Below are 61,360 nucleotides of genomic sequence, written 5' to 3'. Positions count from 1 at the left end.
GTAGTAATAGGAATTAGTAAATGGAAAATGTAATTTGGTACTCACTCTGTTTGCGAGGTCAGGTTTACAAATCCACTGTATCTTAACTGTCGGGCTCTGACTACCTCACACCACCATGCACTGAGCCCTCAGAGACCTGGATCAGCTCACAGTGAACCGTATGTTTTACTGCACTATAATCCACAAACAATGAGAGCTGTGATATCCATTAAAATGGTTATAAAAAGCCTAAATGTATGTGACCATGGTCCACAAAACCAGTCGATAAGCTCGCTGGGGTATATTTGTTAGCAATACCAAAAAAAAATCAATTGTATGGAGCTCAAAATTTATTGCGATTTTATATTTTATGCCACAAATCATTAGGATATTTAAGTAAAGATACATGTTGCATGAAAATATTTAGTAATTAATAGCAAAAAACATATTTGGATAAAGTAATATGCATTGGCTAAGAAACTTTAATTTGGACAACTTTAAAGAGCGATTTTCTCAATAATTTAGATTTTTTTGCACCCTCAGATTCCAGATTTTCACATTTTTCGTCGGGCTAAAACTATTGTCCTATCCTAAGACACAAACCATACAATCAATGGAAGAGCTTATTTGTTCAGCTTGTCAGGATGATGTACACCATCTCAAATTTCAAAAAATCATACCCCTAGATGACTGTTTTTGTGGTCCATGGTCACACACACGTGAAAGTTATAGGGAAGAAAAAAAAATGTGTAGTGTTAATAAACATAAGATCATGTACAATTGTGTGCAGATATGACGATATTTTACAAGTGTGCAGTGTACAAATGTACAAAAGTGTACACACATTGGATTTCTCGTGTATAAATATGTACAGTTGTGAATGGACGGTGTATAATTATGAAAAGTTTAATGTTCGAGGCTGAACCTATCAGCCTTTCGGGAAAAAAAAACTATACACAAAATAACTCTTAAATAATTAAAGATTTAAAATAATTTTAAGATAAAAAAAAATGAAACAATATAAATGCTAATTTGGTGCTCAAGAAACATATTTTGCTCGAATATCAGTGTTGAAAAACAGTTGACAAACCCGTGAAACCAGCCGGGATACATTTCAAGAAAGGTTAATTGGATCGGTGTGTGACAGATTAGAAAGTCAAAAGAGAAGTGTTTAATTATAATAGTAATATCTTGTTAATAATGGGAAAAGGTCTTTTACTTTCCATGTAATTTATTCGATTGAAGAATGCATACTTGCCATCGGATAAGCAAGTATTAATCTTAGAAAAGCATTAAGCAGACTATGAGCTCAAACTTTTGAATTGTCCTTGGTAAACGGTCTTGGTTCAGATGATAGGGTCCTCATTATTGAAAATACAATGGTTGATGTGTAAAATGTTTAATTTAACTAATAGTACTAATTAGCACTTTTCATGATGGTTCTAATAATATAGCTGCTTCATCACAAGGGTGGGATCTGTGTAGGCGCTAGACCAGTACCCCCTTGGCATCATCCACTGGCGTCCTCAACCTGTCCCACTCATCGCGCGTGCTAACTACACAGGTGCCCAACCAGCCCCAGGGTCAGCCAGCCTCAACCTGATCCAAACGGCCCCAGTACTAATTATTTGCAATGACCCGGAGCAGGAGATCTGTTCTAAAGAAAGTGGGTACTAATGCAGAGGGATGACATAAAAGATGGGGGATGGACAACTACACCTGTCAGAGACATCAGCTGTGAGACCAGCAATGAGAAATTAACAGTTCTCACCCCCAGTCCAGAGAAAACCACACAGAAAGTGATGGTGACTGTTAAGATATCTGCTGGGAGAGCTGAAGACTTTAGTTTGCTAATCAGGGTGAGAATATTTGATTACATTTCTTTTCCCTTCCTTTGACTTTCCATCCATCTTTAATACTTTCATATTATATTAGATTCAGCAAATCTATATTTACAAAAAAAAGACATTTCTGTTATTTACTGTATATATCACTTTTGTTGTTCCAAACCTGTATGATGTAATTTCTGTTTTCTGTCTGGGAACAAAAAATACATCATACATGACAAAAACAATGAGACATTTTGTCAACATATCTTTTAAAATTTCTCTTGTTCTCTGTGTGTTGTTGTTGTCAGGCTCTTGTTACAGGGATTTCTTTCTTTCTTCCCTCTGTCCTGATCCTAGATCTGATTAATGAAAGCTGAATACAATGGTTATCTAAGTCACTTTCTGTAACATAATAAAATATTGGACCGTCAGAGTATCAGATCACCCAAGGATTGAGTTGCTGGTTTTGCAGATTTCTAGAAACTTGGCCGATAAGCAGAGTGTGTGTTAGTTTTCACATGGTATTATCGTTCACTCTTCTGTGCAGACAGTGATGCTGTGCGGCTGATCTCTGAGGTGGAGCAGAGCATCTCTCTGCTTCCTGTCATGGTGGGCAGCACCAACATCCAAGCTGAGATCGCACTCGCCCTGCAGCCACTCAGGAGTGAGAATGTACAGCTGCGAAGGTCAGTGACTTGCTACTTACAACTACAGCAAAATACAATATAATAGAAAATAAAACTGCAGTTAAATTGATTACATTGTACATGCCAATTAATTAATCTAAACTAAAAAACTACTCAGATTTATCAGTATGTGTTGAAAAAAACGCCTCCAATCAAGTTCATTCAGAGTCTGTACTGTGGCAAAAAAGCATTGAACTAGCATACAAAAAAGTGACCTTTAAGAAGTCCAATATATTGCATGGCATTGGACATAAGCTTCATTATGCAGATTAAAATTATGTTAAATTTCATCCTGTTATTTTTTAATCTTAATAAATCACACTTCAATTGACAAATCTAATTTGTATTAATTTGCATGACACCCAGGCGTTTGCGAATACTCAATCAGCAGTTATCAGAGAGAGAGAGAGAGCAAAACGGCGGAACAGGGCCGGAGGCCTGCGACATGGAGGGTGGAGTGGCTTCATGCTGTCTATTAAGGGCTTGATTAGAAATGAATAAAACCAATGAAAGAGTAAATGTACAAATATGTATATGTTCTTAGAATTTAGCCTTGTAGTTTCTAACCAAGTGGATGTATGAAAACATCCTTTGAGTTTTTTGGCATGGTTTTTACAGTGGTTGTGTTGCAGTCTCTGAAACCTCACGCTACAAACTCAGTTAAATGAGAGCCGTAGAGAGCTTGATGATCTGCAGCAGGAGAACATGAGACTAACAGAGAAGCCATGGAGGACAAAGACGGTGACCTGAAGCACCACAAAGACGTGTGTTGAGTTAGAGAACAGCCGGATAAGACTGGGTAAGGGTATTCTTTTAGACTGTTGTTATTTTAGTCAGTATTTGTAATACTATATTGGTTTTATTTATTATTTTATTTTCTTAAATTATAGTATAGTAAGTATGTTAACTGTCTAGCATTTTTATATTATCCTATTCTTTCTTAAAAACAAAACAAACTTAGAATTGATTTTTATTATCACTATATTGATGTTATATAAACAGGTATGACTGCATTATAACATTTGTTGCACATTCCAAGATATTTTCATTTCACTAATATTAAAAAACACATGACTGCTGTTAAATTTACCCTTCATATTTGAAGCCTTTTTCTCTTATGCTTTGAGTAATTGTCATGTAACTTACCCATGCAGAGGATGAGTGTAGTGCGGCATTAGCTGAAATGCGAGAGTTGCCAGAGTAAACTTGGAAAGTATGAGACTGAGAGAAGCTGGAACTGACTTTGAGCCTTCAGCAGAGGGAGGCAGAGAGATCAGCAGACTGCAGGAAGTCATCAGGTAGGTATGTTCTCATGGAGTCATTGAGAGCAGTGAAAAAAATCATTCTTCATGCAAATAAACATATAATTGTTTATAGTTAAGACGATCAACTTTACAAGGGAGGAGAAAGTGCTTCTGTTTTGTTGTTGAAAGGATGTGCATCCAGTCAAACTCTATTTTGACGAACATTCATCTGTCACTTGATATATAAAAAAAAGACAAAGTAGATATGTTAATATGGACAGGTTGCATGACAAGCCATCCTTTTTTGTGTGTTTCTGTGTAATAAGCAATTTTGATACTGTACTTTGTGCCACTTGATGTAATTTAAATTCTGGCTTGAGTGCCACTCATCTAAACTACAATGAAATTAAACTTTTCAAATGTAATCTAGAGAATGTAGTATATAACAGAATATATAGGTCAAAAATGCTGTTTTTTTTTTTTTCAATCACACAGAAATCTGCAGATAAGTCAAACAAAAGACACCAGGAAATATTCTCATCAGTTGGATTTATGTCAGCCAAACTCTCAGCTTACCAAGAGTGTTCTGGAATTGCATGAAATGCACAGAGGGAGGACTGCTGTCTCAGATAAACTTCAAACTCTGTGAAGACCTACCTTCAGACCCTGTGAGGGGTATCGAACAGACCTCTCCTCTTCACCGAATTTACTGTAGGTCCCAGACATTACAACCAACCTCTCCTGGTCGGACTGATGATGGAAAAGAGAACTTTATGCCAGTCTGCTCTCCATATATACGCAAACCAACCCATGAAACCATAGCTGAGAATGTGTTCTCAGTTAGAAGAGCAGAAACGAACAACGTTTGCCCCTTTAAGAGAGACTCCAGTGGTGGCAGCTTGCCTCAGGTTTTGGTCACAGTAATCCACTCACTCAGTGTAAGTGAGCTGATGACATCCAAGAATCAAAGGGAAGATGTGGATGCTCATGTAGGCCTGAAATATATGGGCCATGCTTTTGAAAAGCTGGATGTTCAGGATGTGAAGAATGATGGCCGAGATTACGATTCAGATCATCATGGCATGGCCTTACATTTAAATCAGAAAAATAAAGGCCTGAACAATCAGCTAGTGGAATCCCAACATGCCCGTCAATGCCTAAGGATGGGTGTTCAGACAGCATCCACTGGACACCCTTCAGTGACGGAGAACACCTTTTCCTCGTGTGATATTAAATCTTTAGCCTCTGATTGGAGCATAAACTCCTGGTCCACGTTTAACACACAGGATGAGCAGAATTTCAGGGACGGTCTTACAGCACTAGATGCCAGCATAGAAAGTCTGCAGAAGACCCTGAGAGTTGATCTAAAGAAATAATTCAGTATGACAATGTTTGTATTGTGTTTTGATTATATGTAATTAGTAGATGTTTTTTAAATGTCTCTTTATTTTTTTATTAAATTATTATTATGTGAAATATCAGAAATATCACATTTCTAATGTGATGTTTTTTCGTCTTGAATAATAGAGAATCAACAGAAATGTTCCATATTAGATCCATACAGGGACAGTTTGTCCTGTACTTTAACATTATACATTCACAAAGCTGATATTAAACTCTTCATTTATTGTGTTTGAATCATTTTGCATATGAATTGTGAGTGCTCAGCTTTCTTTGTTCTTCCAAGCATTGTTTTCATTTTCTTGCTTTAATTATAAGGGACTCCTGAACTTCTAGAAATCTATTGAAAGGTTTATTAAATTCATTAAATCCTCCAAGGCCATGTTAGGAAAATTCAGTAACTGAAACTCACATGATGCTAGGTGCCAAGAGACAGTAAGAAAAAGAATTAATAGTAAACTAGTTAAGATCTGTCTTCGTTAAGACTCATCTCATTGTGCTTTTGAACATAAGGTAGCATAGAGCTTGATTTATGTCAGCATTATTTTGGCATTTTTATTTTTTTTTTGTATTTATTTTCTGTACCATAATCAGCTCTAACAAAAATAGATATAAGATAAGGATGATTTTTCAAAGGGAGTGCTGGGACCAGGATGGCATAGATTGAGAGTTCTAGGATTGGTGTGACAGGAACGGTTTGGTCAGGAACTGTACACTTGAGGGAGTGCTCAGTTGAGGATAGTGTTGATACTGAGCACTGGAACTAGGGAGTACTGGCTTTAGGAACCGGCTCTGGCTCATGTTTTACAGCAACCTCTGGGGTGGCCATCACAGTAACCTCTGGGGCCAGGACGGTCATGGCAGGGAGCACACCTAAAGAGTGCTCTATAGGGCAGACTCATAAAATGAAGAGATCTGCCTGGAATCACGGTAGGAACCATTAGAGCAGCTAAGAATCCTTGCAACTGGGGTGGCTTTGAAAGGGAGCTTGGAATGACTGACAGGGAGTTCTGAGAGGGGGAGTTCATACAGTAGGTAACTCCAGGATGGACATTAAGGAATCAGTTAGGACTGGGGTGACTAAAACAGTGAGCTCTCTAGGCTGAGTAAAGTCGGTTGACTGTGGGCAGGAACATTGTCAGCCTTGCAAGATGCTAAGGTGTTTAAGTGATGGTGTTGACTTGCGTCAGCCTGCGAGATGCTAAGCCAACTGAGAAGCTCTAGAAGTGGTGCACCAGTTCTGTCTGGTATCACATCAAGAACCTCTGAAACATTATTTAAACATCCCTAGACTAGTAATATTGCCATATGCAAATATTGCTGGCTTAAGTCACTTGTCTGGAGGGTCTCCACACACAGAGTTGGCAGGTTTTCCAATGGTATTTTGCCACTTAAGGGGGCAATACAGTTCTGTGCCTGAAGAAAAGGCAAATTTTTTTGATTGGTTACAAGAAGAATGCATATTGAGATATGGTGTAACTGGTTACTAGAATTTGTTGCAAACTACAGGTTTTAAGACACAATATATACCCCAGAATGTCTTATAGGCAGAATTTTTTAGAAGGTCGCTGTACCGGAAGTCAATTAGTTGGACAGTAATGGAGTGCTGGGACCAGGACAGCCTAGATAGAGAGCCGGTACTGATAAAGTACTCTGGCTCAGCCATGTTCAAGAACACTTTTTACAGCTTTCTCAAACTAATGTATATTTATGTAGAAAACAGTAAATCACAATATTAAAATGACTTTAGCTGGGTCTTGTTCTCATAATTATTACAACTGTAGTTTTAATTTATAAATAGTAATTGAATGTCTATTATTTAGAATATGTGTACTTATTTTAACCTAAAATACTGATGCTAAACAAATAACATGAACATTTTTTGACAAAGTACATAAAGTGCTTTACTGTTGGAGGCTTGAGCTGGAGGAGGATGAACCTGCTGATCCTCAGTGGAGAGGACATTAGGGCTGTTGGTGCAGGGCTCCTGAAGACCCTGCTTCTCTACGGGACAGGTCTTGTGCTGTAGAGACCCCTGATCTTAAGAGGAGCACATTAACCAAAAACTTGAAATAAAATAATAAGTAATTATTGAATGTTCATGGCGGTTCTTCAGTGTTTTTTGAAAATGTTAGACGTTGATGTTAAAATCATCCTAGGGGACAGAAACATTCTAAAATTATGTTTTTAAAAGTGTCACTCACGGCTATGATGTTTAGTTGAAACCTAATTTAAAAAACTGCTGTTATTCTTGTTTTAGGGCAATATAGTTTGTACAATATTTACATACAAACCCGATTCCAAAAAAGTTGGGACACTGTACAAATTGTGAATAAAAACAATGCGATGATGTGGAAGTTTCAAATTCCAATATTTTATTCAGAATACAACATAGATGACATATCAAACGTTTAAAAACTGAGAAAATTTATCATTTTAAGGAAAAAATAAGTTGATTTTAAATTTCATGGCATCAACACATCTCAAAAAAGTTGGGACAAGGCCATGTTTACCACTGTGGCATCCCCTCTTCTTTTTATAACAGTCTGCAAACGTCTGGGGACTGAGGAGACAAGTTGCTCAAGTTTAGGAATGGCTTCTAGTTGCTCAACTGTCTTAGGTCTTCTTTGTTGCATCTTCCTCTTTATGATGTGCCAAATGTTTTCTATGGGTGAAAGATCTGGACTGCAGGCTGGCCATTTAACTAAACTCATCCAGACTCATCAGTTGGAGGCGCTGTTGTCGCGGAAATAACGACATTGTTGGCAACTTGGCATTGTGTTAAGAGATTTAAGAGGATATTTAATTAAAAAAAAAAAAATTGTATTCCAAACAAACACATTCAAAATATTCTTCACACTAGTTGTGCTTTTACCCTTTTAGCATAAATGCACAACAGACAGTCAGAAATATGAAAAGGATATATTAATTTGTCTCTTTATTTTAACAATAATACCGATTATTGTTATAATACAACATAATGTGTTAAAAAATTATATATTAAAAAAAAAAAAAAAATTCTCAACACGATGTACGGGTCGCAGTGTGATGACGTAAGGTTTCCGTAGAAACCGAACTGGCTCTTGTCTGTTGCCGTCTGTTTTGTCGCTTTTCTTGACCAGAACAATCATGGAAGTTACATCTTTACCCAAAATATGAGAAGTAATAAACTACGTAAACTCTTAACATTCGACATGGGTTTTTATATGTGAAATCTAACACGTTTTTCCGAGTTGGTGAGCGCAATGGGTCCATCAGGAGATAAAATTAGCCCAGAACTGAAGGATCTGGTCGCAGACACTCGAGAAAAACCTGAAAACAAGGTTAACGACGTGCTCTTCAAAATTAAAAGGTAAAGATTATGAAAGTCCTCTCTTTTCCCACATTTATCACTGTAGAATTTCGTTTATTTAAAGCTGTCTGTTTTTTTTTTTGTTTTTTTTCAGTTCACCCAAATAATCATGCGGTGTGACAAATGCATTATAAGATATACAAAATATAACCTCTAAGATCATATAAGCTCATAAAACTAAATGTACATTAATTTTACAATAATATAAAGTGCTATTTGTAACCGTTTTAGATAAAATATATGTTACATGTCAGCTGTCCTAAAACACAAGCATGTATCTCCTACACGAATGAACTCAAACAGCTTTCATGAACAGATCTTGTAGGCAGGAAGTCTTTAGGAGATCAGAGGGATCTGGAGGCATGCAAACAGATTCTTTACTCTCATGGTGTGCTGCAGTACTGCTCCTCTTCCCTGAGATTCAGTCCAGCCAAGATCCACGGAGGCTATGCGGTTCTGACACAGATGGCAGACCTCCTCAGGTATTCAAATATAAATACACACCGAGTGCTGTTGTAATTTCAGTGTCAGAGTTTTAAAGCATGTTTCTGTCCAACTAGCACATGCTGTGTGGGTCTGGGTGCTTTCAGAGACATGGATGTGTTTAGTCACGATTTTCTGCCTTCTGTGGTGGAAAGCCTTCTTTTTCTTGCAGACCGTCTAATGAACAGAGCTTTGCGGGTAAGATATTACAGTCTCCTGAATCACAGAAAACATCAAGTAGCAAGGTTTGGGTTATTTATTTTAAAGTCAGCTAGTTATTAATGCAAAATAAACCCTTTCAGAGTGACACAAATCTTAAACACCTGTCATTATTTCTAACTAGTTCTCTCATATCTGACTTTTGATAATAATTGCTATATTTTGATTACAAGAGACAACATACCCAGCTAACAGGGAACGTTCTCAGAACTTTGGCAAATGTTATGTTCTTCCAGTAACCGTAATAGAATGTTCGTTCAAAGTTATCAAGTCTTGATTAATGTTGTTTACATTATACATCATTCATGGAACCTTGAGTGTATGTCTAATATTAAAACATACTATTTGTTTCAGAAGAAACTTTAACAAAATGATGTTTAAAAATAATAAACATTCCTTTCATGTTTTCACTAACATTCAAAAAAAAAAAAAAAAAAGGATGTTTGAACTTTGAGCACATTCATAAATAATGGAATGTTAGAAAAAGTTAATTTTGAAAAAAACATAATTTTATTAGCTAGAAAGTAATAACCAACCAGATCTTTTCATTTCTCTTTTTAACAGGACAAGGCACATAATGAGATCATTCGTTTTTTTAGAAAAGTCTTTGATTCGATTGGCTGGCTCCTCAGGGCTCATACACATCTCATTCATCGTGGTAAACAACTTCCTCTATAAATTTAGCAAATTAACCATCACAAGATGTGTTTAGAGATGGATTTTTAGCTTGAACTGAAATGAAACTGATGTTTTTAGCATTCTCTTCTCAGTCCTGAGATCTAAACATTATGAGAACATCCAAATCTGTGAAGATGACGACGTCTCCATTGTTACTGTCACCATGTGGAACAATATCTTCAGGGCAAACGGGTACAACAGAAAGCCACCTAATCCATAATACAGTCTTTATCCATGTAACTGCTTTACATCCAAATACTCAAATACCTCTATCTCTCCCTGTGTTTCTGCAGAGCTGTTGTAGCTGAAATGGGAAACAGGGCTCTGACTGAAATCATGGATGATATTGTGTATAAAATGTCCAGTTGCTCGAATCCTGTGATTGGCAGAGCAGCTGTAAAGACCCTTGTTCTGATTATGGACCACAGCAGCTCAACCCATCAGCTCATTCACAGGCGATACAGAGGTAGAGTCGCACTCTTTAGACCTCAGAGCATCTTCAGGTTTTATTTGCTGAGTGTTTAGACCAGTCTTCCAATGTTTGGTCCTGCAGGTTTGGCTGATTTGGCTGTGAAAGACTGGCGTGGTAAAGGCTTTGACTCTGTACTGGATCAGCTTATTGATCACTTGCGGTCAGACGTCCCATGGAGAGACACTAAGGTCAGTGGCCACCAGCTCAAAGTGTCTGCTAAATGGCCTTGATGTAGACATATTTTACATTGGTAGCATTTTTATTTTTTCCCTGTAAGTCCACTTATGATGATAGTTAAAAGTAATAGTTCTCCCAAAACTGAAAATCTGCTTAAAATGTACTCATCTTTCAGGCCATCCAAGATGTAGAGGAGTTTGTTTCTTTCATCTGAAACAGATATGAAGAAATCCAAAATAGCATTACATCACTTGTTCATCAGTGGATCCTCTGCAGTGAATGGGGTGCCGTCAGAATGAGAGTCCAAACAGCTGATTAAAAACATTACAATAATCCACAAGTAATCCACACGTCAAAAAAAATGAACGTCTTGTGAAGCAAAAAAATCTGTTGGCTTGTTAAAAACAAATCCATCATTAAGGCTTTAAAAACTTTATCCATAATAACCCATCCTCCAATGAAAGTCTCCTGTTGTCCTCTTACAACATCAAAGTCCGACATATTAGTGTAGAACTTTATATAACACAATTATCTTAATTGATTAGTTTGTTTATTACAAACATGCAGCTATTTGACTTCACAAGATTATCATGTTTGTACTCTCATTCTGACGCACCCATTCACTGCACAGGATCCATTTGAGACCAAGTGATGTAATAAGTATTACATTTCTCCAAATCTGTTTCAATAAAGAAAACAAACTCCTCCTACATCTTGGAAGGCCTGAGCAAGAGTACATTTTCCTGCAAATGTTCATTTTTGGATGAACCATTTCTTTAAGGTTTCTTTCATTAAAAACTCATCATATATGGTCTTTTCCCAGTATCTTTCTGATCACTTAGAGTTATACTTGCTGTTTTCTTGTATTTGTATTTTTGTTATGTATTTCTTTACCCCACATACTGTATATAAATGAAGGAGTCATCATCTGAGGAGTATGTGCGAGCAGCTTGTAGTGTCCAGGGCAGCCTGGAGAGCCCATCAGACCCGAAAAAGGAATTAAGAAACTGTCCCCAGAGCGGTCAGCGCAATACAGCGCAGCTTCAGGTAAGGAAACTAACTATTTAGTCCCCAGTACCTCTGTGAAAAAATAAGAAATTTACCATTTGACACTATATTCTGGTAAATGAGATTTATCTTTTTGCAATAGGGATAAGCGGCAGGCGACAACAGGAAAACACACGAGAGGCAACGCGCAGAAGAAGAATTACGTCATCAAGTGTGTCTGCGAAGACAGAGAGCCATGAGAACCGTTCCGCAAACACCAGCTTCATCTGATGGAGATACTACCAGCTGGTAAACAAACACAAAACCAAACAGAGTGTGGGAACCTGTAGTGTGTAGCATCAGGGTTATTTTCATTAACCTGTTAATTGAAAAAAAGCTGAAATAAAATTTTTGTTAATTGAAAAAAAGCTGAAATAAAATAAAATCGATAATATTAAATGAAAACACCACTTAAAATAAACAAAAATGTAGAAACTGCATTAGCAACTAGCTGAACTAATTTTAAGGTGAAAAACACTAAAATTTAAATGTATTTTTTAATGGAATAAAAACTATGTATTTCAGAAAAAAAAAAAATACTAAAAGCACATAAAATGAAGACTTAAAATATGTGGCGAGCAAGCATGTCAACAAAATGAAAGACCATGTGTGAGTCTTTAACTGTTGTCTTCCTCTCTCAGCCCAGATAGAGAGATACTTGGGGGAGCTGGAGAGGAGAAAAGGCAGCCGTGCTGATTCAGAGAGTGTGGAGAGGACACAGAGAGAGAGACGCAGCTTCCAGCAGCACAGATACATTCTCAGCACAGCACAGAGCTGCTGTCACTCTACAGCGAGCGTGAGTGTACAGCTAATGTGACTAAAGGAAGCTCGGACTCTGTCACTGTTATTTCAATATCGTTGAGTTCCTGTTATAGTTTTTCCATTTTCATTAAAAAAAAAAAGTTTTTGTTTTATTATTTATTTTATTAATTCTATTAAGTAAGGGATAAGTAAATCCAGTCAGTTGTTATCGCAGAATAAAGGCTCAACGGAGTATACCCGGATGAGCCTGTGTTATTAGTTTTGCTAACCAGTTATTATCAGGAAATAAAGACCTCGGAAGTGCGTGACTGACCAACGGAAAACGAGTATTCCACAGAGTCGTGTAATACATACATATTTTTAAATTGTTCTTTGTAGTTTTATTTTTAGTTCAGTTTTAGCAAAAAAAATTTAGAACAAACATGTTACCTTGGCAACTAGCTAAAATAAAATAAGCCTTATATATTAATGTATTGTATATTTGATTCTAGTTCAGATATAAGTGATTTCAAGTAGTATAAATGTTTTTTTATGGTTTTTCAGTTTGTTCACCTAATAACCGTGGACTTTGTACATATATGAAAACAACAAATGAACATTGTAGCACTTGTCATTTTATACATCAAAGAGGTTGAATTGTTTTATTCTCTGATAATCGTGAATCATTTATGTGCTTCATGTTCTTATTTGTCAGATTCTGCAGTTTTTAAAACGTACGTAGAGCACCAAAGAAGTATTTCTCACGCCGTATTAAAAGGACCCAAAAGGACTGACCTGAAAGCGAGAAGAACGGAGCTCAGGCAACACATACAGGAGCCACATCTCTCTACATTCTGTGACGTCACCTTGAAGAAATAGAACTTTGTGTTTTCTTTATGCCTTGGAGTTAAAGCAACAATTAAGCCATATCCAAAATATAGGCAAATTCTCATTAAGAAAGTTTTTTTCTGTTGTGCCTTCATCAGTGAAGTCAGCAGAGGGGAGTGTGGAGCTCCATCAGAGAGCACAGAGTCTCCTGCACCAGCACCGGATAAACAGAGTGTCTGCATCGAGCACGGGGAGCAGCACAATCAGGCTCTACTTGCGCAGATCCACACAGCGTGGAGATTTTTTACTAAGTACATACCTAAATCTATATCTGATCTACTGATGTGAAGTATGATTTCAGGAATTCGGCAAAAGCGTTGAAGGCCCGAAACATATCCAAATACTGTATGTGAGCGCAAAAGCTTCTACTGTAGATAGATAGCAAGCCTGATTTCAGGATGTGGATACATGTGCAAATTTGCATAGATTATGCATCTGGTTTCAAGTACCTCTATATTACAAGTGTCACACATTTTTAAATCTCACGTTTCTGACTTTTTTATTTTACATGCAATTTTCTGGTCTTTATAACTTGCATTGGCAAGTTATATATCTTGCAGTTCTGAGAAAAAAAAGTCCGAATTGTGAGGTGAGAAAAAAATTCACGATTTTTTCTTGTTTTATTCAGTGGCGGAAACGGGCTTTCCATAGAAAATTTACCCATATTTTATGCAGCAAACATGCAACTATAAATGTGAAACGGTGGATCGACAAGAAGCTAATGCTTATGCATTAAAAAATTCAAAACAATTAAGACACCAAGACATATTATGTTATTTTTAAATTAATCTAGGATTTGTAATTGTTTTAAAAAAGGTGGTAATTGATACTTTTGAGTCATCGCTTTTCTTAAAAAATGGTTTTTTAAAGTATAAAAATGTGAAGTAGTTATGTCATTTATTAAACGTGTTTTTGTGGAAAACCTCAGTCTGAAACTGTAAATCATGCATTTATTAGTCATTTCACTGGTTTTATTTTTAATATGTTACCATAGACATTGCCCCACCCCTGCACCAATCTAAAATCACTCATTTGTTTGTTTATTTAGATGCGCCGTCGCTGAGGATGCCAGAGCGGAGGATGTGAATCTGTTCCTGAGACGCTCCTGCCCTGTGGCCACACGCGCCCGTCAATCCAACAATGCCTTGATGCAGAGTCATGCGTCTCCCGTGGTGGAGGATGCTTGGAGAGGAGTCCTCCAGCCCAAGAGGAGCCTCCCAGGAAAGACTTATGACATGGACATTGAGTCCCTGTATCTAGGGCGGCGGCAACTAACCGATGATGAACACCCAGACTTTATTTGCAATATATTGTTCATATCAATATGAAAGAAGGTACATTTGAAAACAGATTTTATGGCAAGTTAAGGATTCCAAAGTGATTTCAGAGCAACTATGATACAAATAACAGAACAAATACAGTGAAGCTTGAGTCCTTTAGCTACATTAATATGAAAACATTCTTTAATGTCCAGAGACAGAAAACAGAATGTTGATATTTTAAAAGTGTCTCATTAAAGGAACAGTTTCACCCAAAAAAGTCAAAATTCCGTTACTTACTCTATATCCTGTATACGAGAGTTCTGTATGACTTGCTTTTTTTCTGCAAAAAACAAAAGAAGATTTTTTTGAAAGACTTTTGGTACTAAACATGGATGAAAAAAAAAAATACTTTTCCATAAAAATTAGCATGACTGAGGGTAAGTACATAAAATTTTTTTGGAGTTGAAACTGTCCTTTAAAAACAGCAAAACAATACAAGTCTTGTACATAAGTTCTGTCTTTTTTTATTTATATTAAACAGTCAGGTACATAGTGCCCTAGCAGTCAGGTTCAAAGACTATTGTAGTCGTCACCTTTTTCACCTCATATTAAAGTGCTAGTGATTTTTATTATTTAGTTATTTCTTAGGTCTTTGGGGTCGTATATCAGCTGTGGGGGAATTTGGTGGTTTTTTAATCCAGGTTCTCTAATTAATGTTTTTATATTTTCAACATTTTTAAAGGCTTAAAATACAATATGTCATCGCAGACCAAAAATAAGTAACTAATATGAAATATAAGAGAAATGGAAAACGAAAATATAAGAGATCCAATGGATTTAAGAAAATAAAAATCAGAAACATTTTCTTGGTCCCTTCTGAAGCTGTCTAGACACTGTCACTATGTCTGTTTAGGTTGTGTGTATGTGTGTGTGGTTGTGTGTGAGAGAGTGTGCTGCATGCCCATAGTGGCCAAAACATGCCAAGGGCCCATTCAACTGGACAGCCGTCATTATTTTTTAACACTCATGTGAAAACAACAGAGTGGTCCACTCCACCGGCACGATTAAAATAATATTTTCAAGAGCGGAAACATATGATGGGGGAATAATTGTCTTCTCTTTATGCAGCATTTTAAAACTGCGGGTAAGTGAGGCCTGCTTTTGGAGGAAGCAGCAGAACGGGGTGTGTGTAGTTGTGTGAATGCAACTGTAAGGTGTTTGTGTTTATGCCTGTGAAAGTGTGAATGCAATGATATGTGTGTGTGTGAGTGAGAGAGAGAGTGAGAAAAAGAGATTGTGAATGAAAGTGTTTGCTGTTGTGGAGGGAAAAAAAGTCCAGGTAAGAGCGAAACCACTGTGCCTGCCAAAACATGCGGTTTTCCACAGGCCAAAGGGTTAATAATTGATTAACTAACCATTTCATGCCTGGGCCTAATTGTAGAGTTTTACCACAGTTGTAGTGTGTTAAGCTTTCTCTCCGAGTCACTCCAGTCAGATTTTCTGTGTTCAGATAACAGCTTGAACTTATACCAGACTGTACAAATGTACAAAAAAGGATGTGAAAAAAGAAATAAGAATATAACAGGAACAAGTGTCTGTTCCCATGTACAATACCCTTCAAAAGTTTGGGGTTAGTAAGTTTGTTTTTTTTTTTTTTTTTTAACAAAAGTCAATACTTGTGATAGTAATAATGTTACTTTTTATAATGTTAAAAGGGATTTCTAGTTTAATAAATGCTGTTCTTTTGAACTTTCTATTTATCAAAGAATCCTGAAAAAAAAATATATCCCCATTTTCCATGGAAATTAAAGAACATGGGTGTTTCAACATTGATGATTAATCAGACATGTTATCTTGAACAGCCAATCATCATCTTAGAATGATTTCTGAAGGATCATTGGACACTGAAGACTGGGAGTAATGATGCTGAAAAATCCAGATTTACCATCACAGGAACAAATTAGATTTTAAATTATATTACAAATAGAAAAGTTAATTAAACTAACTAATACTAAGATTTCATAATCTACCGTTTTTACTGTATTTTCCTACAAAATAAATGCAATCTGGGTTTGTATAAGAGAGTTGTTAAAAGTCGAAAATCTCAAAAAAACATTCAAAATAATCTTACAGACCCTAAAAATTTTGAACACGGATGTACATTTATCGTTATAGGAACAGATGTTTTTATGCCAAATTAAATATTTTTAAATCCCCGATGTGTGTTCTCTGGGAATTTGAAACCATGACATCTGTGGTACCGTTAGATGACATTGACTTTGACGACAACATTCAACAAAAGCTGTGCGTCAGATCCCTTGCAATGACTGGAATATCCCACACAATACGTATACGACACGTTTACAACACGCTGGAAAGCACACAAAGTTTCCTTTTTTGACCATAAAAGATATAAAAGAAGTTAACTTGAGAGAAAAGGCTGATGGAGTCATTTGGGACAGGGAACACTGACACGTCCAGAACCCGCTGTTACACTCACAATCTTCAAAGACAATGTACACATCTTTCTTTGCAACTAAAAGAGAACACTCAAAAATGAAGGGTGGAGACAGAAGGACAGCTAACCCCGCTCTGACCTACTGTATTGGCTTGATCCACACCACCTCAGGTGGTTGGTCCGTGGGCCCTCAGCAAAAGAGCAGGGTGACGTTGAGGTGGACCCTCCATCAACGGGTGCCTAACTGGCTGTGTGGGGCGCTCACACCCCCTCACATGCCCCCCGGAGGACTGGATGATACAGTGCAACTGCTCACAGTCCACAGGCATGGATACTGACTGAAAATCACATGAGCTTATTCACTTACTGTTGGAAATATTGTCCATATTGCCTAAGACTTTAAAAGTGGGTTTTCCTTCTGACCTGCTGGTCTCCAGGAGAGCTTGAGAGGCAGGCTGCACAGACAGCATCGCAGAAGGACCAGGAGGAGACACACCTGTCCATCCCTCGTGACCAGAGCAAATCTGCACAGCACCACCTGGACGCAGATTCTCAGAAAGAGACACTTCAAGGAAAAATGATAAAACTGAAGTGAGTTTAAAGAAAAAAACTGACAACTAGAAGACCTTGACGTGATACTATATGTAAACTATTTTGTCAGTTTATGGAGCTTGAGTATGGATCCCCATTTACTTTTATTATACAGTAATTAATGACTGGGTGCATTTTTTTAACTTTTCTCCTTTTGTTTTTACACAGGAGGAGGAAAAGACATACAAGTTGAAACAGTGATTGGGAGTGAACAATTACTGATTTTGATTTTTAGATTAATTATTCCCTTAATATAAGGGCTCCAATTTGTTTGTCAGCCAAACTCTTTGAACATTAAAATACTTGGAAGTAACCCCCAATATTTACGATAATAATTGGACTAATTTAAAGACACATTTGTACATTGATGGTTCTCAATGTGACTGGTTATGGTCGCACTGACATGCAAGTAAACACAAATATATATATATTTGTAATTATATATATGATCTATATATATAGATCTATATATAGATATATACTTATTGTTTTATTGAATAATACATCATATTATTATTATTATTTAATAATTATGATTCGTTTAACAAATTATAAAAAATTAAGAAATATATTACCTGGTATAAATTACAATTGGTGCTGCAAAGTACAAAATAATTATTTGATAATTATAACAATTGTATTTTACACTGCAAGACAATACTAATTACTTATGTTTTAAATTCTTCATTTCAAATTCAAATCACAAAAATTCAGAAAAATGCAAATGTGAATATAAAAGAGAAATCAGGCATACTGCGTTCCCCAAAATGCATTAAACTCACAGCACAGCAGAAAACGAGTTTGTGGAGAAGCCGCCGTTACGTGAACCCAAATTCAGTTTTATTAATTATTAGCTTTTCATCAGCATAACAAACCCCCTGCATTTCCTGCATGTGGGAAACCCTAGCTTTATACAAAAAGCATGACGGGTCTGTAAGTACAGATAGGATTTAACTGCACGCTGTTTAAATAACCTGAGTTTGGCGTGGTGGTGATGAGGGCGGGGCCAGGTAGTGGTGATGGGTACGGGGTGCTCGGTGCCCATGCCAGACATGGGTAGTGTTTGTTACCCATGGTGGGGAGTAAGTGGTTAAACCTACTGGGTGACGGGAAAAGTTTTCCACCCCTAGCAGAACACAGAGTGTCTGGATTTGCTATAACACCATACGCATTGCAACCCCCAAGTAGACACCCAATATGAGTCACAATAACAAGATGCTGTATATATTTCGTAACTACATCTATAGATCCGACCAAAAACAGGCAAAATGACATGCCTACACAGTCTGGATTGCCCCCTATGCTGGTGTTCAGCTGGAAAGTGTCGAGATGGATTCTTAAGATGGCTCCTATGGAGAGAAAAAGCTTCATGCATGAGACAAACCTCAAATATAGAATTAATATATCATAATGGTTAATAATACAAATAAATGAACCACATACACCACTATTGTTCAAGTTTGGGTTGGTAAGATTTTTTCATGTTTTTAAAAGAAGTCTTTTATTCTCATGTAACAAATTTATTCCTGTGATGCACAAAGCTGAATTTTCAGCAGTCCTTACTCCAGTCTTCAGTGTCACATTATCTTGAGAAAATCATTCTAATATGCTGATTTGGTGCTTAGGAAACACTTCTTATTGTTATTTGTTGAAAACAGCCGTGTTGCTTATTTTTGTGAAAACTGATACATTTTTCTTTCACAGAATTCTTTGATGATGAATCATTACAAACTGATTCTTTAGTAACAACTAAATATCTTTATTGTCACTATTTTTTTTAAAGCATGTGTGCATTTATGGATGTATGCATTAATGCAAGTATTTAAAATTACGAATGGTTATAGTGTTTATGCAAAACAGAGTATGGTATTATGAGTCGGGTTTTTGACTTTTTTCCCACTGTTTATATTCTTTTTAGGCCAATGTGACACTGCTGACAGGTTTTTATTGGATGTACATCCTTTCACAGGTAAATATTTCATAATCTCTCTTATACTTTTACTCTCATTATGATACATCACTTCTAATTTCATCACATTTTCAAAGTATTCATATTTCACTGGTGTATGGACTGTGCTGGAAAAAACCTACACACACACACACACACACACACACACCACACACACATATATATATATATATTACTTAAATAGTAAAGTTTTATATCAAAATATTTGTAGTACTGCCTTTAATTTCTGTTAATTTAAAAAAAAAACGGCTGAAATCTTTCTTTTTCAATTGTCATGAATATAATGTAACAATCCAAAATACTACGGCCATAAAATATGCATTAAATTATAAATGCATATTATTAAATTTTCTTTATGCAAAATATAATTTCTTTGGCCATACTTTATTAAGGTCCAACTATCATTATTAAACCATCTATTAAGTATAGCATTATCCTCAATAAAATCTTAATTTGCTGCTTCTTAATAAATAGTTTGTAAGGTAGGTGTTAAGTTTAGGTATGGGGTGGGATTAAGGGATGTACAAAATATGGTCATGCAGAATAAGGTATTAACGTATGCTTTAAAGTATTAATAAACAGCCAATATGCTAGTGAAATGCATGCTGTTAAGCAAGTTTAACAGTGAGAAATGGTCCCTAAACTAAAGTGTTACCATTTTTGGGGAGGGTTAAACATGAGATTTACCCGTAATAGTTAAAATTTACACTGTATACTCTCAATTCAGTAGTGTTGTACCTCTGCTCTGGTGAAGTTATGACTATATTTACTGGAGAACAGTCATTCAGTACTCATTCCACCAACATTATTGTGTATATCTCACACCATTCTTCACTGTAGCCGCTCAAAATCTCTCACTCTCACTTCACACTGCCTCTCCAACAAGCTCCTTTACTCACACACTCACTCGATTCAAAGCATAAACGTTTAATAATTGGTCGCTAATCATGGCTGATTTCGCACAGTCATGCTAGCGTGACTAGCGCTAATGCCCGCTATGATATTATTATGAGTTGAAGTACACATTGTTAACTCGGTGAGAAAACTTATCTTCTGACACTGACGGTGTTTGTTGTTTAATGTCATTTAAACTAATTGTACCTTTCCTTTGCATCAAGGAAAGCTTTGGCAAATGGATTGTGCTTTATCTTCAGTGCAGTTATCTGTGAAAGGAAGAAGCATAGAGGATTGTGAGGATAAAATATCTCATATAGTCATTATATTTTAGATTTAGCAAAACATAAGCAAGCTTTATTTTAAGGGTACAGTTCATCCAGAAAGATGTGGGTGTATACTGTAGTGCACAAGTTGTATAGACTACTTTTTGGAGCTTGACTATCACTTTATTGCATGGGAAAGAGCAGCAAAACAAACAACAAGACTTTTCAAAGGGCTACAGTAGTAAGAAATGTGACCTGTTTTTTTTTTTTTTTGGAATGACTAAATCACAGAATTTTCATTTTTGGATGAATTATCTCGTTAGACATGTTGAACTTAAATGTTTTGTGAAGATGCTCGAAACCGCTTCATTCTGGTAGGCCGTTACAGCGATGAACTGAGTTTCTGTAAAAGAGATGTTGGTCACCGATCCCTGTGGCTGCCTCCTACACGAACAATGTGAAATCGAGGCTCGTACTTATGGAGAGAATTCAGCATGATCTGGACCAGGTTAAACAGAACAGAAGAGAAAGGGAAGTAAGAAGATTATTACAGAAGATCTATTAACACACCAACTTTAAAAATCCAGGTTCATACTGTACACAAGTATATATTTTAAAATTAATTTTAAGGTATCAACAGCAGGATGCAAAACGGCAAAGGTTTTGAATGTAAACGAAGAATTACCAACACAGAATGAAATCCTTAGCATATTATACAACTGTTTTGTAAAGGGGTATAATAATACATTTAATTTTGTTCAGTTATGAGTTACCCATAAATCCACAAACATTACATATCACATATTTTACATATAATATATGCATTTAATATATTTTAAAGTGTAATGTATTCCTGTTATGGTAAATCTGAATTTTCAGCATCATTACTCCAGTCTTCAGTGTCACATCATCCTTCAGAAATCATTCTAATATGCTGATTTACTGCTCAAGAAACATTTTTATAAGATTAAAGATTTTATAAGATTAAAGTTTTAATGTCAAATTAGTAGTTTAATGTCTAACTTTAATGATTCTAATTATAATGTCAACATCTTTGTATGAGGTTACCTGACAGGGTGGCTATTTTGCAGTGCTGTATGGCAAAAATTTAAAAATACGGTTTGATGGCTGTGTTAATTATTTTGACAGTACTTTAAAATTGGATAGTTCACCCCAAAAATGAAAATTCCTGTCATCATTACTCACCCTCAAGTTGTTCCAAACCCGTATAACTTTCTTTTCTATTCTGCTGAACACAAAAAGAAGATATTTTAAGAATGTTGGTAATAAATGGCTGATGGAAGCCACGACATCCATAGTATTGTTTTCCAAACTATAGAAGTCAATGGCTGGTTGGGTTACCACAACATTCTTTAAAGGGGTCATATGATGTTGCTAAAAATAACATTATTTTGTGTATTTGGTGTAATGCAATGTGTTTATGCAGTTCAAGATTCACAAAAACACATTATTTTCCACATACTGTACATTATTGTTGCTCCTCTATGCCCCGCCTTCTGAAACGCATAGATTTTTACAAAGCTCATCATTCTGAAAAGCGAGGTGTGCTCTGATTGGCCAGCTATCCAATCTGTTTCGATTGGCCGGATTCTTCAAGCATATGACGGAAAATGTTACGCCCCTTACCATACTGTGATGCTGTGTCCCGGTGAGACGAGACAACCAAACCAATAAAACCCATTAAAAACAAGGCATTTGTTGCATTCAGTGGGGACATAATTACTGATTATAATGACTTATACTGCCTTTTTACGCGTTGATATTGGTAGCGCGACGCCGTAAAACAAAACCATGTCTGCATTTGTGATCGGAGAAAGAAACGAAACAAACAACAAGCGCTACTCTACACTGCTCAAAACTTGCGTTTGAATCAACAGTTGCAAATTCTTTAAATATGAAAAGTACTTACAGGGCTGTGAGTCAGAAGCACCAGACTTGTCCTTGCAAAGTGGAATTGCCCCCCCTATATAGAAACAGCCTCTGTTACAGCTGGTGTCCTGACATTTTATCCTACCCGTCAGATTTTATACCTACCAGGGGTTAACTGCGCATGCGCACAGCAATATCGCGTCCTTTTTTCATGATATAACAACTATATTTAATGTATTTGCATTACTGTAAGGGGTAGGTTTAGGGTTGGGGTAGGTATAGACTTTTATAAAACACAATCTAATACGTAGAAAAAAATATTTATTGCTGGTTTACTGTAAATGTATCCCTTATTGCTTCAACCGCGAATATAACACATAATTACTGTATTTGCATTACTCTAAAGGGTAGGTTTAGGGTTATGGTATGTGTAGATGTTAATAAACCATACTTTTATCGGCAGCATTTTTCGTTGTCGAATTGTACTACCCACTGTTTTAATGGGAGGTAGGAAAATCTGACAGCGTAGGACAAATCGACAGAAGCATTGTAGGCTACTCTCCCAGGAAAGAGTCTTCCATAAAATGTGCTATACTACACACTCTAAGATTTGGGTCCAACTATTCTGGAACAGTGTTAATACAACTTAACTTAAATACAGCTTAACCACTGATTTCTAGTTGTGTCCTCTTTTGGAAGGCCAAACAAAGTAGTTTCACTTTCACACGAAAGCAGCATCTCCACAACATGGTGGTGGGCAGGCCAGCAGGCAACACTACAGCGAGAATCAAAGTTACGCCTTCTTTCTTTGCGTGAACATTTTGGCAGCGTTATGCAAATCTTCCCACACAGTGACGTAGACATGTGGGGCATCTAAACGAGGTGTTTTAGGAGGGCGTTGGACGAGTCTTAACTTTTATTAAAGAATATCTCTTTGGGTTTGAGACTTTAGTCTTTGAAACTTTAGGGATCTTATTTATGCACACTAACAGTTTGTAACACTCCAAAGAGAAAGGAAAGCTTGAAACTGCATCATATGACCCCTTTAAAACATATCATCTTTTTGGGGTTCAACAGCTGAAAGAACCTCATTTAGGTTTTGATCAACTTGCGGGTGAGTAAATGATGACAGGATTTCATTTTTGGGTGAAGGGGATCTAGTTGAACTATCCTACTAAGAGCAATAAGTCTAATCAAATAAGGAATAAAATGTAGACTATTTTGTCAATACGTAATTATTTATGCCATAAAAACAGTGGGGATTACAATTGTGTCATAACATTCCAAGTCATCAGCTGAAAAATTTGGACAGTAAACACTATACGTGTATGGGTAGGTCTTACATTTAGATACAGCATTTTTGTGTGTGTGTGTGTGTGTGAAAAAATTGTCGGATGACTGCAGGTGACCATATCAAGCACAAATAAATCTATGGAATGGAATTCTGAGGAAAGATGACGGATGGAGCGAGAGCGAAAAGCAGCAAATTTTTTTTTTTACTCTAATTGGTAGATTACAAATGACTGATGAGGGGCAGGTACTTCATCTGCATGGCTACAGGGGACATAAAGGGCTTTGTGTGCTTTTCTGTCCCCGCTTCCTTTTTAATATGTTGACTTTTTGAACATCTAAGGACTGATGGCTAAATACTAAATTAATTTTGCATAGAAAAAACAGAGGTAATTACCATAATGTACAACTAACCACAGCAATTATTTCATTTAGAGCTGGTTCTCTCTCATCGTCCTCTCTGCTGCCAGCTCTGCGTGTTTAAAAAACCCGGGTTAGGTAAAATAGGGAACAGACAGGAATAGAGGAGAAAAGGAGATGGGTGGCGGGGAGGGCGCAGGGGAGGGGTCATGGGTAAATACCAATAATAATTTGGTGTGCGGAGTCATACTCGAATGGAGCGGGCTGGAGCACCTCGCAGCAGCCCCGCTGAAAGCCAGGATGGCTAGCTGAAGTAGACCACTCTCTGTCTGAACGGCAGGAAGTTTAAGCATTAAACGAGGGAAAAAGTGGCAATTAAGAGCTGTTTATTCCTGTTACATGCAGTCCCTGCTGAACAAAGGGGCTCCATAGGTGAAGTGGAATGCAGAGGAGCGCACTAATTGTATAAATGCACATAAAAAAAAAAAAAAAAAGTTTTCTTGAAATTTCCCTGTGGCAGCGCACAGGGTGATTTTAAAGGCAGGCCAAGACTCCTAAAAGCTACAGAAGCCTGTTTGGAACACACAAGAGCCCAGAGAGGCTACTCAAGATTATGGAACGGATCACATACGGCATTACACACCTGCGTTACATGTGCAGGGGGCATTTTACAGGGAACGATTTAGTTGAGAAATTGGCCGAAGAAAGTGGAGTGTGGGCAACTTATGTGTGTCTGGTAGTGTGGTCAGCATGTCAGCACCTGACCACCTCCGTTGAGTTTGTTGGTTAGTTTGACTTGTTGAAGGACACGGGGCCTTCATCCAGTGGGGCACCGAAGTTGGGTGAGTCGGGGTGGATGTAGACGCAGCTGTGACTGTGAGGCTCAGGTTTGCCCGCAGGGGACAACCCACTCGCCGTTCACATACTTCCAGCGGTGACCGTCTGCAGGGCTGAAGTCCAGCAGGAATGAATACATGGCGTGGGGATCCAGACCCGTCACGCCGACTTTCAGAACCTGGAAAACATCCTCTTACAAAAGGACAGAAGAATGCTTACTGAATCTCCAAAAAAAAAAAAAAAATGCTTTTTCAAAGCTGTAAAAATAAAACGAGGGGTTTACCAGAGTTTGTTTACAAGGAAATACTATTTCAGTCTTTCTACTTCAAAATTTCCCATTTAAATCAACATGTAGTTTCTTGGGTAATTATTTGTGAAATTTACTAGGAATTTTCTGAGTGAAAAGTGTTTCTGAACCCAGTTGTACACTCTTAAAATACAGATTCTTTATTGGCATTGATGGTTCACTGCACAAAAAGATTCTTTCACTCTTAAAAAAAAGTGCTTCCAAAAGGGGTTTTCAAAGCAATGCCTAAGAAGAACCATTTTGAACCTTAACAGTTCTTAAAAAAAAAACACCTATTTCTTCTCAGTGTAAAAAAAAAACATTTTAATAATCAAAAAGAACATTTTTCCACTAAAAAGAAACCTTTCGTGGAACAAAAAGATTCTGTGGATGTTAAAGGTTCTGTCATGGAACCCATCAATGCTAGAAAAGAACTTTTATATTTAAGAGTGTTCTTCAGATTATTTACAATGTTTGTTTACACTAAAAAATTGTGCACTGAAAGGTTCTTTGGGGAACCCAAAATGATTCGACAAAACAAAAAAAACAAGACATTTTTTCAAAGTATCTTATTTTATAAGTGTAGGAAAAAACTTTTGAAACATCTTTATTTAATTTCTTTTTCTTGTCCATACAATGAAAGTCAAGGTCAACTGACATTGACCAATACACATCTTCTTTTGTTTTCCACATAAAGAAGAACCAAAGATTTTACATTTCTGGATTTTACATCTTTTTTAGACACAAAATCAAATTCAATCTGTCCAAAAACTGTCACACACTCACATACGTGATTAAAAAGTTATCCCCAACAATGATTCACACTGTACTGCCAAGAACTCTACAAGCACGAACTTCCATGAGAGGTTGGACGCTAGTCATTTTCCACTTTTTTCCCCCATGATTATTTTTATGGATGAGAACACGTTTGAAGAGGGGCTGCAAACTGGAAGGACACCCACCTGCAGAGCTGACCTGTAAACTACTGAATGAGTTGGTCAAGTCACCCTTCAGTCGATAACACCACAACAAGCCTTTTCAATTAAAGTAAATCTGCCTGTTCCAAAAAACATAAAACCACCACCATGTGCCGAATACCAGCAATCACAAACATGATGACACCCCTGCCTAAACAGGAACATTGTTTGATTTTGATTAATTGATAAAGCACTTCTAAAAAAAGAAAAAACAACACCAAAACTACAAACTGAAAATTTAATAAACATTTTTCATAAGGATTAAGACTTTAACATAATGTTTTAAAGTTAGATTCAACCACTCCGAAATCAATTGGACATTGTTTTCTGTTTCTCTTAGAAACAATTATTACAGTCATTTTTATATTGTACACGCCCCTAAAAGTTTGTGTAAGATGAGCTACCCAAGTAACATTTTAAGATTGCTTGAATGTCATTGCAATGGCCATCTGCAAATCCCCTTTTGTCCAATGACAACTTTTTGATCCAATTTTGAAAATTTAATTGAAGCAGGTTTTTTTTTTTTTTTTAAAGTATAGTATAAAATATTGTTTAATCATTTAAAAACCTAATAAATAAGCTATCTTTTGTGGAACGTTTTGCTTTAAAGTGTTTGCTATCTTGCTTTAAAATAAATATCACTTGATTTTATATATTGTTAAATAATGCAAACACATTATAATGAATCATAACCTACTAACTTCAGTGTCCAAATGGGAACATTTTATATACTGTTTAAAAAAAAATCAAAAAATTGTCTAAAAATTTGATAAACATTTGACAACTTAAAAACATTTTCCATAAGGATTTAAGACTAACACCATGTGTTTTAAAGTTTAGATTCAAAACCATCAACATATTGAAGGGAATACCATATTTCTTTACTAATCTTTATACTAATTATACGATTATTTAGTGTGTGGGTGTGTGTGTGTATTAATATCTATATATATATTATATATATATATAGTGATATATATATATATCTATATAAAACCTAATTTTCTTACACAACAACGAATTAATAGTATATTAATTTACAACCACGTCCTTAATGTATATAAAAAGATACCAAGAACCTTGTCATTACTGAATGTAAGAATTCTGAATGTAATTTGTGAACAAAATAAATCCCGTAAGTTCGAGTGGTAAACGTCACGAACCTGTTATCTAGCAGATTCTGTGCAAAACAAAATGTTATTAATTAATATTAACAACACCAACTGCTTGTATCAAAGGACTTTTTACAACTTGGCATCAGGGTGACGGTTTGTTGTTTGGGGGGGGGCTGTCAACTGCCGTTCTTGGTCACCAATCATCTCGTTGGTCACTTCTTTGAAGTTTCATCCAGAGTTCGGAATCTTCCAGGGTGACGTTTGAGCTGTTTCTCAGTGGGGTCTCCCTTTCTCTCGGCCGGCCTGTAACTCGCTCTCCACGACGCTCAGCAGTCTGGTGAATTGCAGCAGTCGTTGCTGCCCCGCGCACCGGTCACCGCGCCGCCGCTCCTCAGCTTTCCATCCAACTCATGAGGAAGGGCAAATCTCACACGCGCTTGGACAATAGAAAAGAACTGGACTTTAACTTAGCTTTCTGAATTTTGAGGAAGATTTAGAAGTAACGTGTGGCCTAACAAAACTTTTGGACGGCTTCAACCATAAACGAAAACAGACGTCTTATACGCTAGCAGTGGGGTGTGTTTGATCTGTACCTTCAGCTCTCTGCGGACAAACCGGTTCATTAGACGGGAGTCTAAACGGCAGGTCACGTGGGCTCTCCAATTAAGTGATTTCTTCAAACCCCTTGTTTTCAGTCAAACACCCCTTTAATGTTCTCATTCTGGTTTTTTTTTTTTTCAGTCTTCACATTTATATTTAGGAAATATTATGCTGTTTAAATAACAGGAAAAACCATAGGCAGAAAGTTCAAAGGAAACTTACAGGCATAAAGCTTCAGAGAGAACAAATAAAGTCTGATAAACCCTACCTTAACTCAAGCAAAAGAATGATAAACATGCATGGACAATCACGCTCCGGATTTGTTTTATGCAATATAGGTTTATTTATAACCCTGCAATTATATAAATGACTTCGAGGTTCTTCTGCTTTTTCAGAACCATGGACAGCTCGTAATTTTTATTTTTGAGTGTGTGGTGTGTGTGTGTAAAATGTATCCAACTTGTAAATGTATTCAACGGCGTGATGTAGTTTTATTTAAAAAACACATATCACTTTGAAAAAAAGACTTGATATACAGCTCCTTTAGTATTTTTCCAATTTCTTGACAAATAGTGTATTTGGATTTTTATTTTTTCCCCCTTTTCTTTACGGCGTTAAAACGGTCAAGAGAAAAAAATATTTAAAAGATCTTGAAATGATGTCCAATAACCTAGAATACACAATAAACTTATTAATTATTTGTCATCTGACGATTAGAACACCAAAGCTCCCCCTTCTGAATGTTTATCTTTTAGATTAGCACATATTTGTGCCTTTTATGTAATAGGACCGTCTTGCTCGGGTTCAAACCGAAAATGACTGATATAGTTCCTGACAATTTTTAAATAAAATTAATGAATTGCAATACATCTTAGCACGAAGTTTTAAACTTATTAATACATGTATGAAGCATCAGAAGATCCAACTGTGATTTCACAAGATGGACTCATATGTGAGGGCGTAAATAAGGGCATACTGTCCAAGAGCTTTAGTATTGTGGGAAGCCAATGTGGAGCAGAAATCAAATACTGGATGTTCTCTGCGGCGGGCGAGAATGAACCGGAAACTCGATCCAGAGACCGGCGCCCTAAGCACAGATCGCCACGCGGCATGGAGATTAAAGGATTCAAAGGTTATGTTTATGAATCCGAGAAAAAGAGTCTCATTAGCGAGAAAGAAAAAAATCCGCCGGCAATATCAAAATCAGCAAACCAACCGCCCTGACCTTTCACTAGCAGAGATGACTTACGCACATCAGTCAAATCATACAAGTCTTATTGAGACTCACAGATGCTTGTGGGACGGGGCTTCTTAAACGACAGCACAGTAAGGTACTTTATCATTACAATACTGTAGGATCACTCACGTGGAATCTACCAGTAAAACTAGAATTAGAGAAGAGAAATTGAGTTCACGTAGCACTAAATGAATCTGAATAACTTTTAATAGCATCGGATTGTTATAATGACTGTCCATACAGTCGCACAGTAACAATTCTTAAACACCTCAGACTAAATTGCAAATTTATATAATGAAACAAACATGGGCAAATAATCATCATGATGCAGGAAAATTTCCATTTTGTCACAAAATAATTCTGAATGTATATTGTCAGTCAGAAAAATATTTTTGTACATATAAATAAAAATTAATCTCGGCAGGGATACTTCAGCAGACATTTAAAAAGACAAACAAGGAGGAAAACCACCACTGTCATTTTTTAAATTAATACAGTTAAAAGGAAATGTGTCTGAACATGATTTGAAATATAATGACAGGCATAAAAAGCATTAATCAGAAAAAGCCCACATAATTTTACGTCCTGAATGCAAAGAAAAAATAGAGTTGTTTGAGAAGAAATGGACCATTAAAAAATATACATTGGCACCCTAATGAGAGTTTAATATTTGCACCTTATTCTAATTAAGATAACAATAATAATAAGACATTTCTCTGTCATCCTTTTACTTACCTATAATCGATAACTTCCTGAACTAAAATATAGTTGGATCAATTATTTTAGAAAAGCCCTTCATCATTGTCTTATTCTAGCAGAAAGAAGTACATAAACATAAATCCTAAAAAACTGCAAACAACTGGTTACATTTCTACCCAATCTAATCCTTAAGTAATCATTGGATGACGGCAGAGAGGAAGGCACGTAGGAACGAATTAAGCAATACACAGCAGTTAATGTAAAGGAAGATGCTCAATCTCGCTGCACCAAACATGTCACTATAGGGCAGTGTTGAAAACTCAACCAAACTTACCTAATTAGATTGGTTTCATTCTTCATATTTCCCTACTGTGGAATGTAAGCACAGTTGTGGTGTGTGTGTGTGTGTGTGGTGTGTTTGTGTGTGTGGGAGAGAGAGAGTAACTTGTCACTGTGTGTGCTTGTTCACACAGATGAGAGTGTCCATCCGTTGGGGAAGAGTAAGGGCAGCCTGGTCAGTGTGGTGAGCGTGTCTGTGTCCAGGCTGCAAGATAGAGTACAGGAGTCCGCATTGAAGGCTAAGACACGCAGAAGCTGTGTGGAGCCAAAGGCAGCATACAGAGAGACAGCCAGAGGCCAAATGTAGAGGCATCCACTTGAAGCACGCGGAGAACAACTTAATAAATTGCATCCCTACATTAAAAACAAACAGGCCAAAGGCTAAACAACCGCCGAAAGCCAAAAACAGATGATTTAAAGTGCCTTGTTTGCTATATTTGACAGCATTTTGATTTTGTCTATACCAGCATATTACATGAATTTTTACACTCAATAGGCACTTAACTGCAAAAACTGAGATTGAAAATGTGAATAGCTTGATTTAACATTTTTACATGTATATAAAATAATTAAATTAGTTCCAGTTGACAGTATTGAAATCGCATTTTTGTTACTTTGCTATATCACTTAGCTAATTTATTTGTGAATTTGTCTCCTCAAGTGACTATGATTTGTTGGTCAACAGCTTTTTTTTATGTCTGGTTTTGAAAATAAAAGAAAACCACCCTGCAAAAGGAATGTAGGTAGAGCTATACCTGTGGAACTAAAAGGGATAAATGTTTTAAACAGATACAATATAAAAAAATCGTAAGCTACATTTCCCTATATTAGGTTTATGAGGAACTTTTAATAGACATTAATGAAGTATATACGTCCCAAGGATTTCTAATTCTTCTATCCCCTCCCTCATTCCTAACATTAACCCTCACAAATAATTTGCATTAGTACAATTTCAAACAACAATCCTTAGCTCCATCCAGTGTGATTTTTTATGATGCCTTCCTAACGGGGACCAAAAAATGTCCCCCACAATATAAAGAATTCCAACTGATCTCACAGCAATTTGTACATATTCTAATTAACACGTTTTGTGGAAAAAAAATATGTATTTCATGAGGTTTCAAATTCATAGGAATTCATACAAACGTGACCACCCCTTAAACCTACCGAAATTCACAGAAAAATGTATTAAATTGAATGAACGAGGTCGTACGAAAAAAAATCAATTTAACCCCCCCACCTCATAAAATATGCATAAAATTGGTCGTTGAGAGCGAAAATGGTCGTGAGAGTGTTTGAAAAATTCAGGTTTTACTGTCCGGTGCAGACATTGATTCACCATGACAAAGGGTTGTACACACGCACACAAACCTTATAGACCCCCATTAACTTGATTGTCATACACAATTACTATGGAATAACAGCAGCTTTAACTGCATTATACTTGTTGTTTTTGGTATTATAGATACCAAGAGCAGCGGCCAACGATTGCCATGATTTTATAGGCTTGAGATACGGAATAATGTCTGTGAAATATCTCCAGTGTTAGATACACTATACAAACACTGTCCATGTTAGCATGGATTTTAAAGGTCGCTGTAGCAACACTTGAGCCATTCTGCAACTTCTGATAGACTATTGTCTTTAACACATCACCTCTTTCCAAAACCCACCCACTGAGACCACGGTACTCAGAGATGGAGCAAGTAAAAGGGCAGAAGAACATAATCTCAATGCTTGCAAAATCAAGTGGCAAAATTGCATTCTGGTGCTCAAATTCAAAGATCCACTTCAACTCTCAGCCTGATGATACACTGGGCAACTTTTTGAGCAATGTTGCCATGCAACTTTGGAAAATGTTGCCGTCAACAGGCAACTAGGTCAGACATGGAGCCCATGACCAATCTAAAATATCCAAATATAAATTTAGAAAGCAATACCCATTCTCAATGGAAAAGTGCCAAAAAAACATTGCTAAAAAAAAAAAAAAAAGTTGCCCAGCAGAATTTGCTCAAAAAAAAGTTGTCCCGTGGGTCATCAGCCTCGACTCAGACTCCTGACTTATGTGGGCACTGAAAGCACAAATTAACTCTGAAAGCTTGACAAAGCCTGGGCCAATCACAGAGACGTGTGAAATTTAAGGATGGCCTATTACAGTGAATCTGTCAGATAATAAGGCCAGGCCATTAAAAAGAAAACATACACTTATACGCAATTAATGGGTGCATAAGTCAAAGGTGGTTTTTGATTGTCTTATCACTGGGTTTCACTTTCACTCATCTTATATATACACATTTAGTTTGTGTGTCTTGGACAATACCCATTACATACAATTACAACATTTTATACAGTCATTTATAAAGAACGTAACTATGGCTGGTATCTTACCATGTAAAGGCCAAAACTGGAGGATACAGAACAGCAGAGCAAGGCCTTTGTTCTTCCACTAAATACAAAAACAAAGAAATTAAAAAGATATGGAAAGGAAACAATTACTTATCATAATAAACATGCAGATTTACACACTGTGTTACATAACACATTATGACACCAATTTTATAAGCATAACAAAACAAAATCATGCTAATTAAGAAACCCACTTACCCAAAAAGCAGCACAGAAGGTTAGCACCAGGCATGTCTTTAAAACAACAAATGTTTGGTTTACAGAAAAAGGAAAAAGACCAATTAGGGAATTTTATAAAACACTGAATCTCTCTGTGCATTAGTATATGATATCTGAATATGTATGTGTGCTCTCACAATCATAATGCCAGTTGCCAGAGCTCTCGTCTTGTCGCACATCCTCTTGAGTTGCTTTAATGGACCCGTTAAGAACATTGGCTGAAAAACAATCAACACCCAAAGAGACCTCAGGAGAGATTACAGATTGTCACAGGTGCTACAAATCACTGCGTACATGGGTCAACGGGACATTGCATTGTCTATTACTTTATTCACAATGCTTTAACATTGCCTGTAAACGTTTAAAACTCAACCTTTTACAGAGGTGGTGAAATGTCTTAAATCTCTAAAAGAATTTATTTTGAATATTAACTTTTTCGGGGACATATTACATGAAAGGCTGACAAAGGGCATCATCTTTGATTATTATTTTCAATATTGTAATTTAGGGGGGAGAGAGGGGGTTTTTTACCTAGTCTCATATGATTAGACAAAATTCTGGAGTTTTTATTTTTTTGTAGGGTTGCCACGATAAATATCGGCCAATAATTTAAGCACATCACATCAGTAAAGCCGGTTCTCTAGTGCAGCGTTAATTCAATCCGATGCGTGATTTCACAAACGAGCAGCTGTTACTACACAGAGCCGTTGTTAACTTGTGACAAGCTGGGGGGGAAATTGTGGCCTAGTTGGCTAGAGAGTTTGACTCCTAACCCTAAGGTTGTGGGTTCGAGTCTTGGGCTGGCTATACCCGACTAAGGGAGGTGCCCTTGAGCAAGGACACCGAACCCCCAACTGCTCCCGGGCACCGCAAGCATAAAATGGATGCCCACTGCTCCAGGTGTGTGTTCCGCGGGTGTGTGTGTTCACTGCTGTGTGGGTGCACTTTGAGAGGTTTAGCAGATGTGTTTTGGAGTCACCATAATTGGCTTGTATGTCACGTCACTTTCACTTTAAATCCACGCTGATAATGAGCGTGGATTCACTACAATTTTACCCAGCTTGTGCAGTTTCGAAATCAATCCATCCATCCAGTGTGATTTTTTATGCTTCCAAAAATCATGCACCCTGATGGAACTTACAGATGATTAGAGAACCGGCTTTACTGGACGGAGATGCGATTAATTATCGGACGATATTTATCGTGCACTCCTAATTTTTTGAGCCATTCAAAAACAGATTTGTGGTCTCTCAGACATAAAAACATAAAAAAAAAAACGTTTAGGTTTTTTTTAAATGTCCAATGGTATCACCCTCAAGATATTGTTATAACCTTCATGCTATAAAAACTAACATTAAAAACACCAATTTCTTTTTAATACCATGAGAGGTTTGCAATCCCTCATTTATGTGATAAGGCACATATTTGCTTACTTTTAATTTTACTGTTAAAAAATGATAACAAAAGTGAAAAAACCACGATACTTGAGTACGTTTTACAAGAAAAATACTAGTTGTTTTGCTTCTTAGTTTAATCAATGTGATTTGCGTTTTCTTTGTAATATTTGTAAAACTTCACTAGCAATTTCTCAGTGTGAAATTGACTTTTTTTCAGTGTGCTTGTATCAATGATATTACAAAAGCACTTACTTAATCAATTTGTTACACAAAGGTGTTTTCAACAAAAACACCGTATTTGTCCTGACCACCTGCCAATGCAAACCATGGTTACCATATAACAATGTAGCCGTGGGACACACATTGGGGTGACATAATATCAAGGTTGACAGAGGAAAGCTGTATGATCACCTTAACAGAGACGCAATTTACCTAAACTTGTAAAAGACTGCCAAGAGTGTCAGTCGTTCTGGGCACCCAAAGCCAGCAGGTTCCCTGAATGACAAAGGAAGGAAAGAGTAGACGTTTGGCTATGTATGTACGAATTAAAATAAATCGATATAACACGATTGGTGGACTCGTTCTTCTACCAAAACTGAACACAAGACGCCAGCCACCAAAACACGCGAGGAATCCCTTGGACGCGCGTGCCCCATAACAGTGTTGATGCTTCACCATTCGCTTCCTAAAACAGCGTGTATATATTCATATTCACCATAAGAGAGATCTAAATCCATTTGATATTCATAAACGAGGCCAGATATTAAGCTTTTGCTAATGAGCAGTCACGTAAAAAGCATGCACGCAACAAAGCAAGTAGCAAAAGTCTAGATTCAGATTCGAATTCAAAACGATGCCTCATCACTCTGTAAACATAATTGGGCAATAACAACATTAGAAGTTCTTACTAGAATTGAATACAGTATACTGTTAAACGCAGCTAACGTTACCTGCAGTATGTTGAGGTCGTCATTGCCATCTTAGCCGCTCAAATTCTTTCTTTAACTTTGTACCCATAAAGCGTTCAGGTTGATGGGGTTTTTTTTAAAAACAACCCCCCCTGCAACAAACTCTCCCCCAAAAAAAAAAGACGTCGCAGAAGTTGAAAATACTGTCTCGAAGCGACTTCGGTCAGAAGGTAAATATGTATCGATTCGTTCCCTTTCCTGTTTGAAAAGTGTAACAGGTGCATTCGATGACTTCCGTGTGTAGCCACGGCAACGATCACACGACGTCATTACGTTCGACGTTCTGAATCGGCATGTTTTGTTTTGCTTTCGTTGTTTAATCTTTAATACGCTCGCATTTTTGTGTATTACATTCGCACCGATGGTATAAAGTTAGGTAATAAAGATGTTTCTAGACGATCCAAGTTGGAAACTGAATAGAGGGATAATAAAAGTATTAAGAAATTACCTGTTATTTTACTCATTTAAACTTCAAAGTATCTAACGTTAAACATAACATACTCAACGTGAAAGCTTAGCTAGGTATTTACATTAAAAGAAAGTAGCTTAATCTGTGCAAAATAACCCCAACAATAGCATGTTTAGCTCTCAATTGTCTCACTGTTACGCGCCATTATGTAAGGCTCTAAGACACATCAGATTTTAAATTAAAATTGTTTTTGGTGTAATTGAACACTATAGATGTTTTAAATTCATCACAGTAAGATGCAATGACGTTTATAATGTAAAATAAAACATGCTTTTGGGTAAAAAAAAAAAAAAAAAAAAAACTCACAGCGACAAATATAGTGACAACACTGGACTAGATTTTATTGGCTATTTTCAATTAAAAGTTTAGTAAACATCACAGGAATGTGGAATGTACTTAAGTATTGTAAAAAACGCACATTTACTCAAAATACACACCTGGTAAAATGCAGGCCCTACACTTTTGTTGATAGTAAAATTACACGTTTTTGAAAAACAGAAACCATTGTGAGCTAGGCCTACTTTGAATAACTAATATAGTTGAGGTACATTTTTAAGATTTACAATTGTACAACTTCAGCCTGAAAGCGTGCAGTAATGCATACATTTCTGCAGAAAAAAATAAACACAATAGAAAATAACACATTTTATTAATATGTAAATATGATTAAAAAAAAAAAAAAACACAATTTTACACATCTTGATGTTAAAATCCTTTGGCCTATGTACAAAGAAAACCAATCTGTTTGTCATGAATAACACAAATCTGATTAGTCATACGGCCACCTTTTTTTTGTAGCTGGTTCTTTATCCAATATTCAGTTATCCACAATCATGTCTGAGGTTTTGTGTTAGCCATCTGATGTCCAAAGTGTAGTTTGAGTGGGAGCTGGCTGGAAGAGAGCCAGGGGCACTATGACTCTGGTAGAATGGTCCAGTACAGGCGGGCTATGGCCTGGCAACGCGCTTTTGACCGCGGTGGGAACGGTCTGCGCAGTCCGACAGACCATTCCTCTATGCACATGCACACCAGAGGGAGCCGCGATGTTTAGTTACATTCCAGTTGTTTTTGTACAGTGCTTTCATCAGCACCATTCTTAAAGCAGCACTTTACAAACGGGACTGGCATCTCAAGTACCCCCAGTCGAATGGAGCACACAGGGGACAATGGCAGAGTATGAGACTACCCATAAAGGATGGGTGTGGAGAGTGAGGAAAGAAACTCTTAAGAGAGAAAACAAATGCTCACACCTTCAAAAAAATAGCTCATCCCTGAAAAGTACAAGGTTTCTGGGCCCCATTTATTTGGCACTGATTGATATTCTGAAGTTGGAATTTGTTTCTAAAAGTGCTCAGACCTTAACCTCACAGTGGAAGCTGTGGGAACAGGCAAAGCTCTCTGATAACTCCTCATCCTTGGCGGTAGGTCGTCATGGCAGATCAGACACAAACTGTCTTGCATCACTCTACAATACAAACATATCAACCAAATAATTTTTGTTTCACCCCCACATTATATTTGATCAACATTACAAAAATGCAATTCGATTTCTAAGTTTTCTGTGAAGTAACCATTTAAATAAAGTTATAGTCCACTGAATGTCATCAAATATATTCTTTTGTGTAAAAAATAAAGAAACTAAAGGATTTTTTTTTTTTTTTTTTTAGATAAATTAAACAGGATAAAATAAAAATGAATGCATGAATGAATAAAAAATAAAAACCAGGAAAAGTAAAAGAGAATTGCCAACATTTTTTCTTTCAACAGTGCTGAATTGGGATATATACTAAAAACATGCAAGATAAAAATGTGGATGTGCTAAGTGCAATTCTGAAAACAAAATTCAGAATTTGAGGTTATATGTCACAATTTGGACTTTGGAAAGTATTTTAATAAAGTTATTATTACATGGCGGGGGGAAAAACCAATAAAAAATAAAAAATTAAAAGGAATTATAAGATGTAAACTTCAGAATGAATTTGAGATATAGTTAGAAATTGTGATATAGAAAGTTGGGATTTCTTTGAAAAACAGCCTGCTTCCATACAATAGGAATGGGAATGGGAATGCGAATTTATGCTTTAAGTGAAAGTAGGCCTATAAAGGCTTTGGTAAATCATATGACTAAGCCGTACCTCTAAGTATCTAAAAATAAATTGTATATTCAAACATACTTGACTGAAAGTAAAAAAAAAAAAAAGCATAAAAAACCTATTAAAATTGGTTATATGTCTCAAACGGTGGTTTTGCTGCTTGTTTTGAGAGTTTCCGGTAAACGCTATAACTACATCGTAGTGCCACTGATATACGGCCGTCAGGATTTATAGCCTTGCCGTAGAATTATATCATAACAATAAAATGACGGTATCTGATATTTGCTTATCTTATCTAAATGCTCTTGTGATTGCATAACCTGTGTTACTCATTTCACATTTTAATCACGTTAAAAAAGCAAAATCACACCAACCAGAGACATGACAGCGTGGCTGCCTAAACCACGGGCCTTTCCTATCCGCATGAGGGCAAGTGCACGCTCAGGGACTGGTGGCTTGGGATGGGCATGTGGAGTGTTGTTCACATGCGGAATGTACTCTTAGTAGATAATGATCCCTCATGGCTAATTGGCAACATATGGCTGGAAGTAAGGCGCCGCGGCCTCGCCTCCACCCGGCTCTCACCAGAGCCAGTGGCTCAGCGTGCAGACGGGCTAGGGCTCGTGGTACGCAATCAGTAGATCCTGAAAAAATATGCATGCATGCAAAAAAATAGAAAGGAGAAGGCACATACAATGTGTTTTGCATTATTAAGGAGGCACATACAGTGTAAAAGCATAGTTTAAGAGCATTAGTGAGAAGCTTTAATTGAAATTTCACAAATTTTTAAAAACACTAAAGATTTTTTTTTTTTTTTTTATTTTGAAGAAATTTTTTTTTTTTTTTTTTTTTTTTGGTTTACACAAATTTCAGTCAGTGGACTCCAATGTTGTTTTATTTGCAAGTTTTTGTTCCACTGCTTGTACATTTAGCAATGTACAAAAAAATCAAGTAATGAATTTCAACATGAAACATGGACCTTTTTCAAGTGGGTCTGAAATAGTATTTTCTTGTTCAATGTTCTCAAATAATTTTTGCGTTTATTTGCAACTTCAACAAAATGCTTACAAAATATGATGACAGAATTTGATAATTAAGAATAATGATAGTATTTCTTTTTTGTTTTTTGGAAAGAGTATCTCTTAATGGCAGCAGTAGTTGAGATGCAGAAATCCATCGCTTTGTGTAAAATATAGATGTTTCATACTATCCAGTATGTGAGAACGGTGATACAAAGCATTTTATATGTTGATCTCCACATGGAATACAACTGCAGAATCTTACATAGATTCTTATAACTTTTTAAATCAAATTAAATATTTAAAAATGTTCAAACTTCATTGGCATTTTGATGCAGGCACAAGCACAAATAGAAACCCTATTATCAAAATGTTAATTTCAGGATAAACTGCTCTTAAAGAGTTTGGATTATGCAAAAGTGTCCTGCATTGATCTTCTGATATCATCTAACCTGTAGAAATCAAAGTGAAAATTAAAATGCACATTCTGATTCCTGATCTAAATTAGCCATGTCTGTTATTGAGACATTAGCCATTGTAGGCGACATAGGAATGTATAGAGTAAAAAAAAACATCAACAATACAGAAAGCAGAAACTAAAATGCTAGAAGTAAACTAAGAAAGGTAAGACGATTAAAGTGCTTTGAGAAAAAGCCACTTAAGCAAGTGCTGCTAGGAGGATACTATTTAAAAAGTGTTAAATGAATACAGATGCTTTCGGTAGCAGATCTGGAAAGAGAAATCCAGAGACTTGCTACGCATAATAACTGGTGTGTTTCTGCTCCAATTTAAAAACTTGGATACTGCTAACAAGCTACACACACACACAGAAACTTATACTGGGTTCTAACTTCTAGACCGGACTACTGAAGTGAAATCTCTGCGACTGGAGCAGTGATCGACTTGGAATGGGCACATGAGCCAAGCAGCTGCTTCTTACTCTCAGGACTCTGGTCGCTCCTCCTTACCTACTGTTTATTTCTTCTTCTCTCCTGCTCCTCCACCTCTTCATGACCTTAATATCCTCCCTGAAATGTGGTAAAAGATTTCATCTTCCTATTCCCCGTTCTCCATGTTAAACCAACTGTAGCGGTCATTAAGGGTTTGAAAGCGAATACCTCTAAGAGAAGAATGAAACTAGTGAAAGGAGCGGCTTGAGGCATGCGACTGGGTTCTGGACGAGGCCTTGTATTGCTAAATAAGCCTCTGTAATTAGATACCCTGGTTTTCTTATCCCATCGTTTCCTCTGGAACTCTAAGCCTTATTGAGGCGGCACAGGGACTGAGTGCAAGCTTCTTTCGCTCACTCAATAATCTGTTTAGGAAAGAGGTGGGGACGTGGAGAGAGGGGGGGGAGGGGTCTCAAGAAAGCTCTTCTGGAAGTTATCCACTACAAGATCTATTTAAGATATGTTCTAAATACTTTGGATATACCGGCATGCTAGAACACACTAATGCAATGCATTCTTGGAAAAAAAAAGAGATAAAATCATCAAAATGAGCTCCAGTGGTGGTAACTCTGGTAGTGAAAAAAACATGTTGCCGCAATAGAAAGGCTTGGTGTCTCCGCGCGGTATTTGGTTTTGTCTTTTACCAGATTAATAAGATGTTAAAATAAAAAATAAACTTCCTTAATCAAGAGTTTTCAGGAAAAATCCTTTGCTGTTATTTTCAGATTTCAAAAACGGAGAAGAAAAAAAAGAAAAACCATGACATTAGAAAAGTAAAAACCCAGTTTTATTTACTTATTAAACTACACAGGCAAAATTGAGTGTGAAAATGCATCAGGAACTGGAGTATCATTGAAGTAGTTACTATAATATGTTAAGCACCTTAGAGAGTGGCACTCAAAGGGGCGTCTAAAATTCGACACACAAGTCCATGTTACCCCAGGAGACTGATAAAGCAAAACAGAGTATCACCAATGATTTGCAGGCATTCATGACCCGGACCTTCGACGTTACTAAAATTACGGGTGGATCACGTTGGACAGGTTCATACTGCTAAATTATTGAGCCACTTCGTCCTGATTATCAATCTTGCCCTTTGTTATCCAAATATCCACAAGAACAATCAGCGAAAAGAAGTTCTTGATTTTTGCCATGTGCAGTATTTGTGTAAAAGTTGCAAGTATAACATTATATTTGAGACAATGCTACGGCACAAACGCATTGCACAAAAACATTGTTTCCTCACATGTCAGGTGACTGTCATAAAAGAAGACTAAAAATATCTCAACATGTAAACATCAAAACAGGGCTTCCATTAAAAAAAATAGAGATACACTGCCGAGAAAGATGATACACTTACGTAATGTTTATGGCGAAGCGTTAAAGATCAGAGTCTGCTCTAAGAGTGATAGTTGAATGAGTCCAATACCTTCAGCTGGGTGAAATTCAGTGCTGAAAGCGCCCCACAAAATCTGCACAGATGATGTGTTGACACATGGAATGTGCCCGGGGCTGGGCGTTGCGCGTTTGACACAGTTCAAAAGCAGACTGTATGAGCTCAAGGTCATACCCGTCAAGCGAAGCAAAAGAACGACTGTATGAGGGCTGAAAACAAATTCAGGGCAATATTTAGGGAAAACAGTTTCTTTAATGCAGCTGATATTTCTTTCCTACCCACCGGCTTCTCTTTTTCTTCTGAGGACAAAATTTCTAACTGTAACTCCTACTTAGGGTTATTAAACCATCAAACTCAGGACAGGACTTTCAGACTGTTCTGACTTTGTATGCTTATATGTTCTAACTGATCATCCATAAGATTTTCAAAAACCAGATGATCAAAACTATGAAGAATCCCTTTCACAAATTAATATCTAATACAGTTTGTAAAGCTACATTCAACAATTCAATAAAGTATTAGAGTAAAATCTATTTATATAAATCTATACCAGCAAACTGCGTAAAAACATGTTAACTGGTTAAATCATGCTAGAAACCATGCAGTGTTATAATTGAATGCTAGGAAAATGCCATACCTGTTAAATAATGCTAGAAACTTGCTTTTTCAGGAGTTTTAAATCATAACTAGCGAACATGACAGCAATGTTATAAAGTAGCCACAGCTTCTTTGTTGCTAGCAATTAACGTTTCTAAAATCCTGTTAGGAAATATATACTAACGATGTATTTTATAAAAAAATGCGCCAGTAATGTGCTAAAATGTATGTTAGGAATGTGTGTGCCACGGATCATGACGTGAGCAGTCACCCTGCTAGATACGATGGTAAATCATGCACTGCTGCATTTTCAAAACATAATTAACTGTGTTACCTCATATGCGTAAGTACACCCATGTCAGCTCAGGCTCGTCAACTGGCTACACGCTGTGCAAACATCATGTTGCACCGTTAAAATGTTGGAAACATGCTTTATAATATGTTAGCAACATACTAAAATATGCTAGCAATGTATCAAATCATGCTTAGACCATGTTAGCGGTAATGTATTAAATCTTGCTAGCAACATGCTATATCATTTTAGTAAGATGCTAAAACATGGTTGCAACATTTTATTGACTGTCTCAGAGAAAAATCTTCAAACCTCAAACCTTGCAAAAAATTTCAAACTTTCAAACAAGGCTTTGTCAAGCCAACATCAAAGTTTGTCATCTAACTTTATCTATCTTGTTTTGTAGCCTAATTATTACCGACCTGGTCTTCCTTCTGTTTCTCTCTCTTCCAGGTAAGATATGACATGTTTTGGATCTGATGTATTTGCCCACCAATATTCACACTGTGGCCACAATTCCTCATATTCAGACGCAGCTGAGTCATCAAAAGAAATAACAACCCTACAACCTCTACTCCAAAAAATCCCAATATTATTTTTAGTAAAGTATTGACACGTCTTCCCCCTCTCCTTCACATAATTTCATATCAAGATTACTGAGATATAACAGTATGTGGAAAAACAGTACATGAAAAGGTATATGCTCATGAAGTCATAGTAGGTGAAAAGTACCCGGATGACCAACTTATTTGCAAGAGATTCTGAAAGTGGGCATTGAGTGACACTTTACTATCATGATGGCACATAACAGAGAGATTTTGTGACAATGGCAGTGATTTGAGGTAATGACACAACCTGCTGAACGGCGTTGATCACATGCCCGCAACAGAACACATGGGCAGAATGTAGTATGTCCAAATTTTCATTCATATTAATTTTTTTTTTTTAAATGGTAATGTAAGTAATTTTCAAACCAAAAATTGTCTACTACTAAGACAGTATATAATTTTAGATGCATATATAGTGTCTAAAAAAGGTAATTATTGGCCATGATGATTTGTTCCATTGTTTAATGTAAATCGTTGTCATGATTTTTACTAGAAATTAAACCAAGGCGCACATTAGTACATAAGGGACACAATTTAAATAAATTTTAATTGTAAAAATAAATTTTGTTTAAGTTTATTTTAAAAAAGGGATCTTAGGTATGAATTAATAATTGTGGGAAACGAAAATCTTACAGATTTAGAACAACCTAAAGGTGAGTAAATGATGACTTTCATTTTCATTTTCGGGTGATATATCCCTTTGATTTGTTTTGTCATATTTCCAAAGATACAATGAAAGTGTCAATGAGGTGACTGAGGCTGTTAGTCAGTGATGAAGCTCTGGAAGAAATCATACAACTTTTAGAACAACAAATTTACATTGGCTGTTGGTCATACTATGTTACATCATTAAACGTAGCCCCAAACCAACAAATAGAATTCCATATCACTACAAGCCCAATACAGAATAGATTCTTCTTATACTGTATTGACGGAGATCTACCATCGCTGACTCAGAGTCCCTCTCTTCATGAATCCATTGTCAGCGTTGTATGTTGAGCGGTGAATGACATCCTGAGCATATGGGAGTACCACGTTGAAATGTTGTTGTGTTGAATGGCTCTTGTGGAAAGGGGGGAGATTAGGTCATGTATCGTGGTGTTGTTGATCAGCTGACGTTTCTCTTTGAAATGTAAGAAAGCAAAGATATGACAACCCTACTTAGTACTGCTGTCCTAACAAGTTCTCAATGTTCTGGTTCATCCCTCTGTGGTAAGTCGAGTGAGCCGTCATAAGTCAGTTTTTTCGTAGAATTACCAGCTATTAGTAATGCATTACCCTTAAAAGAATAATTCATGAGGAGAAATGAGATGCAGAGGGTAATAACGTGCAAAGTCATTGTGTGGGGTATAGCCATGATAGAAGAAGGAAGACTCACTAGGATAGCACATTCCGCATCAAGCTGGTGCCTGATCAGGATGTTTTGTGTCCCTCCGGACAAACTCACATTGAAAACATGAAATATAGACTGGCTCCTGACATTCATTGATGATAATGCTATCTTTTACAATAGGTACTTTAGCGGGCAGCGATACTCCTTTTTTTGACCGCACCGGGCCTTCAAAGACGTACTGAAGCGCATCTGTGTCCAAGGGGCATTTCTTTATTTTTTGTAGGTTACAAGACTGACTGAAGAGAGTGCTGTATCCAAACAAGTGTTACCTAAAAAGGAAAGAATTGTTCTGTTGTGTTTCCAGTTTTTTGGCTCTCTGTCAAGTTTCCCACCGCCGATAAGCCACGATGTTCACCTTGTACATATGTTGTGGGGTAAGGAGATTGTGACGTGAATGACATGATAAGTATTACGATGGTGACAGGATTTGTTATGGGACTGGGGTTAATGTTTCTGGCACATTAGTATAAAACTATGTTACAGTCTTAGACGAAGAAGTAGGTTGAGAGTATAATCGGTTACACGGGAACATTGTGCCGTAGGGTTATATTGCCGTAAGGTTTAGCTGCACAGATCACAAAAACCAGATGGCGAGACGCAAACGAAAAACAACACACGAAATGCAAGCTAATTCAAGTTGTACTGGCAACCCAAAAACCTGTAGTTAGTTCGTAGTATCCTTAAAAATCAACAAATAAAAGAAATCCCGCTCCTGATTCACCCCTCTGCTGTACAATGGCTATGGATAAATGAACTTATACAGCCTGAGCGACCACAAGAATCACCTCTGCTCTTTTCGTGATACAGCCTCTCTTATTACCAACCAGCATTTATGGCAAATTATAACAGCTACATGTTTACAACCCAATCAATGCCCACTAAAAATCCACGTCCGGATTCGCCCACATTTTCTCTCCTGAAATGGTTTTACTCTGAACTACAGATTATGGATGTCAAATCGTTTCGTTGCGCGGTTTGTCGATTTGGACCTTGGAAAGGGAAATTTTAAAAAAAATTCTTGTCAATCACAATGGACATGAGGGTTTACAATCCGATGGTCGTCCGTGACTTCACTTTAGCAGGAGACCCAAAAACACACAGACACATTCTGTGGTTAACATACAAGTTTCCTAAATGACCCAAAAAATACAGCCCTTGAAATAATCTCCTAAAGTCACAGCAATGCTCTTTGTGTAGTTAATAGAAATTTAATTAAATTAAAACATATTATTCCACCTACAATTACATCTTTGATTTTTAGTCATGTAGACAAAATGCTTGTCTAATAATTGTGTCTAATATTGAAAAATGTCTAATATTATGGAAATCATCTGAATTGAGGTAAGATTTTTCTAATATTATATGAGGTGTGAGTTTAGCACAGATACTCATGACTGCATGATTAGAGAGCACTATTGTTGAACTATCAGGACTGCAAAACTGAGATCATGACGAGCTTTAATAACAGTAATCTGCCTTGGTTTTTCATCCGTGAAGAGAACGGTGGGATGCCTTCACTCCCGAAAACTCAGACACGAGATAGGAATAAAGCATATAATTAATGGGACGTTATGTGTCAGAGTTAGTCCTGCTACTTTGAGCGTATAGAAATAAGATGTGGTCTACCTTAAATTGTGCAGCCAGCTTCAGGATTGCTTGTGCAGTTGTGAATCTGTAATCCATGCCTGCATTACGCTGAGGTGACGAGAGGAGCTCACTGTTAGTCTTTACCTCTCCGAAACAGCAGTGAAAGTGGTTTTCTCAGTGGTTTAGTGTTGACTGTCTGCCAGCCGTGTTGCCTGAGAAGGGAAGGACTCATTACCGTCAACAACTGAAAGAGTTGGACTGATCTTTTGAATTTTCATTTAGACTCATATTCATTACGTGATGCTTAAGTTTTTTTTTTTTTGTGGTAAACAGAGATATGAAAACATTTTGGTACTGTACATTTAAAATTAGGGAATGTTCTCTGGTCACTAAACACTGAGTTTCATGGCCAATTATGGACGGAACATCGTTGGGGAAACGCTTTTTTTAAAGGGATACTACAACACCCAAACCATGAAAAGTTTGTACATGAATCACTGTACCCCAATATCGTTCCAAAAACTGTTTTAAAGAGTCACGTTCGTCTTCAGAACACAATTTAAGATAATTTTGCCACGATGAAAACCAGGAGGCCTGGATGACTGTTCAACATACGACATGCCAAGTAAAATAACACATGGTGTCAAGGTCACATACAAAGGTATGAAAAGTCGTCGTCAGAATAATACATCTGCCCATCAGGACGTGCAAATCTGTGTTATATGAAGCGATGGGAAACACTTTTTGTAGGTGTTTTAATTTAAGGATCCGCTGTTTTCCGATTTTAAATCAAAGCGTAAATACACATAAAACACAGCACATCGATTGTGGCCGCGGATGAACACAGAAGAGCAAACAGCACTTACTGTGATAATGGAGGAGACAACAGAGGAGGACCGTTGGCAAAAGGAATTATTGAAATCATATAAAGTCGGTTAGTTTTGTCTTCTTCGGGATTTTACAAATAAATGGCTGCACCACTGCATCCGGGTGTGTGTGCACGGTGAGTGTGTCCACTTTGGATGGGTTTAAATGGCAGAGCACGAATTCTGAGTATGGGTCCACCGAAACTTGGCTGTATCGTATTGGTCACGACAGTCATAGTAACCCAGATTGCATGCTTGATAGCAGCAGAATGGGATGATGGCGTATTCTAGACGACGACCATCTATCATTTCATACAATTTTTATGGACCTGACAACTGTTATATATTGGCAGTCTATGAGGACAGGTCACAGGCCTCCTGGTTTTCATCCAAAATATCTTTAAACTTGTGTTCTGAGAGACGACAACTGAGCCTTTTATGGGTTTGAGAACAACAATGAGGGGTTAAGTGAATTAAATTCAAAAATTCCTTTGTGGTGGGTGGGAGCTATCGACATTTAACAATATGCTAGGTCTATGTTACCAACCTGTTTGTGGTCAGAGTAGCGCAAGCTACTCTTCCTGATTTTGTATGCAGGCAAAACCCACACAGTTGCCCCTCAAGTGTCTATGCACATACCGTCATTGAGTATGCCCTTTTCATCTTTCTCCATGTTGGTAAAACCGGTCTTGGCGGTTTAGCCTCTGTATAAACAAGAAGATAGGAAATAAATACACCGATTTTACGACAGCAAAGAACACACTAGCTTAAACTTTTTACAATCAAGACACACAGTCCAATTGGCAATGCAAAAACAAACTCACACAGCCCTCAGGTCTGGATGTCATAATCAAATAGCCCAACCATACCACGCCAGGACTGTGCAATGGTAGTTAGAAAGATGTGGTGATCCACGTGAACCAGTCCAAAAACCATTGGAGAGGTTGCACATTGGTCAAAATGCTGGGACAACACAGAAGTGGTGTCAGGAATGGAGGGGTGTACCAGGCGCCCCATCCGTCACATCATGCGCTTCAATGTCCAAAACCCATGGTACCTGCACAACAGTAAAGGACGAAGTGGCGAATGGCAGCAAAGTCTAAATGGGATAATTAACTGGTTCTATGGTAAAGATATTAAAAGCTTTAGTTAACCCCAAAATGACAATTCTGTCATCATTTACTCACCACCATGCTCATTCCAAACCTGTAGACTTTTCATTTCTTCAGTTTGTTCCCACCTGACTTGAAAGACATTGGGAATACAAAAAACTGTTTGGGTTCTGCATACATTCTCATATTATCTTCCTTTTGGTGTTCAGCAAGAAGAAGAGAAAAAGGCTATACATGTCTTGGAATGACATAATGTTGATTAAATGATGACAGGAATTGTCCAATCTTGTGTGGACTACATCTTTATATTCAGCCAGAAAAAAACTATTATCAGCTTCTGTAAAAAACAAAAAATCAACTACAATGCAAAATTACAACTCTGCACAAGAGCACAACACTGATTTCTCTCCACACAGTACCTGCAAAAACCTTGCCAAACTGGATCAACCCTTTCCATCATTGAAGCGGGTGTGTTTGCTTTTCCCTGTCATCAACATTGGCGACAGGTGTATGAACTGAAACGCTTTAACCACAGTTCAACAAAATGCGAACCGAGTTCCCTTGCAATGACGTAAACCACCTGCCTGCGCGGGAACCACAAGAGCCTACCGTTTCTCTGTGCAACGATAGAGAACATTTGAATTCATCACATTATAAGGCATGCTAATTTAATTTGAATCAATGTCTAAGGCACCTTTAAAAGAAAACTGCAAACTCAAAACACTGGACTTACCATGATTTTTATTGTGGGGAATAGCGATTATTTATTTGGGTTTTGCATTTTCCTTGAAAGTCACTAAAAACGCCAGCCCACACTCACAAACTAACTGTAGGCTCTTCAGGCTTACCTGTGGCAATACTGTCTATTTGATTGGGGTCAGTGAGGATCCCACCGGTCTGACCCTTTTACCCGTCAATATCAACGTACAACAAAAGGTGGAATCTTCCTTCTCCTCCCAGACTGGACTCTCACCGATTTCATTCTGTTCTTTGATAACACATTCCAACTTTTGATTGAACGACGACATGCGACCTTGAAACACACAACGATCCAAGTACAGTTCATGTTACTGTATGATGTCCTCAAACAACCTTTACCTTACCCGAAATCTGGTTTAGTTAAGATCTAAGGAAAAAACAAGTTCAGAATAAAGAAGAAGAGATGCGGTGGTGGTAGTTTACATCAAGAATAAACTAAACTTGAAAGACTTTATTTTAGCAGGGATTAGTGACATTTATTAACAAGGTTAATTCTTAACAAAACGCCTTACAAAATAAATAGAATTTATTCCGATACAATAACATTAAACAAACTGCATGTTTCAGTGTCTGTACATGAATTTCTGATCGCATGGATGTTGAAGTGTTATAATAAAGTAAAAAAAAAAGGGTCTGTTGTCAACTGCTGCCCCCAGACCACCGCCCCCCATCTGTTATCTTCTTTTCGAGATCATATTTAAGCGTGTCATTTTAAGCAAAATATAATTTGACAGTGTTACCTGTACTCCCCTAACATGTCTACTAGTATGAATTATGCCTCAAACGTTGATCACACTAACAAACAATCATAAAAACTATAATGCTATACGAAAAAGACAAGAATTAATTAATTGTTTACGTGGGTCTTCAGTGTATGTATAGCTCACCTCATCTCTATATCTGACAAGTCTTCGGGTATTTGTGAGTCGTTCCGTTCATCGCACGTGACAGAGACCCATAAGCTTTAACCATAGACTGTAAAAGGCTTACGCTTAACCCCATGTGGTCTCATAAACTCAGTTCCTGGAGGGCCACAGCTCTGCACCTAGTTTCGCTCCAACCCTAATCAAAACACACCTGATCCAGCTCAGTCAGCGCTCTGTCAGGATTACTAGACACTTCCAAGCAGGTGTGACGTGGGAGCGCTAAACTCTGCCAGAGCTGTGGCCCTCCTATTGTTTCGTTCTTTTGTCACGTGACGTGATAGCATTGGATCAGAAGCAAATTAATTTTACAAGGCACGTTCCTTAGACAAACCGGGTTGCATAGTTATTATTATTATGGCATCATCATTATGTATGATTATTTACTCGTACAGTTACTCCTTGCAGCACATTACACTTGTCTCTTTTTCTGGTCTCAAAGAATTGCACCTTTTTTACTTCTTTGTTACAGTTTATAAAAATAGTGTGAATTTCTGTGCATGATAGTATTATTTTCCATACACGATGATGTTAGTTATACAAAGGTAATAAAGAAATTGGTGATAAGTTTTATTACAGTCTCTTCGTCCGACTCACAGACTGCATACGTAGGTTATAGGCAGGGATCTCCAAACCCTGCTTCCGGAGAGGCTCCCATCCTGCAGACATCGCAGGTTCCCACAACCCTGCTCCAACAAACCTGTCTGTAATTATCCAAAGTAGCCCTGAACACGTGCGATATACCGTCTGCATTAAGCTGCTTCCCCGAGACGACTCCGTTCTTCCCATGAGGGTCACATTAAGATTCGTTCAAAGAACGACCCATCATTAATTAATATAAAACACATTTAATATGGATCCGTCAACCTACAGCAACCTCATTAATCTATTTTTTTTTGTGAGCCACCAACATTTAATGATATAGTTGATTGTATATTAATACAATGTACTGCCTTCATAAAAATAACAGGAATCACCACTCGATCAGTCATTTGACACTTACATGACGAATTAAATGTTAATGTGACAGTCAATGCAGACGATAGTGGTGCAGGTACCAACGCAGCTGCTCATGTCCCAATTTGTCGTGACTCACGCTCGTAGTCTCACTCACGAAACGCAAACTGGTTATTTAAAAATGCAACTGGGCAAAACTACTCATTAGCAATAACTAGATTATGTAACAGTTACTGGAAAATTGGTTTTAAATACAAACCGCAAAGTGCGGTGAAAAGCTGACCATCGACTTTTAAGAGACAGACACCATGTACAAGTTTAATCTTAACACGAGATGCCAGTTACACTAACTACAAAACAAACCGAAACAACAATACGAACCTGTAAACGCAGCAGCACATTAGGTGCAGTCTTTTGGAAAGATGCTGAATTAAATTACAAAACTCACGTGATAACAAGTGGCGGCAGCAGCTTTGTGAAATAACAGTTTGTGTCCTTGGGCATCATAATTTCCTGCAAACCAAGACGTTTGTATGTTCGTACCTTTTTAAAATACTATATCCCCTTTCCTCTCTGGTCGGCTGTTCTTGCAAAGTTTTAAAACTAGTGCAAAGTTTTAGCCGTCCGCAAATTGTGATGTGGAACAGTGACAGGATAGAAGCGCCTCTCTGGGCTCATGCGTTTTTAACACACCCTGAAAATAAGGATATAAGATGCATACGACGCCCGTCGTGTGGGTAGAGATGGAGGTTTGACCCCCGAGCCCTCAGTGCTTAGGTACATATATGAGGGCAAAAAAAGCGTTGATTGGTGCTAAAAACGCGAACCTGACTTTATGTGCAACACATTGCATTCACCGCGTTGTTCGGTGTATCCAATCATGGTTTAATTAAAATAAACAAGTGTTTTTGTTTACAGTATATTCATAAACCGGCAGATAATCTCTACTGAAAACACCACAGGCATTACATCGAGCGATTCACAGCGGACAGGGCGGGACTGCAGACCGGTAGTACAATCCAGTGCTGGCGGTAGAGCAGAGCAGGCCAAACACTAACAAAAGCAACCAATGAGATCTTTCGATAACTTGCAAGTTTATCGGTAACATAAAGGCGGTTTTTTATAGGTTTAAACGTAAGAGGTAAACTGCAAGATGGTCAGAACCACTTTTAAAGGCTGTCCCGAGCAAGGCACGCAGCACAGCAAAAACCAGAACTAGCTGACATGCCATTTTATTAGCCTTGTGCGACATTTACCGTACATCTGCTCGCCACCCAAGAAAAAGTTTCCTTCACTTGTGCAGAAATTTTCATGAAAAAATGTTCCATACATGACAATTTCAAGAACAACATTATACTATCAGCCGAAATGACCAAGCAAATTCTGCTGCCGAGCTGCTTTATGCAGGAGGGAGAAAGAGGGTGCAAAGTGGTTCACTGTTGGCCATGCAAAAATGCAGTTGGGACTGAGACAGCCACCAGAAGGAAGGTGTACAGGGATCACTTTTTGACAGCAGTGGTCTTTAGCACGGTTTGAGACGTTCCATCAGAAGATGATCAGTTGAGGTGGCTGAACAGCGAGTGACAGAAGCACTAGTACTGAACTCTCTGATTCATTACGCCTCTCGATAGCAGCCTCTGCAATCCGATCCCTCCATATCCCTGTGTGAGAGACAACAATATTTATTGTGGTTCTTTGTCCTTAATCATGAACCGTATCAAGTACCACTTCTGAATCACAAAGGTTGGGGTAAGAAAGAATTTTTATTAAATAAATCGTTGCTGAAAAAAAGTTCACCAATGTCTGCAGTCTTAAGCACACTTGATCCTTTCAGAATCATATCATATATATGTCTGAGTTTGCTGCACAGGGGACATTTCGTTATTGTTAGCAAATTTGGAAAACATTATGTGCTGCTAAGCATTGTTCTACTATGAGTCAGTTTAATTGTGTACTTGCTGAATTATAAGTATTAATTTCCTTTCAATAAGAATAGAAAGAAAATAAAAAAACTACAAACTCACTGCCAAATACACATTTTCGGAACAAACACATTTAGCTCCACTGCAAGGTGCTGCTTTGACCTTCTAGCGGCAGGTGTTTGTGCCTTTAGAACACATATTTCTTGGCTTCATATTTGTTATGGTGTTTAATGCCCCAAAAACAACACCTCACAAATCGTGCTGGTAATCAGAAAGAAAGACGATTATAAATACTTCACAACAATAAGTCTAAAGAATAATTCAGATTCATCAGGTACCACCAGGTTACCAGATATCCAATAGGACGACTTTTTGGTGTTGCTGCCAAAGTTTCTCCAGCTCTTCCCAGTCCTCCTTCTTCGAGCCAGAAGCCTTTAACTTCTTCAGCACCAGAACCTGATAATGAGAAAACACCTTCACCTCATATTCCACATTATCTCAATCCATCCATTTTCCACACACTGCTATATAAAATCTGCAGGGGGGGATGGGGCCACTATCCCAGCATCTCGGACCACTAATTCCACATTAATATTATTCTTAAGGTAGAAAACATCACAGCGCAAACTAAACAGTTAAAACCACCTACGGGGGTGAAGTGAATAAACAATTGGTTATATCTTTACAATGGCGCACCTGTCAAGGGGTGGGGGGAGGGGGCGATTTTATAGTAGAGAGCAAGTGGAGGAAGTCAGTTCTTGAACTTTCATCGAGTTAGGCCTTAGGATGTGAGTACTTGTATAAATGGCCAAATAGTGAGTCAAAGCATCCTCAACAAAGGCAAGTCTTGTGGGGCCTGTTCTTTGGGCAGTATGTAAGTGGTTGGTACACCAGCATGGACACACACGGGTGATCGGAGTCTTGGGTCATGGGCAAATGTGGGGCAGCGAAAAGTGTAGATTGTCTGGTCTAATTCATAGAAAAAGCATATTGAAGTGCTTATAGATAAAAAAAAAAAAACACTCAATGCTGGCCACATGATATTAGAAGGATTTCAGGACAGAATCAAGTGGCATTGCAGTGCTTTGTAGCCGCAGGGGACCAAGTCAGAGTTTTCCATGATAACTGCGGAAAGCAACATACAGTAAGTGCATGGAACTGGTCCAGAACTATGGACCATTGAGTCAATGCAAGAAGGTTGCTCTGGTTTGTGATAAGTCATCGCTTTTATGCTCTGGCCAATGTTGTCTGGGCTGGGTTATACTTGGGAGGGGGGGGGGAGGGGGGTCTGGCATTCAATGTGACGTTACTTGAATATGTACCGCCTGACTGGATAGATTGCTGCAGACCACACGGCAGTGTGGTGGTTCCTTGGATGGCAGTCAAGTGGCCTCTGCCACACTGCACACACCCATTGTCAGGAAAGTTTGGTAGTTGTGAGGGACACCATGACAAGAGTTTCATCGGTGTTGCCTTGTGCCTCCAAATTCCCCAGATCTCAATTCGAACTCGTTTCTGAGTTGAGATCGTATGGGATGTGGCCTGGACCAACAAATCTGATCCAAGGAGGCCCACCTCGCAACCTGCAAGACTTCAAGGCATCTGCTACTATGTCTTGGTGTCCAGGATATAACAGGACAGATTCAGAGGACTTGTGGAAGCTGTTTTGGCCAACACAAGGGGGTGCTACATGCATTTAGGCAGCGTGGTTTTAATGTTGTTGGATGATGCAGTGTATTTAAGTATTAAACGTCCCTATATGGGATATGTAAACACAGCCTCTTGGGTTATATGCATTTTTATTTAGTAATTTTTTAAATAAAAAAGAGTTCAGGAAGACTTGACCTGAAATTTTATTACCACTTTCTAAATTAGACGTTTGCAGTCTGAACCTGTTAATTTTTGATTACACATATGATTTACCCAGTTACACCATGACAGAAGATATTATTTTCTTTTTTATGAAAGGTAGCATTACAACTCTAGTCTTTAACTACAGTCAAACAGTTATACAACTCTGGTTTATTAAGCTCAGAGAATGTTTTCCGAGATTCTCACATGCACTGGATATAATTAAATTTTGTTCAAGGTATTTCCTATCATCTAAAACAACATACAACAATGCCACAGAAGTGAGAACCTATAAATCATGTAGTAAAACTTAAACGAAGGCACACCCTCTTGTCCGGAGCACTAATGGTAGACGTCGGGCTGCCTGAAGTCTTTGTAACGCTTGTTCGGAGGCGTGTTTTGTGCAGGCTCCCACAGACTCAGCGTGGTCATAGTGTCCATGAAGAGAGAACCCATCGAGCTGCCCACACCTTCTCTTCCTCATATACACGCTTCCTCTGAAACCCTTGCAGCAGACGCATGCATCTTCTGTTGTCTGAGAGAGGAGAAAGAAGAAAGAAGGCTATAATTTTCCTTAAATAATGTCACAGAGATGTAATGTTCTGGGTACAGGCTGCACAGTGAACTCTGACCCAGCTGCTAATCTGCCCTGTAACAGAAGAGTCTGAGGTCTTCACCTTGGCAGAAAAAGTCATTCTTGGCTTTGTAGTCCTCGTCCACAGCACTTTGTAAAAGAGCACCCGAGAGCTTCCAGTCTCTGCATATTACACACAAATATACAGTACATTTTACATTCTTATGCAGATAAGTTTTCACCAACAAAGCAACTACGCAAAAATCACGTTACTAAAAATAATACGAAGAGTATTAGAAATGAAGATGGAAAAGCCCAGAAAGGATTGCCTTCAAACACCGGCGCATTGGTGTGGAAACGGGAGCCAACCATAATTTTTTTTTAACCTTTTATGGCACTTAATGTCATTCAGAATCATGGAAGTGGGAAGAAACTGTGGGAAGAAAGAACTGTAACACCTACCTGGTCTTTATAGCTGGCCTTCACATAAAAAGTGCCAAGTTCTTCATGATCATCATCCTGATTGAAAAGATCTTTGAGTGTATCCTGAAGTCCTGATGCTTAACAAAGAACTACACACACACACACCAGCACACACACAAAAAACAATGACAATGTGAACAGGTGAAAAAACAACAAAATGCAGTGTTATTTTAATATTATTGATAAGATATCAATGTTTCTATTCATATTTTGCATTAGTTTTTTTTTATAGTTTCATTTAATTTTATTTTAGGTTTTGGTAAGTTTGTTATGTACTTATGTCTTTTAAACATACTTATATTTACCTCTAATTTATTTGTATTTAATTTTTAGGTTTGGAAAGTTGAAGTAATGGACCGGTATTGTAAGTCTTATTGTATTGTAACCCTTATTGTAGGTTTCCAAAAATTTCATTTAAGTTCAGGCTTTTCATATAATAATATTTTTTTCAATTTATGAAAAAAACTTTCAGTAGTTTTAGTTTACTGTAGTTAACGATAACAACACTGAAGCTTCAGTGTGCTGACCTTGAATTGCATTTTTTTGAACAATTGTCCTAACTAGGCAGAAGTCATTTTTCCATATATAGAGCAACAAAATCATAGCCAATCAGAACAGATTTGATGTACATATATGACAGAGGTATTTGGACCCACATCAGATTTTATTGTGGCCTTTTGGCCACGTTTCACGAGACATGAACATTAAACTCATGAATATTATTTAGGTGCATAATGCTTAGCTTAAAAAGAGATAAGGGCATGTTCTTGTCATACATAATGCCTTTGGTAGAGAGTGTGTGTCTCTTGGGAAGCAGGTGTCGTGCAGATGTGCATGTACCTGTTTGTAAAGGGCTCAGAGCCACAGGCTGGTTTTCTCAACATCATGAAGAAGTCTCCTCTGTTCAGCTCATTCTTCAGGTACATCACCACTGTGTACACCTAGCATAGCCAGAAAGCATGCTCAGTAACCCCATCTCCATGTGTTTCTGGATATGTTTAAAAGTGTGTATCTATAACAGTAGTGTGTGTTTCTAAATGCTTAGTATTGTGAGTGTTTGCTCAGTTTAGCATCAGATGACCTCTCTTATTTTTTGTGAATCCTTTGTCAAATGGATCGTAAACAATGGAGAGTATTTCTTTTAACCTGCATAAAATCTTTTAAATGTCCCGATAGCGAGATCTGACCAAGCTGCCTGCGATTTTGCTGACAAATGTACTTTATGATCATACCTACTTATCCAAAAGTACGTTTCAAAAGGTTGGGCCTCCCAGTAGGACTTTTTTTATATCTTAGTTTATCTACATTTTTTTTTACAAAATACAAAGCAGTGTAATAGGTAAACAGGTTTTGAACATGTCTGTGAGTGTCGTTGTGTACGAGGTCTGTGTCTCTCCAATCTCAATGGCTTTGCTTAAAGCCAGAGGTCTTTTTCTTTATCATTCCATAGTTTTTGTTAACAGCAGTGGGACCATTGCCTTCGCCGGAACGAGGCTCCAAACTCCTCCAGCGCTGAAAGAGAGAGACCAACACAAACTAACTGACAACCCATAATATCCATGGCCCTAGTTTTGGACATATGTTATTAGGAGAAAATAGTCCTGGTTGTTTGTGTACCGCATTGCCAGCTCACGTAGATCCACTTTCATACGCTTTTAAGGTTATGTTTGTTGTAGGTGTGATTTCAGAGTAGGAGATTTCCAGCAGCATCAGCAATGCTTTCCCACTCACAGCGTTTGCTATGGCTTCATATTCTGATTCTTCTTTACTGCTGAGACCTACAAAAGTCACACACCTGTAAAGAAACTTTTGCCAGGTTTAGATGATTGACGCTTCATTCACAAGCTTCACGGTGCTGCAATCATAATCTCTCAGACTGAAGACAGTATGCACTCCTTACTACGTGAGGTTTGGCAAGTACATGATAACGCATTCTGCGAACCTGCAGATGGTCCTCTGGATTCTGTAAACAGCATCTGTGAAAACGCTTGATGTATGTGGATTTATATAGAAACTGTCATAATGAATGGGAAAATAACTTTTTATACTGCACTGTAGGGACTAGTTCCAATGAGACCACAAACGTGCCATATAATTACAATGAAAAAGTAAAAAAACTTTGGTGGTCATTAAGATTTTTTTTTATATGTTTCTTGAGGGGGGGGGGGGGGGGTGGACAAAGAAGTCTCTCCACCTAGCTCACCCAAGCGCAAACATAAATTAAATTAAATTAAAAAATGAAATTTCTACGACTAAAAAAATCTATACTTTTATAGTAGTTTAATATCATTATCTAAATATAAGCATCTTACGTTGACTTCCTCGCCCCAGAACATTCATTTTTTTTTTATTACTTTTTCAAAAACTAACACACACACACACACACACAACCACACCAGGAACACAAACACAACACACACAACGCACAACACACACACCACAACACACCAACCCACCAGACCTTGTAGCAGGTCCCAGTGTTTGAGTACTCGGCTCACTAGCCCTGATATTCTGGATCTTTAAATAAAGGCAAACCTCAATCGCCTGATGAGTTAACGAACACCATCTGAAACAGATGAATAATCGGCATTTGTCACACTTGTTACAACTTTAAGCTTCATTCATGTGTAAAAGGTAATCTTTGGCTAATGAACAAACAATTCTGTCACAGGCACAACGGACAATTGTCGCTGCACAGAATTAGACCGTCGCGGAGAGTCTCGACCACGCCTGTCAAGCGAGCACGCCGTTCCCTCGCCTGACACAGTGCCAGCTTGGGTCTCGTCTCCTGTGGAACCGTCCATGTGGAGGGGAAGGGAGAGAGGCCCAACGGGAGAGGGCCGCGGACGGCAATTGCACAACCCGCAGGGCGCTAGCCCCGGCTGACAAACCGCGCGGCCTATTAGGGTAAAATGGACGCAAAAACACACTGCTGCAACCTGCACTCGCCGCGGTGGTCCTCGCCTCAACAGTTCTGTGATGCGCACTCCGGCTTCTGTCCCACGCGCCTGCGCTCTGCCCCGGCCCGACAGAGACACAACAGTGAGGTAGCGTTAAGAAGCTAGTAAAATCACAGTGGTGACTCGGCTTGGTCCCAGTGCCCTTTCTCCATATTCCCGACTGTATCGCCTCCCTCATTTCTTCGACAATACGAGGCGCCTGGCGCCCCCCCGCCGCGCTTTGTGGCTCACCCTTCAAGCTGGTGTTTTCTACCTGTGGTCTCAAGAGGTTCATGTTCATGTCCATGCAGCCGCTTCCAACACACTGCCTGCGGCCAGCAGGTCTGCTCACACAGACTGCCGTTGGCTCTTATAATCTCCAGCTCGGCGCAACAGACGCGGCGCGGATTGAAGCGCACTGCCTTCAGATGACTCTCTCTTTCTGCAAATGCTGGCGGCATTCAAAACAGCCGGGGCTAAAGCCATTAGATATAATATACCAGCCAGAAACGTAGCACTTATAGGGTAGTTCACCCCAAAAATCGGGAAAAAATACTAGTGATAGTCACTGGCTACCGGCAACTGTTAAGTTACTCACAAACTCATATACAGGTTTGGAACAACTTAAAAAGTGACTAACCAGAAATTTCATTCTTGGGTGAACTATACCTTAGACACAGAATTTTTTTTTTTTCTGCTGGCACAACAATTAAGACAGTTTAAACATATATTTTTTAATTAATATTAATATTTACCACTAAGACTAATTAACAACCAAATATTTTTTTTTTTTCTGTGGTGGGTGGGGCCAGACGAACGTGTGTGAAGGCAAATGTAGTGTATAGTTTCACTAGTAGTCGCTGTCACGGGGTGCATTGTAAATGTGGCTGTGAGTTTGTGCTCGGGCGAGTGTGGTGTATGGGATGTACCACATTTTTCTACCTTTAACATTATTACAACACCGATGCGGCTATGGGGCCTGCCCGTCCGAAACCTCTATAAAATAATGTGTACTCCTAACACAGTAAATCGTTGTTCTTAACTCCTCTCATATTCGTTATAGTAGCATACGCGCCAGAAGGTAATGCTGTTGTTTCGATCAAGTGCACGTACTTTGAGTGCAATTTTAACGCTCTCCTCACAGGCACCTGCAGAAGCATCCATGGAAAATCAAATCACTGTGGTGGCGTTGATGAATGTAGAACCATGTTTGCTAACCATATAATTAGTACTGTTCAATAGGTTTGTAGTTAGTAAGGATTGGCTTGTACTTTTGATTGAACAATACTCCCTGTTATTCACGCACGGATCGCGATTAAATCAAAAGTAAACACCTAAAGCCTTAATGAATGCTACAAATAAATATAAAAAATTATTTATCAGCAAAAGAAATCTCAACAAAAATACTGAGCAGGCCCACAACCGCGTTCACAATGATAATAAGGAATGTTGTTTTGTGAGCACCCAACTCAGTCTTACAGAAGGATTCCTGAAAGGTGATATGTGGCATTGCCCTCTACAGAACATCATAATTTTAAATTCCTGTCAACATCTAATTGTATCCCCCAACTTTTATTGGTAGTGTTGAATTGTTCCCTCAATATACATCTTCTATACCTGGGACCAATCTTGCAGAAGATCATGGTGTGTTCCACTGATTATCCGAACCCCATCCCGTCTCGGCACCAGACTGAGATCAGATTCATCTCCAGGGTGTACTGAAGTGCTTTCTTTACACTTCTCCCACCACTATGAGGAGCCCATCCCACATTACCACAGAGTGATTGGCTGCTGAACTCTTGGGCCTCGCGAACACCTGCAAAAAAAATAAAATATAATATTGTGAGTGAAAATACAGCAATAAGTCAAACAACCAAATGCCGCAGAAATCCTGCAAATAGGTAAAAGAGAATGCCATACCAGGACATCTGTTTTAGGGGGAGTTTTTGATTTTGGTTTCCCCCACCTCACTGAGTTTTCCTCCTGCACAAGAAAACTTTCGGCCTGATGCTTGCTTTGTTTGTGCAAAAAATATTACAGCGGATTTTAAAGGCTTAGACAGAGGAACAATTAATTAATACTAGTCAATTGGTTAACTAATCAATTAATTTGGACAGAGTAATGAACTGGCCGGAAAATCAATCACTTTAGAACACTGAACCACAAGTTTCTCCAATGATCATACAGCGTGAATAAAAGACAGAGTGATATTGCTGGGTTTCACTTTTACCTTTGGAGTTCGATGTGCCCTTACATACATGGCCAAAAGTCAGTGAGGAGCATGAGATGCCTGTAACTGAATAGAGACACACATGTGAACTATGCTGGACGTCGTTGTGGAGAGAGACCTGGTTGAAGTCTGAACACACACACACACACACACACACACAATACTGCATCACACAACACATATTCAAACATTATTTAAGCAACTAACTTGGTATACTACTCTCTTATCCATGTTGGCTGTCACTGATGTTATCTGAATATCTGTGTAGTTTGAGTGTGTGTGAAGTGGTCTTTACCACAGGTGTGGCAGGCTGTAGTGTCCTAAGGATGAACAGTTGAGATCCATTGGCCACCAGCATCTTTGCTTTTGCTTCTGTCCTGAGTCCAGGACTGCCTAGCATGAGGAGTGCCGTCCTGTAACCTGAAATAAATAAAAAAGAGACCATCTGGGTAAAAACACAAACCCTTAGTAATTATATCCCAAATTCCTTAAATCTTGTATATAATTTTTATTTTTTTAAATGTCTTAAACAGTACAGAAAGCAATATTTTACCTGGAACCTCAGTCAACCCGCCTCAATTTTTATGTCATCATATTTTTGGCCAACAGTGAATCGCAAGGCCCTGTCAATATGGCAAACCCCTGTCCCATATGCGAATGGAAAATCTTGGTCTCCAGCACCTGACTCTGAGAACGACTTCCCTGTGATAGAATCAGTGCGATGACTCATCTCTTAATCAAGACGGATTTTAAAAAAGAACAATGCTTTGACATAACAGAAATCACGGATGCATTCCTTTTGAAAATGTATGCATTCGCCTCACACCATTGCCCATGCTGAAGTGTCTCTTTTGAAGCCACCCCAGAGATCGTAGACCACCACAGTGCCCATCCTCCTGACACACAGTCAGGTCATCATACACCGTCCAACCCCCGGCTGCTTCACCTCTCCCCCTCTTCCCCTGAACAGACAACAGAGACGTTACTTTACAGAATTTTTGTTCATGATTATAGTATTAAAAAAAGACGTGAACTGCAATAAAAATTACAATTTAAAATGAGCTTTAAAAAATTAAGGTTTGCA

At 37.8% G+C, this 61,360-nt stretch overlaps 1 long non-coding RNA gene and 3 pseudogenes across 1 annotated transcript; 2 read left to right on the top strand and 2 right to left on the bottom strand.

Moving 5' to 3' along the window:
* The first annotated feature begins 1,358 nt into the window (after window positions 1–1,358).
* Window positions 1,359–5,163, top strand: LOC122137585 (annotated as a pseudogene).
* Window positions 5,164–8,194: 3,031 nt separating this feature from the next.
* Window positions 8,195–14,524, top strand: LOC122133959 (annotated as a pseudogene).
* Window positions 14,525–17,187: 2,663 nt separating this feature from the next.
* LOC122137584 lies at window positions 17,188–27,932 on the bottom strand (annotated as a pseudogene).
* Window positions 27,933–32,608: 4,676 nt separating this feature from the next.
* On the bottom strand, window positions 32,609–33,108 carry LOC122137547. Its single transcript, XR_006154938.1, has 3 exons — window positions 33,029–33,108; window positions 32,871–32,906; window positions 32,609–32,712 (listed from the first exon to the last, which is right to left on the bottom strand). It is a non-coding gene; the product is annotated as an uncharacterized LOC122137547 (long non-coding RNA).
* Between the last annotated feature and the right edge of the window lie 28,252 nt (window positions 33,109–61,360).

The sequence above is a fragment of the Cyprinus carpio genome, chromosome B6, assembly GCF_018340385.1.
Source record: "Cyprinus carpio isolate SPL01 chromosome B6, ASM1834038v1, whole genome shotgun sequence".
Taxonomy (NCBI): domain Eukaryota; kingdom Metazoa; phylum Chordata; class Actinopteri; order Cypriniformes; family Cyprinidae; genus Cyprinus; species Cyprinus carpio.
This window is presented reverse-complemented; position numbering and strand designations above follow the sequence as displayed.